Genomic DNA, 72,089 nt, shown 5'->3' on the forward strand with positions numbered 1-72,089 from the left:
CTTTATCAGGGATCCGAACATTGACTATTATTTCTCTATACATGGAGGGGGGGGGGGGGGTGGTGGGTGGTGGTGGTGGTGGTGGTGTGTGTGTGTGTGTGTGTGTGTGTGTGTGTGTGTGTGTGTGTGTGTGTGTGTGTGTGTGTGTGTGTGTGTGTGTGTGTGGTGTGTGTTGCTCAAGATCTCTGGCATCTGCAGAATCTCTTGAGATTATGCTACCCTGAGAATCTGCTAAGAGGACTGGCCTGCAGGTGAGGCTGAAGCAGCCTGTTCAAATCCCCTCCACCCCCTGTGAATTTCTAGCTAATGTCCAGACCAGCCAGAATAAAGGCATTGGACTAAAGAGAGAGAAAGGACCTGCGGTGTGCTCTACCTCCCCATAAATGTGGCTCACACCTGTGTCTCGATGAGGGGTCTTAGCCTGAACATTCTCTGCTTGTTATCCCCCCATAGATAAGTCAATAGGACCATAAGACACCAGAGCAGACTTAGGCCATTCGCCCCATCGTGTCTGCTCTGCCATTCCATCATGGCTGATTCATTATCCATCTTAATCCCATTCTCCTACCTTCTCCCTGTAACCTTTGACGTCCTGACTAATCAAGAACCTATCAACCTCTGCTTTAAATACACCCATTGACTTGACATTCACAGCAATCTGTGGCAAATGAATTCCACAGATTCTCACCCACTGGCTGAAGAAATGTTTCCTCATCTTTGTTCTAAAGTGACAAAGTATTGTGAGGCTGTGCACTCTGGCCCCCTAGACATCCACTTTAGGAAAAGTCCTCTCCATGTCCACTCTATATTATCTTTCCAAGGAGGTCCCCCCTCATTCTTCAGACTCCAGGCAATAAAGGCCTACAACCATCAAACGCTAACCTTTTCATTCCCGGGATCATTCTCATGAACCTTGTTCTGGACCCTATGTACGTGAAGCCACCTACGTCACACTATTCTTTATCGACGACACCTCTGCCTCCAGTACTATATTTCCAAGCAGACCCACTTCCAAACGCCTAAACCTGGGAGTTAACATCCCCCTTTCCAACTCGATCCTTGACTTCCTGACCAACAGACCAACAACAACACCTCCGTCATGGTCGTCTTCAACGCTAGTGCTCCCGAAGGTTGCGTCCCCAGCTTCCACCCCGCCCCCCGCTCGCTCAACTCCCTGTATGCTCATGACTGTGTTGCCAGATTCAGCTCCAATCCCCATATGCAAGTTTGCAGGTGGCACCACTGCAGTACGCCGCAAATCAAATAATGATGTGTCAGAGTACAGGAAGGTGGTGGAGAGCTTGATAACATGGTGCCGTGACAACAAACTTTCCCTTGATGTCAGCGAAACTGAAGAGCTGGTCATCGATTTCAGGAAAGGACGAGGCGGTGCACACATCTCTCTTTACATCAACAGTGCTGAGGTCAAGGATGATGACGTTTTCAACTTCCTAGGAATGGACCATCAATCCTGGCCCAACCACATAGACGCCAAGTGTAAGGAAGTTCACCAGTGCCTCCTCTTCCTAACAAATAAATTCTGCATGTCATTTTTGAACCCTCACCAATTTCCAAGAAATGCTGCCACAAGAAAGCAGCATTCATCAGTTAGAACCCTCACCCTCCAAGCCTTCTTGCTGCTGCCATTGGGAGGGGCGTACAGGACCCTCAGGTCTCACGCCACCAGTTTCAGGAACAGTTATTACCCTTCAACCATTAGGTTCCTGATCCAGTGTTAATAACTTGACTTGCCTCGATACTAAACTGACTCCACAACCTATTGGCCTCACTTTCAAGGGCTCGTCCTCAATATTTATTTGTTGGTCTGTTTTTTTTTTACCTAGTTACTAATTAGTTTTTTTATTATATCTGTGCAGTGTGTCTTTTGTACATTGGTCAGTCTCTGGGTTAGTTGGCTGGTGGTGTAGTGGCATCAGCACTGGACTTCAAGGTGAAAGAATCTGGCCGGGTCCTTGCACGGTTTCCACCTGTGCTGGGCTGAGCATCAGCCTCGTAAAAAAGGGCAGTTTATGGTGACATATACAGTGGATTATAGTTTAACTGGGCCGTCGGTTAATTGGGGCAGCGGCTTATTTCCCACTCTTAGAGAACAAAAACTAATCAAGAAAATAGCCAGGATTCCCTTAATTTATTTGGGACACTATGTGGATTGATTGGGACAGAAGACTTGCTGAAATGATTTCACTACTTTAGCAAGTTAGAAAATGCTAAGAATTTGAAGGTATCGACAATCAACTTGAATGTCACAATGAAAATGAAGATTTGGAGTATGTAATCATCTAATACATTTCAGGAAGGCAGTCCATTATCTACACTGGTTTTCTTCATTTACAGTTAATCAAAAGATCACAGCAGCATACACTGAATTCCTCCATCAATACTATTAGGAACTAATAAAGTTTTATGGTATGCTCATAGTATTAATGGTGTTCTAATTTGTTTTGTATTAATTTAAATACATAATTTGTTACTTAGCTAAAATTAGTTTGTTGTAAAATACCTTTTTAACTATTTCATTGAAAGGTCAGCCAATTTAAGCAACTACTGAATTGGGCTGATGTGTCCCAATTAACTGGAATTCATTGTCCTGTCATTTAGCTGTATAGATGTGTATGGTTGATTTTGAAAACTTGACCTTGATATGGTACTTTGATAACTTTGAGGTACAGGAGCCTGAATTCACGCTCTCATCATTTCAGAAGCAGCTTCCTTCCCTCTGCCGGCAGATTTCTGAATGGTCAACTAACCATGTACACTACCCCACTATTTTTTTTTGCTTTCATTTTGCATTATTATCCTATTGTAGTTCAGTTTTCTAATTATGTACTGCTGCTGCAAAACACCAAATTTCAGGACATATGCCAGTGATATTAAACCTGTTTCTGATTCTGACTTTGAGTTTTCACTGATGTGTTGTAGAAAGCATCCTATATAGACAAATCATGGTTTGGTATGGCAACATCTCTGCACCAAGAAACTGCAGAGAGTTATGGACCACAGCTCAGCGCATCACAGAAAGTAGCCTCCCCTCCACGGACTCTGTCTACACTTCATGCTGCCTCACTGAAGCAGCCAGCATAATCAAAGACCCCCACCCATAATAGACATTCCCTCTTCTACCCCCGCAAAAGCCTGAACACACGTACCACCAGGGTCGAGGTCAGCCTCAACCCTGCTGTAATAAGACTATTGAATGGTCCTCTACTATGATAATATGGACACCTAACCTCACAATTTACCTGACTGTGATCTTGCACGTTACTACCTGCTGCCAGCACTGCACTTTCTCTGGAACTGTTACACCTCATTCTGCACTCTAACCTGACATAAATGCACTATTGCTGTGGCAGCTGCTTGAACAAACCAGGACTGTGTTTATTGAATTGCCTTTATTACTTACATCCTTCATATACATGAGGAGTAAAAATCTTTACGTTACATCTCCGTCTAAATGTGCAATGTGCAATTATAGTAATTTATGATAAATATTATGTACAACAGGATAGTCAATATAGCACAGAAATGCAATTGTAACAGTGTGAATTAATCAGTCTGATGGCCTGGTGGAGGAAGCTGTCCCGGAGCCTGTTGGTCCTGGCTTTTACGTTGTGGTACCATTTCCCAGATGGTAGCAGCTGGAACAGTTTGCGGTTGGGGTGTCTTGGGTCTCCAATGATCCCTCGGGCCCTTTTTCCACACCTATCCTGGATAATGGGAAGTTCACATCTACAAATTCGCTGGGCTGTCTGCACCACTCTCTGCAGAGCCCTGTGATTGAAGGAAGGTCGGTTCCCATACCAGGCAGTGGTACAGCCAGTCATGATGCTCTCAATCGTGTCCCTGTAGAAAGTTCTTAGAATTTTGGGGTCCATACCAAACTTTTTAACTGTCTGAGGTGAAAGAGGTGCTGTTGTGCCTTTTTCACCACACAGTCAGTACGTACAGACCACATGAGATCCTAGGTGATGTGTATGCTGAGGGATTTAAAGCTGTTCACCCTCTCAGCCCCAGATCCATTGATGTCAATAGGTGCTAGCCCAGGGGTGGGCAAACTTTTTGACTTGTGGGCCACAAAGGGTTCTAAAATTTGACAGGGGGGCCGGACCAGGAGCAGATGGACGGAGTGTTTTGGTAATACACCTCATAAGAGAAAATAATTCCTCTTGACCTCAACTACTACCCCACCAGCTTCTGCATCCTCACCTGCCTCCCACCAGCCTCCACATCCTTACCTACCACCCTACCAGCCTCCGTGTCCAGCACATAATTCTCCAGAACTTCCGCCATCTCCAACGGGATCCCACCACCAAGCACATCTGTCCCTCACCCCTACTTACTGCGTTCCACAGGGATCATTCCCTACACAACTCCCTTGTCCATTCGTCCTTCCCCACTGATCTCCCTCTTGGCACTTATCCTTGCAAGTGGAACAGGTGCTACACCTGCCCCTACACCACCTCCCTCCCTACCATTCGGGGCCCCAAACAGTCCTTCCAGGTGAGGCAACACCTAACCTGTGAGTCTGTTACTGTATCTGGTGCTCCCAGAGTGGCCTCCTGTTTATCAGTGAGATCCGACTTAGTCTGGGAGACCACTTCATCGAGTACCTACGCTTCGTCCGCCAGAAGAAGCGGGACCTCCCAGTGGCCACCTTCCGATTCCCATTCCGATATGTCAATCCATGACCTCCTCTTTTGTCATGATGAAGTCACACTCAGGTTGGAGCAACACCTTATATTCCATCTGGGTAGCCTACAACCTGATGGCATTAACATTGATTTCTCGAACTTCTGGTGATGCCCCCACCTTCTTCATCATTCCTTTACCCTTTCTCAATTTATCTACTTGTCTGCCTCCCTCTGGTGCTCCTCCTCCCACCCTTTTCTTTCTTCCATGGCCTTCTGTCCTCTCCGATCAGACTCCCCCTTCTCAGCCCTCTATGTCTTTCACCAATCAACTTCCCAGCTCTTGACTTCATTCCTTCTCCCGCCCCGTTTCACCTATCACCTTGTGTTTCTCCCTTCCTCCCCCCCCCCCACCTTTTAAATCAACTCCTCAGCTTTTTTTCCAGTTCTGCCAAAGGTCTCAGCCCGACACGTCGACAGTACTCTTCTCCGTAGATGCTGCCTGACCTGCTGGGTTTTGTGTGTGTTGCTTGGATTTCCGGCATCTGCAGATCTTCTCTTGTTAAAGACAAAGTTTTAACTAAACTCTTCACTTTTACCATGGCCCCACCTATGTGACTAATTACCGTAATAAGCATAATATATGTGCTGCACTAAATACAATGCAGATAGAGAACAGATGCATGGCTCCTAATGAATTGATCTGTGGATAGTATGCAAAAGTAGTACGTAAAGATTTTGACTGCAGACGTAGAAACAATAAAAAACTCACAATTTGCCAACATACCACTTGAAGATGAAAGGAGGTAAGATCTGAGGGATATGTTTTTTTACACTTTGAGTGGTGGGTGACCGGACTATGTTGCCAAGTTATGACAGACGCGTGCAAGAGGAGAGACACACCCACTAAAGGAAACATCAAAGTTCAACCTAAATTTATTATCAAAGTACATATACGAGGGGTGATTGATAAGTTCATAGCCTAAGGTAGAAGGTGATGAGTTATTAACTTCAAACTTTCTGCATAATCACTCGAAGAATTGAACTGCATGTGCATGTAATGAGAGCTGTATAACATCTCCTTCTACCTTAGGCCACGAACTTATCAATCACCCCTGCTGTGGACACTCTCTGGAGGTCCAAGATCCGAATGCTCCATGACCGCTGGACTAAATGTGTAAATGTAGGAGGGGACTGTGTTGAAAAATACATGTGCTAGGTTTTCTAAAATTGGCTGCTTCTACCTTAGGCCACAAACTTATCAATCACCCCTCGTATGTCACCATATACAACCCTGAGATTCATTTTCTTGTGGATGTACTCAACAAGTCCATAGAATAATAACTCTAACAGAATCAAAGGCCGAATCAACTCAGGCGTTCAACCAGAGTGCAGAAGACAACCAACTGTGCAAATACAAAAAAAGAAATAATAATTTTAATTATTATTAAATAAATAATAGGTACTGAGAACATCAGATGAAGAGTCCTTGAGTCTATAGCTGTGGGAAGTGAGGGTGAGTGAAGTTGAGTGAATTTATCCTCTTTGGTTCAAGAGCCTGATGGTTAAGGGGTAATAACTGTTCCTGAACCTGGTGTGGTGGGTCCTGAGGCTCCTGTACCTCATTCCTGATGGCAGCAGCGAGAAAAGAGCATGACCTGGATATCTACTTTCCTGTGATAGCACCCCGTGTAGATGTGCCTAGTGGTGGGGAGGGTTTTACCATGATGCACTTGCCCTGCGTTCACTCAATCGAAGCCTATCAATGTTCGGTATGTTTGAATGAAATTCTCTTCAACTTTCTAAGCTCCATCAAGAACAGGCTAAGAGCCATCATGCACTCCTGACAAATTAACCCTTTTATTTGTGGGATAATTCTCGTGAACCTGATCTGGAACCTCTCCAGTGCCTCTCTGGTGCACTATCGGCCAGTAACACTCGCATCTACGGTGACAAAATACTTTGAGAGGTTGGTCATGGCTAGAATCAACTCTTGCCTCAGTAATGGACTTGAACCCACTGTAATTTCCCTATCACCACAATAGGTCTAGAACGGGATCGAACTCACTGGCTCTCCACATGGCCTTGCATCACATGGACAATACAAACACCTATATCAGGACATTGACTATAGCTCAGCGTTTAATGCCACAGTCCTAAAGTTCAAAGTTCAAAAGTTCAAAGTAAAATTTATTATCAGTGTATATACATGTCACCATATACAACCCTGAGATTTTTTTTTCTGCTGGCACACTTAGTAAATCTATAAAATAATAACTGTAAACAGATACTGATCCTAAAGTCCTGATTGAAAATTTACAGAACTTGGGCTTTTGTACCTCCCTCTGCAACTGGATCCTTGACTTCTTAACCAGAGGCCACAATCTGTGTGGATTGGTAATAACATCTCCACCTTGCTGACAATCAACACTGGCACACCTCAGGGATGTGTGCTTAGCCCACTGCTCTACTCTCTCTACACCCATGATTCTGTGGCTCAGTGTAGCTCAGATGCCCATCTATAGCTCTGCTGATGATACAACCATTGTTAGTAGAATTTCAGATGGTGACGAGCAGGCATACAGGAGTGAGACACACCAGCTAGTTGAGTGGTGTCGCAGCAACAACTCAGTGTCAGTAAGACCAAAGAGCTGATTGTGAACTTCAGAAGGGATAAGAAGAGGGAACACACACCAATCCTGACAGAGAGATCAGAAATGGAGAGAGTGAGCAGTTCCAAGTTTCTGGGTGTCAATATCTATGAGGATCTAACTTGGTCCCAACATATTGATGCAGCTACAAAGAAGACAAGACAGCAGCTATATTTCGTCTGGAGTTTAGGGAGATTTGGTTTGTCACTTCAAGCACTCCAAAATTTCTACGGATGTGCCACGGAGAGCATTCAGACGGACAGACATACTTTATTGATCCCGATGGAAACTGGGTTTCGTTACAGTCGCACCAACCAAGAATAGTGTAGAAATATAGCAATATAAAACCATAAATAATTAAATAATGATAAGTAAATAATGCCAAGTGGAAATTAGTCCAGGACCAGCCTATTGGCTCAGGGTGTCTGAGACTCCGAGGGAGGAGTTGTAAAGTTTGCTGGCCACAGGCAGGAATGACTTCCTATGACGCTCAGTGTTGCATCTCTGTGGAATGAGTCTCTGGCTGGATGTACTCCTGTGACTAACCAGTTCACTTTGGAGTAGATGGGAGACATTGTCCAAGATGGCATGCAACTTGGACAGCATCCTCTTTTCAGACACCACCGTCAAAGAGTCCAGTTCCACCCCCACAACATCACTGGCCTTACGAATGAGTTTGTTGATTCTGGTGGTGTCTGCTACCCTCAGTCTGCTGCCCCAGCACACAACAGCAAACATGATAGCACTGGCCACCACAGACTCGTAGAACATCCTCAGCATCGTCCGGCAGATGTTAAAGGACCTCAGTCTCCTCAGGAAATAGAGATGGCTCTGACCCTTCTTGTAGACGGCCTCAGTGTTTTTTGACCAGTCCAGTTTATTGTCAGTTCGTATCCTCAGGTATTTGTAATTCTCCACCATGTCCACACTGACCCCTTTGATTCTGACTGGTTGCATGGCCATCCGGGGGTGGGTGGGGGGGGGGGGGGGTTGGTGGTGCTGCAGAGGGTTATGAAATCAGCCAGCTCCATTATGGGTACTTGGCTCCAAGACATCTTCAAGCAGCGGTGCCTTAGAAAGGTGGTTTGCATTGTCAAGGACCCCACCAGCTCAGGACATGACCTTTTCTAACTGTTAACATCAGAAAGGAGGAACAGGAGCCTGAAGGCACACACTTAGTGATTCAGTAACAACTTCCTCCCTTCTGCCAGACGATTTCTAAATGGACATTGAACCCAAGAAGACTACCTCACTACTTTTTAAAAACTTTCTGTTTTTGCATTAACCTTAATTTTACTATTTAATATGCACAGATTCACGTATTTCATTGTACTGCTGCCTCAAAATTAACAAACTTCAGGACATATGCTGGTGACATTAAACCTGATTCTGATTCTTCGATAAGGGGCCCAAGACGTTTCTCACAATTCTCCAGGTAAGGTATAACTAAAGCCTTATAAAGCCCCAGCGTTACATTCTTGCTTTTATGTTCCAGTCCTCACAGAGTGCCGAGTGCCTCGAATACGCTTCAAGGGATGGTGGTGGAAGCAGATACGACAGAGGGAGTTAATAGGCATTTAGATAGATACATAGGTACCCAGGGAATGGAGAGATATGGACGCTCCATAGGCAGAAGGGATTGGTTTAGTTAGACATTTAATTACTAACTTAGATCAGCATAACATGATAGATTGTATTTCCTGTTCCTATGCTGTACGGTTCTATATATATGGTTAGGGTGCCTAAGAATTTTGCACAGTAATTCTATGTAAAAACAAAACAAATCTCATGCCATATGTGAGTGATGATAAATGTAGTTCTGACACGGGTCTCTGTTGTGGACTGAGAGTGGGAAGGGGGCAGGGAGAGGGGAATCATGCTTGGGAAAAAGGGGAAGGGAGTGGGAAGCACCAGAGAGACATTCTGCAATCATCAGTATACCAACTGTTTGAAATCAAATGACCTGGCCTGGTGTCTCAGGGCTGGGTGTGTCTGCACCCCCAGCACTCCACCCCCCTGCCCCTGGCACACATTCTCTGCCTCCTGTTCCACACCCCTTCTGCGGTGCACCATCTTCACCGTTCACCATTCCCAGCATTATTTGCTCCCGCCAGATTTACAAACTTGCTGTCCACTCTTTGTTTACAACTACAGTACTGTGCAAAGCTCTGAGGCACCCGAGCTATCTGTATACAGGTATAGATGTAGAATACCATATATGTCACCGTATATGAACCCTGAGGTTCATTTTCTTGTAGGCATTGACAGGAAAATAAAGGAATTCAATAGAATCAGTGAAAGCGATGCATAAATAAAGACTGAGAAACAACCGATGTCCAAAAAGGCAAATTGTATAAATATTAATTTAAAAAATGAACTAAATAACACTGAGAATATGATTTGTCGAGTCCTTGAAAGTGGGTCCATAATTTGTGAAATCAGTTCAGTGTTGAGTGAGTGAAGTTCAGGAGCCTGATGGTTGAAGGGTAATTGTTCCTGAATTTGGTGGTGAGGGACCTGAGGCTTCTATACCCCCTGCCTCAGAGGAAATAGCCTGGTTGGTGGTTGGTGGTGGTGGTGGTGGGGGGGGGGCTTCTTCGTGGCAGTGCTCCTTGTAAATGTGCTCAGTGTTGGGGAGGGCTTATCCTGTGATGGACCGGGCCATGTTCATTACATTCTGTAACCTTCTCTGTTCCTGGACATTAGTGTATCTACCCCAGCTCAAAAGGTCAGGATACTCTCCTTTGTGATCTAAATCGTAAACGAAATGCAAACCCTGGGTACGCTGGATGCAAACTACGTAAATCTCTTGAGCTGAGGAGTGGCGTCTCTACACCCTGTATCACTGGAGCATCTTCACTGGTTACATAAGTTTGTGATGGGATCATCAAAACAGACTAGGAATTCCACAGTGTCCGGCAGGGCCCTGGGGAGTGTTGTAGAACAGAAGGACTCAGAGGTCCGGGTCAATGGCTCCCCTAAAGGGGTGACATAGTTAGATACGGGGAGGAGGGTCTTAGGGGGCTTCAATGTTTCTTTCATTCATTCTATGAGTTTCTTGTTTCATGGATGTCTGCGAAGAGTAAGAATTTCAGGCTGTACACTGTATCCATTCTCTGATAATAAAATGAACTTTTGAACCTTGAAGGCAGTTGGCACGCTGACCTGTATCAGTCAAGACACTGAGCACAGGAGCCGGGACGTCATGTTGCAGTTGTTGGAGGTATACCATGAGGCTGCAACTGGAGTATTTTTATGAGGATTTGCGAGGATGTTGCCAAGACTCGTGGGACTGAGTTATGGAGAGAGGTCGAGCAGGGTGGGACATGACACTGGAGTGTAGGGGTGTAGAGAGGGTGGATACAGACAGTCTTTTCTTCAATAATTAGAGATTTGAGGGGAGAGAGGAGAGATCTATAAGAGCTATCAGGGGCAACCTTGCACACAGAGAGGGTGGTCAATACTGTATATGGAACGAGCTGCCAGAGGAAGAGATTGAGGCAGGTGTAATAACACTTTTAAAAGCAATTAGCAGGTACAGTATGTGACAAGAAAGGTTTGGAGGAATGTGGGGCAGACACAGGCAAGTGGGACCAGCTTAGATAGGCATCTTGTTCAGCATGGATGAGTTGGGCTGAAGGGCCTGTTTTCATGTTGTATAGTTCTTTGTCTCTATAGGACAAATTCTAATAGCAGAGAATAGAGTCATGGAGTCATATAGTACTGCAGCACAGAAATAGGTCCTTCAGCCCATCTAGTTCAGGCTGACCTGATCCCATCCACCTGTACATGGACCAAACCTTTCCAAACCTCTCCAACCAATGAACTACTCTTAAATGTAGAAATTGAACTCACATCTGCCTCTTCTTCTGGCCGCTTGTTCCACACTCTCAGCACCTTCTGAGTGATGAAGTCCCCACTCAGGTTCCCTTTAAACGTTTCACCTTTCACCTTAAACCTATGACCTCTCCATTTTGCCTTGTCCAACTTGAGGGGAAGAAGCTTGGTTATATTCTATCTATCTATCTATCTATCTATCTATCTATCTATCTATAGCCTTCGTAATTCCGTATACCTCTGTAAGAGCTTCCCTCATTCTCCTGCACTTCTGGGAATAAAGTCCTAACCTATTCAACCTTTTCCAGTAACTCAGGTTCTCAAGTTTTCTCTGTACTCTATTCGATCTTACGGATATCTTTCCTGTAGGTACACGACCAGAACTGGACAGAATACTCCAAATCTGACCTTACCAATGTCTTGTACAACTTCAACATATCATCCCATCTCCTGTACTCGAATCACCTGTGACTAAGGGCGTTTTAAATACTTCTGCGAGAGCCCCTGCAATTACTGCACCAGCCTCCCATGAGATCTGAGGGGGAGCCTTGTGAGGCCCTGGGGACTTATCCACCCTAATTTGCCTCAAGACAACAAGCACCCCCTCTCTCTAATTTGTATTCAGCTCCATGCTTCGGTGAGCACACTGATCTTCAAGCTTGTCCGACCTCCACTTTAGCTCCCGGTAGAATCGCAGTGAACCTCTTCTGCACCATCTCCAAAGCCTGCCACGTGCTTCCTGAACCTGCATCCACCACTTGCGCTGGCAGCTCGTTCCGCACTCTCACTACCCTCTGAGCGGAGGAGTTTCTCCTTTTGTTCCCCTTAAACATTTCACCTTTTTACCCTTAACTCTGGTCTCATCCAACGTCAGTGGAAAAAGCCTGCCTGCATTTACCCTGTCTCCACCCCTCATAGTTTTGTATACCTCTAAAAGACCACCCCTTCCTGCGCTCCTGGGAATAAAGTCCGAACCTATTTAATCTTTCCCTGTAACGCAAGTCCTCATGTCCTGGCAATGTCTGTGTAAAAGTTCCCTGCACTCTTTCGAGCTTGTTGATACCATTTGAGCAGAAGTTTGCAGCACTTCTTAAAATAAGTGTCAAGGTGCACTGTTTAGGCTTCTACTTGCAGAGACCACCAGAGTTATTCTTAGACAAGTAACCCGTGCTGTCAGTAAGTTCCTTATTTGTCTCACTGTGGTTTTCACAACATTATTCTACTGTATAATATGAACTGCAGTGCATCTGAGCCAAGAGTTGCTTCATGCTGTGTTTCAGGGTAAAGGAGATCTATGCGGCACAGAAAGATCAAAGGATCGCAGGGCATTACCGCATGGATATTGGCCCTTTGGTACAACTGGTCAAGTTCACAGTACATTTATTATCAAAGTATGTATACATTATACAACCCTGAGATTTGTCTCCTTACGGGCATTCACAACACAAGAACCCCAGAAAAACCCTTTTAAAAAAAAGACTGACAAACACCCAACGAGCAGAGAGAGAGAGAGAGAGAGAGAGAGAGAGAGAGAGAGAGAGAGAGAGAGAGAGAGAGAGAGAGAGAGAGAGAGAGAGAGAGAGAGAGAGAGAGAGAGAGAACGAATCGCGGGAACAATAGAAATAAGCAAATAGTATTAAGAATGAAAGTGAGTCAGACACGGAGCCCTGGAGCAGGACCAGGGCCTCAGCCTCAGTGCAGCGAAGAGCAGAGTAAACATGGCAGAGCAGCAAGCAGAACCGGCCCACGCCCACTCAGCTAGCCCCACCTTCCTGCATTCGGCCTAAACCCCTCCCATCCATGGACCTACCCGAGTGCTTCTTAAATGATACCACTGTACCTGCCTCAGTCACTTCCTCTGTCAGCTCCCTCCATAGACTCACCACACTCTCTGTGAAAAAAGTCATCCGCCCCAAGGCCCTTTTAAACCTTTCCCCTCTTGCCCTAAAACCCTGCCCCCAGTTTTGCTCTCCCCTACCATCCACCTCATCTATGTGTCCCATAATTTTAAACGTTTCTTTCAGTTCGCCACTCATTCTCCTGAGTTCTAGTGAATAAAGACCAACTCTGCCTATAACTCAGGACCTCTGGTCCTGTCAATATCCTTGTACATCTTTTCTGCTCTCTTTCTAGTTTAACATGCCTTTCTGATAACAGGATGACCAAAGCTGAGCACAGCATTCCACATGATGTTTCATCAATGTCTTTATTTTTACAAAACATACTTTGTAGGGACCGGAAGTTTGGATCGGTACATGGATAGGAGAGGTATGGAGGGCTGTGGTCCCGATGCAGGTCGATGGGAATGGGCAGTTTAAATGGTTTGGCATGGGCTAGATGGACAGAAGGGCCTGTTTCTGTGCTACACTGTGACTCTATAACACCCCAATTTCTATACTTGAAGCCCTGACTGTGTGCCGAGTGCCTTCTTCACAGCCTCTCTATCCATGGCATTTGTACCCTAAGGTCCCTCTGGTCTACAGCATTCCCGAGTGCCCTACCATGAACAGAATGCACTCACTGCATTAGCAATGCCCCGCGTCTAATAAAGAGGCCGCTGAGTGTATGTTCGTTTTTTTTCCGCTGGTGTAGCCCATCCACTTTTAGGCTCTACCAGCTGTGCGTTCAGAGACGCTCCCCTGCACGCCACTGTTGTAACGCGTGGTTACTTGAGTTCCTGTTGCCTTCCTGTCAGCTTGAAACAGTCCGGCCATTTTCCTCTGACCTCACACTCAAAATGCTGGTGGAACACAGCAGGCCAGGCAGCATCTATAAGGAGAAGCACTGTCGACGGTCTCGTTTCTGCTGTGTTCCACCAGCATTTTGAGTGTGTTGTTTGAATTTCCAGCATCTGCAGATTTCCTCGTGTTTCCTCTGACCTCTCTCATTAACAAGGCGAATTTGTCAACACAACTGCCGGTCACTGGATTTTCTTTTTTGTTCTACTATTCTCTGTAAACTTTAGAGACTGTTATGCGTGAGCAGGAGATCGGCAATTTCCGAGATACTGACATCACCCCGTCCGGCGTCATCAATTATTCCACTGTCGAAGTCACCCACTCTGATGTTTGAACAGCCTGCATGCTTTTTGTGCATTGAATTGTTGCCGAACGATTGTGGCCGGGCGATTTGAATACCACAGAAACTGTTCATCTCCTGGTGTTTTCACACCCAACAATCTCTAGAGTGCGAAAAAAAAATCCAGTGTGCGAACAACTAAGAGGCCGATTAACCTAATCGGCACCTTTGCACACTGGCTGTTTGTTCGTCCTTTTGGGTGCGGTCTTTTCACTATTTCTGTTGTGCTTCTTGCACTTACTGTGTATGCCGGCAAGAAACCAAATCTCAGGGTTGTATATATGTTGGCATACAGGTAATTTGTACTTTCATAATAAATTTTCTTTGAATTTTCATCATAAACGTTTAAATCATTGTCTTCCCCTGTGTTGTTGCAGTAGTGTAGATTCAGAGAATGTTACACGCCGAGTGGCCTGTTTCACTGCTCTCCCCACACGCTGACCAATGAAAACCACAAGACATGGTGAGTGAGGCCATTTGGCCCATCCCGTCTGCTCCTTTTTTCCCATCGTGGCTGATTTACTACCCTCCCCTACCCCCAACCCAATTCTCCTGCCTTCTCCCTCGGACTATTTTCGTTAGGTCTCATTTGCATCGAGGCAGGGTCTCGGCATGAAACGCCGACTGCCCGTTTCCCTCCGTAGATTCTGCCTGGCCCGCTGCGTTTCTGCAGCCCCTTCGTGGGAAACTAACAAGGTGTGACACTGCCCCCATACTGTAAATACCCATTTGGGAGTCAGAGAGAAACCAGCGGATTTCATGTACTTCCCCCATTTGAAAGGGGTTGGTGAGGTATGTTGTACGAGTGCTTTAAGAAGTATAATCTGCAGTTACACACCCTTCTCTGAAGCTCGGTGGGTATTACTTAACAATGATAGCAGCCCTAAGACTCAGAAAACAACCCGTTGTTCGGCCGGCAGCTGCCGACTGTGACATCACCCTTCCTCTTTCTGCCTCTGCAGATTCACTTCAATTGCCATTTCGCCGCTGCTGGGATCCCGTCTCTCCTCTTGGACCTACTCGCCGCCGTGCCCCTCCTGCGCACTTACCTGGATCTTTCGGTATGTCAACCCGTAGATTTCTTTTCTCTCCCTGGTTGTAAGGTACAGGTGCCTGAATTTAAATCCCTCTGCGGGAACACTCGAGTTCTCGACTGGGCATAGCTTGATGTATTTAGCGCTGTTAACTTTCATTTCAAGTTGCTCTCAGTCCACGGAAAAAAAACCCCGATGATTTTGAAGGCATTGGTCAGACCGCACCTGGAGTACTGTGAGCAGATTTGGTTCACAGTACTCCAGAAAGGATGTGCTGTCATTGGAGAGAGTCCAGAGGAGAATAATCCCGGAATAACGTATGACGGCCCAGGGCCGGGGAGTTTAGAAGAATGAGGGAGGATCTCATTGAAACCTGTCGAATTTTGGAGGACCTAGAGAGGGTGTTTCTCATAGTGGGGTAGTCCAGGACCAGAGGGCACAGCCTCAGAATAGAGAGACATCCATTTAGATCAGAGATGAGGAAACATTTATTTAAACAGAGGGTGGTGAGCGCACAGCCTCAGATTAGAAGGATGTCCCTTTAGAACAGAGATGAGAAGGATTTTTTTAAAAGTCAGAGGGTGGTGAATCTATGAAATTCATGGATGTGAAGTCATTGGGTATATAACCATATAGCCATATATCAATTACAGCACGGAAACAGGTCATCTCGGCCCTTCTAGTCAGTGCTGAACGCTTACTCTCACCTAGTCCCACCAACCTGCACTCAACCCATAATCCTCCATTCCTTTCCTGTCTATATACCTATCCAATTTTTTAAAAAAATGACAATATCGAACCTATCTCTACCTCTTCCACTGGAAGCTCGTTCCACACAGCTACCACTCTCTGAGTAAAGAAATTCCCCCTCGTGTTACCCCTAAACTTTTGCCCCCTAACTCTCAACTCATGTCCTCTTGTTTGAATCTCCCGTACTCTCAATGGAAAAAGCCTATTCACGTCAACTCTATTTATCCCCCCTCATAAATTTAAATACCTCTATCAAGTCCCCCCTTAACCTTCTACGCTCCAAAAAGAATATTTAATGTGGAGGTTGACTGGATCTCAATTAGTGAGGGGGTCAAATGTTACAGGGAGAAGGCATGAGAATGGGGCTGAGCGGGACCCATATAGGCTGACCTATATTAATACAGGCTGAGGGGGTGCAGTTACATCTCTAACAGAGGAGGAGTAAAGCGCACCTAGCAGGTCACCCTTGGATAAGGTGTAGCCGCCGCCCCCACCCCCGGTCAGGTTCACGTGGGGCCATGGGAGCTGGTGCATCTCACAAATCCTGGTTATGCGACCACTGACGCCAGGCAGACAATCTCTGAAGTGTATGGCTGGGGCCACCCGTCTTGTAAAGTCGCTGCCCAGAAGGAGGAAATGGCAAACCACTTCTGCAGAAAATGCCAAGAACAATCATGGTCATGGAAGAACCATGATTGCCCATGTCATACAACAAAGCACATAATGACTGACTGATATTGAAACAGGAGCAGCTGTACAAGATGTCGGTGAGGCTGGACTTGGAGTAGTGTGTGCGGTTCTGGTCATCCAGGATGTCATTAAGCTGGGGAGTGGATGTCATTAAGCACCAGTATTGGGGAAAGAAGGAGCTGTACCAAAGGGATGGGCTGCACCTGAATCGTGATGGGACCTGGATCCTAGCGAACTGCATAACTAGGGCGGTGGATAGGACTTTAAACTAAATCATGTGGGAGGGGGGGGGGCGTGGTTGGTGGGTGGGTTCAACAGATTGAAGAAGTATGGATAAAGTAAAAATGAAAAGTGTGGATAAAGCAAAAGAAGAAGATAAAAGAGAGGAAAGTAAGTGCGGAGTGAAGAAAAGTCAATTGCAAAAGAGTAAAAGATTACAAGATTTTAAAAGCACGATGAGTATATTTGAATGCATGTAGTATTTGAATCAAGGTCAGTGAACTTGTGGCTCAAATCAGTACAAAGAGGTATGATGTATTGGCCATCACAGAAACATGGTTGCAGGGTGGAGAGGATTGGGAATTAAATACCCTAGGGTATCAGGTAATACGTAAGGATAGGCTGGAAGGTAAGGGAGGTGGGGTAGCGTCTTAATTAAATATGAGATCAGGGCAATAGTGAGAGATGATATAAGATCTAAGGAGCAGAATGTTGAATCCATCTGGGTAGAGATTAAGAATAGTAAAGGGAAAAAAATCACTGGTGGAAGTTGTTTATTGGCCATTGAATAATAACATTATCAGAATCAGGTTTATTATCACCGGCATGTGTTGTGAAATTTATTAACTTGGCAGCAGCAGTTCAATGCAATACATAATAAAGAAGAAAATAATAATATTAAATAAATATATCAATTACAGTATACATATATTGAATAGATTAAAAATCATACAAAAAACAGAAAAATATATGTTAAAAAAATGAGTCGAGTTCATGTGTTCAATGTCCATTTAGAAATTGATGGCAAAGGGTAGGAAGCTTTTCCTGAATCGCTGAGTGTGTGCCTTCAAGCTTCTATACCCCCTACTTGATGGTAACAGTGAGAAAAGGGCATGCCCTGGGTACTGGAGGTCCTTAATAATGGATGCTGCCTTTCTGAGACGCCGCTCCCTGAAGATGCCCTGGGTACTTTGTAGGCTAGTACCCAAGATGGAGCTGACTAGATTTATAACCTTCTGCAGCTTCTTTTGGACAGTGATGTAGACTGTCTGAATGATCTCCATGGTACATCTATAGAAGTTTTTCATTTATTTATGTCTTACCAAATCTCTTCAAATTACTAATGAAGTATAGTCGCTCTCTTGCCTAATTTATAACTGCATCAATATGTTGGGACCAGGTTAGGTCCTCAGAGATCTTAACACCCAGGAACATGAAACTCCTCACTCTCTCTACTTCTGATCACTCTACGAGGATTGGTGTGTGTTCCTTTGTCTTACCCTTTCTGAATTCCACATTCAGCTCTTTCGTCTTACTGAATTTGAGTACAAGATTGTTGTTGCGACACCTCTCTACCAGTTGGCATATCTCGCTCCTGTATGCCCCCTCGTCTCCATCTGAGATTCTACCAACAATGGTTGTATCATCAGCAAATTTATAGATGGTATTTGAGCTGTGCCTAGCCACACAGTCATGGTTATAGAGAGTAGAGCAGTGGGCTAAGCACACACCCCTGACGTGAACCAGTGTTGATCATCAGTGAGGAGGAGATATTATTACCAATCCACACAGATTGTGGTCTTCCAGTTAGGAAGCTGGGGATCCAATTTCAGAGGGAGGTACCGAGACCAGATTCTGTAACTTCTCAATCAGGATTGTGGGAATGATGGTATTAAATGCTGAGCTATAGTCGATGTACTGCATCCTGACGTAGGTGTCTGTGTTGTCCAGATGGTTTAAAGCCGTGTGAAGAGCCCTTGATGTTGCATCTGCCGTTGACCTATTGTGGCGATAGGCAAATTGCAATGGGTCTAGGTCCTTGCTGAGGAACATGTTCAGTCCAGCCATGATCAACCTCTCAAAACATTTCAGATGTGAGTGCTACTGGGCGATAGTCATTAAGACAGTTCACATTATTATTCTTAGGCACTGGTATAATTATTGACTTTTTGAAGCAGTGGAAACTTCTGCCCATAGCATGAGAGGTAGAGAATGTCTTTGAATACTCCTTCCAGTTGGTTGGCACAAGTTTTCAGAGCTTTACCAGGTACTCCATCAGGACCTTCCGCCTTGCGAGGGTTCACCCTCTTTAAAGACAGCTTAACATCGGCCTCAGAGACAGAGATCACAGGGTTACCGGGTGCAGCAGGGATCTTCACAGCTGTAGTTATATTCTCCCTTTCAAAGGCATTGAGTTCATCTGGTAGTGAAAACATCGCTGCCATTCATGTTATTAGGTTTCACTTTGTAGGAAGTAATGTCTTGCAAACCCTGCCAGAGTTGCCATACATCCGATGTCACCTCAAACCTCATTCAAAATTGTCTCTTCACCCTTGAAATATCCCTCCACAAATCCTACCTGGTTTTAAATGACGCAGATCTAGCCTTCAGCTGATGACGTACCTGCTGGTTCATCCACGGCTTTTGGTCTGGGAATATAAAGTAAGTCTTTGTAGGCACACTCTCGTCCACACAGGCTTTAATGAAGTTGGTAACCACTGCAGCACTCTCATCCAGATTCGAAGATGAATCCCTGAATACAGTCAATTCCATCAATTCAAAGCAGTCCTGTAAACGCTCCTTTGCTTCTCTTAGATAGATAGATAGATAGATAGATACTTTATTCATCCCCATGGGGAAATTCAACTTTTTTCCAATGTCCCATACACTTGTTGTAGCAAAACTAATTACATACAATACTTAACTCAGTAAAAAATATGATATTCATCTAAATCACTATCTCAAAAAGCATTAATAATAGCTTTTAAAAAGTTCTTAAGTCCTGGCGGTAGAATTGTAAAGCCTAATGGCATTGGGGAGTATTGACCTCTTCATCCTGTCTGAGGAGCATTGCATCGATAGTAACCTGTCGCTGAAACTGCTTCTCTGTCTCTGGAGGGTGCTATGTAGAGGATGTTCAGAGTTATCCATAATTGACCGTAGCCTACTCAGCGCCCTTCGCTCAGCTACCGATGTTAAACTCTCCAGTACTTTGCCCACGACAGAGCCCGCCTTCCTTACCAGCTTATTAAGACGTGAGGTGTCCCTCTTCTTAATGCTTCCTCCCCAACACGCCACCACAAAGAAGAGGGCGCTCTCCACAACTGACCTATAGAACATCTTCAGCATCTCACTACAGACATTGAATGACGCCAACCTTCTTAGGAAGTACAGTCGACTCTGTGCCTTCCTGCACAAGGCATCTGTGTTGGCAGTCCAGTCTAGCTTCTCGTCTAACTGTACTCCCAGATACTTGTAGGTCTTAACCTGCTCCACACATTCTCCATTAATGATCACTGGCTCCATATGAGGCCTAGATCTCCTAAAGTCCACCACCATCTCCTTGGTCTTGGTGATATTGAGACGCAGGTAGTTTGAGTTGCACCATATCACAAAGTCCTGTATCAGTTTCCTATACTCCTCCTCCTGTCCATTCCTGACACACCCCACTATGGCCGTGTCATCAGCGAACTTCTGCACATGGCAGGACTCCGAGTTATATTGGAAATCTGATGTGTACAGGGTGAACAGGACTGGAGAGAGTACGGTTCCCTGCGGCGCCCCTGTGCTGCTGACCACCGTGTCAGACCTACAGTCTCCCAACCGCACATACTGAGGTCTATCTGTCAAGTAGTCCACTATCCAATCCACCATGTGAGAGTCTACTCCCATCTCCGTTAGTTTGTGCCTTAAGATCTTGGGCTGGATGGTGTAAAAGGCACTAGAGAAGTCAAGGAATGTAATCCTCACAGCACAACTGACCCCCTCTAGGTGAGAGAGTGATTTGTGCAGCAAATACGTGATAGCATCCTCCACTCCCACCTTCTCCTTATACGCAAACTGAAGAGGATCCTGGGCGTGCCTGGTTTGTGGCCTCAGATTCTGTATTATCAGCCGCTCCATGGTCTTCATCACGTGCGACGTCAAGGCAACAGGTCTGAAGTCATTCAACTCCTTTGGTTGTGGTTTCTTCGGTACCGGGACAATACAGGATGTCTTCCACTGTCTGGGTACTCTTCTCTGCTCCAGGCTCATGTTGAAGATGCGCTGTAGTGGTTCTCCCAGCTCAGTCGCACAGGCCCTCAGTAATCGTGGGGAAACTCCATCCGGTCCAGTCGCCTTGCTGGTACAGATCTTCCTCAGTTGACCTTCCACCTGTGCAGCCGTAATCCTGGGCGTGGGCAAGGTCTCCTGTGAGTGGCTATTTTCCTGTGAGGGAAGTAAGCCTGGTGTGGATTTCTGTGGTGAGGATGAGATTGAGCTGTCGAACCTGTTGAAGAAGTTGTTCAGCTGGTTCGCTTTCTCCACATCTCCACTTATGTCTATACATTCTTAGTCTTCACTACTGGCGCTGCAGTCTTCAGTCTCTGCCTATACTCAGGGAGGAGAAGTTCAGCCAGGTGATCAGACTTTCCGAAGTGAGGGCGTGGAATAGCACGGTAGGCATTCTTGATGGTGGTGTAATAGATGTCCAGTGTGTTGTTTCCTCTCGTATTGCAAGTGATCTGCTGATGGTACAGGCAATAAACAAAGAAATATCTGAGGCATATAATAATGGACCAGCAGTTATCATAGGGGACCTTAACTTGCATATAGATGGGGTGAATCAAGTTGGTTGAGGCAGTCTTGAGGAGGACTTCATAGAATACATTCATGACGGCTTTCTTGAACTGCATGTTACTGAACCTACAAGGGAACGTGTTATCTTAGATCTGGTACTGTGCAATGAGACAGGTAAAATTAGTGATCTGGTTGTTAGGGATTCTCTTGGAAAGAGTGATCACATTATGACTAAATTTCCCATACAGCTGGCGAATCTAAAACTGGTTCAATCTAAAACCAGTGTATTATGCTTAAACAATGAAGACTACAATGGGATGAGCGAGGATTTGGCTGGTGTAGACTGGCTATATGGTGGGACAGTTGAGGAACAGTGGAAGACATTCAAAGAGATTTTTCATGGTGCTCAACAAAAGTATATTCCAGTTAAAAGCAAGGACAGTAAGTGTGAGGAGACCCAGCTTTGGATAACTAAGGAAATAAAAGAAGGCATCAAACTAAAAGCTCATGCATACAAAGTCAAACACGAGGAAATCTATATTTACTTTGTATGCAACACACACAAAATGCTGACGAAGGGTCTCGGCCCGAAAATTCGACAGCGCTTCTCCCTATAGATGCTGCCTGGCCTGCTGCATTCCACCAGCATTTTGTGTGTGTTGCATACAAAGTCGCCAAGAGTAGTGGGAAATTGGAAGCTTGGGAAAACTTTACAAAGCATCATAGAACCACTAAGCGAGCAATAAAGAAAGGGAAGCTATATTATGAAAATAAACTAGCACAAAATATTAAAATGGATAGTAAAAGTTTTTATAATTGTATAAAGCGGAAAAGGGTGGCTAAAGTGAATGCAGGTTCCTTGGAGGACAGGAAGAGGGAATTGATGTTGGGTAATGAGGAAATGGTCGAGGCTTTGAATGATTATTTTGTGTCGGTCTTCACGGTGGAGAACACATCTAACATGCCAAAGAGAAATGTTATGGATGCGATGGGAGGTGAGGCCTTTGATAAAATAGCTACCACTAAAGAGGTAGTGCTGGGCATACATGTAGGCCGGAAGATAGACAAGTCCCCTGGTCCAGATGGTATGCATCCCAGGGTAGTGAAAAAAACAGCAGAAGTTATAGTAGAGGCTTTGGTGATGATTTATCAAAATTCTCTGGACTCTGGGCAGGTCCCGATGGATTGGAAGATGGCGAATGTCATACCACTGTTCATAAAAGGATGTAGGCAAAAGGCAGGTAACTATAGGCCAGTTAGTTTAACATCTGTAGTTGGGAAAATGCTTGAAACTATTATTAAAGAAGTAGCGAGGTATCTGTAAAGAAGTAGATCTATCAGGCAGACGCAGCAAAGATTCAGCAAAGGCAGATCCTGGTTGATAAACTTACTGGAGTTCTTTGACGATATAGTGAGCACAGTGAATAGAAAGGAACAGGTGGATGTTATCTCCTTAGATTTCCAGAAGGTGTTCGATAAAGTGCCACATAAAAGACTTATTCATAAGATAAGAATGCATAGAATTGGGGGTGACGTGTTAGCATGGATGGAGGATTGAGTAACTAATATAAAGCAGAGAATTGGGATACATGGGTGTTCTCTGGTTGGCAATCAGTGGTGAGCAGTGTGCTGCAGGGGTCGGTGCTGGGACTGCAACTGTTCATGATATACATTAACGGTCTGGAAGAGGAGACTGAGTGTAGTGTATCTAAGTTTGCTGATGACACTAAATTGAGTGGAGAAGCAAACTGTGCAGAAGATATGGAGAGTCTGCAGAGAGATATAGATAGGTTAAGTAAGTAGGTAACGGTCTGGCAGATGGAGTACAATGTTGGTAAATGTGAAGTCATCTACATTGGAAAGAAAATGAAAGAGCAGATTATTATTTAAACGGTAAAAAAAACTGCAGACGGATTTTGGAGTGCTTGTGCATGAATCGCAAAGGTTGGTTTGCAGGTGTAGCTGGCGATCAAGAAGGCAATCAAATGTTAACCTTCATTGCTAGAGGGATTGAATTTAAGAACAGGGAGGTTATGCTACAACTGTACAGGGTACTGGTGAGGCTACATCTGGAATACTGCATGCAGTTTTGATCTCTTTACTTGATGGAGGATATAATGTTTTTGGAGGTGGTACAGAGGAAGTTCTTATAGAAACATATAAATTTATGAAAGGGATAGATAAGATAGAGGCAGGAAAGTTGTTTGCACTGGTAGGCGAGACTAGAACTAGGGGACATAGCCTCAAGATTTGGGAGAGTAGATTTAGGATGGAGATGAGGAGGAACTGTTTTTCCCAGAGAGTGGTGAATCTGTGGAATTCTCTGCCCAATGAAGCAGTGGAGGTTACCTCAGTAAATATATTTAAGACAAGGTTGGATAGATTTTTGCAAAGTAGGTGAATTAAGCTTTATGGGGAAAAGGCAGGTAGGTGGAGATGAGTCCATGGCCAGATCAGCCATGATCTTATTGAATGGTGGAACAGGCTCGATGGGCCAGATGGCCTGCTCCTGCTCCTGTATCTTATGTTCTTAACGAGGGGTGACTTCACTGGAACCCATCGACTGTTGAAAGGCCTCAATAGGACAGATGTGGAGACAATGTTTGTTATGGTGGTGGAGTCAAAGACCAGAGGACACAGCCTCAGAACAGAGGGACGTCCTTTTAGAATGGAGATGATGAGGAACTTTAGCCTGAGAGTGATGAATCTGTGGAATTTCTTGCCACAGGTGGATGTGGAGGCCAAGTTATTGCATATATTTAAGGCAGAGGTTGATAGATTCTTGATTAATCAGGGAATAAAGGGGTAATGGAAAAAGGCAGGAGATTGGAGCCGAGGAAAAATGTACTAGCTCAGTTTTTTTTCTATTTTCTATTTCTATTTTCTATTTTATCATAATATAAGTATATGCATGTAATTTGGTTCTTTAAGGTTGTTATAGCTGTGGGTGGTAGTGGAGATATCCCACTATCTATATAACGCTTCCAATGGCAGGTCTCTCAGATAGCCTCTGACAACCAAGTTGAACTCCTTCCCATTACATGTGGTTGAGCTACAAAGCTGGTTCATTGTAAATTCATAGATCTCATTTCAGAGGGGAAGAAGCTGTTCCTGCAAAGTGTGTTTCTTCAGGTTCCTGTACTTCCTCCTTCATGGTAGCAATGAGAGGATGGCATGTCCTGGGTGGTGGGGGTTCTTAATGATGGATGCTGCCTTTCTGAGGTATTGCCACTTGAAGATAGAAACATAGAAAGTTGTGCCGAACATGTCCCTATCTTATAGGCTTACCTATAGGCCTCTATTTTACTAAGCTCCATGTACCTGTCTAAATGTCTCTTAAAAGACCCTATCGTATCCGCCTCCACCATCGTTGCCTGCAGCCCATTCCATGCACTCACTACTCTCTGAGCAAAAAAACTTACCCCTGACATCTCTTCTGTATCTACTCCCCAGCACCTTAAACCTGTGTCCTCTTATGGCAACCATTTCACTCCTGGGAAAAAGCCTCTGACTATCCACATGATCAATGCCTCTCATGATCTTATACACCTCTATCAGGTCACCTCTCATCCTCCGTAACTCCAAGGACAAAAGGCCTAGTTCACTCAACCTGTTTTCATAAGGCATGCTCCCCAATCCAGGCAACATCCTTATGATTCTCCTCTGCACACTTTCTATGGTTTCCATATCCTTCCAGTAGTGAGGTAGCCAGAACTGAGCACAGTACTCCAATTGGGGTCTAACCAGGGTCCTATATAGCTGCAACATTACCTCTCAGCTCCTAAATTCAATTCCACGATTGATGAAAGCTAATACACCGTACGACTTCTTAACAACAGAGACAAACTGCGCAGGTGCTTTGAGCGTCCTATGGACTCGGACCCTTAGGTCCCTCTGAACCTCCACATTGCTAAGAGTCTTACCAATAATGCTATATTCTGCCATCATATTTGACCTACCAAAATGAACCACTTCACACTTATCTGGGTTGAACTCCATCTGCCAGCTCTCAGCCCAGTTTTGCATCCTATCAATGTCCCACTGTAACCTCTGACACCCCTCCACACTGTCCACAACACCTCCAACCTTTGTGTGATCAGCAAGCTTACTAATCCATCCCTCCACTTCCTCATCCAGGTCATTTATAAAAATCACGAAGAGTAAGGGTCCCAGAACAGAACCCTGAGGCACCCTACTGGTGACCGACCTCCGTGCAGAATATGACCCGTCTACAACCACTCTTTGCCTTCTGTGGGCAAGATGTCTTCAATGCTGGAGAGACTAGTGCCCAGGATGGAGCTCTCTGCAGCTTTTCCCAATCCTTTGGAATGGCCCCTCCATACCAGATGATGACACAACCTGTTAACATGCTCTCCATAGTACATCTATAGACATTTGTGAGGGTCTTTTGTGTTACTCCAAGTCACATTTAAGCCAGAGGTAGCTAGATTGCTAATTTGAAAGAGGGTTGCAGGGAGAAGGTGTGAGACGAGGTTGAAAAAAAAAATGCCACGATCAAATGGCGGAGCAGACTTTAGGTGCTGAATTGGTTTAAGGGAATCTTGGCTGGCATGGTCTGGCTGGGCCGAAGGTCCTGTTGCAAAACTGTGCGAATCAATGATTGCATGACTAAGTTCCACGTGCTCCCAATCCTCAGACTGCCATTTCTGGGAAATTTAAGTATCATTATTCGATGGTGTTGTGTTGAAAATGTTTCAGGTACAGATAAATCATGCTTCCTCTTGTGGTCTTGTGCCTTAAATAAATACATATTCTGCATGAAGTCGTTGACAGTTCACCATAGCCACTGTCATTCTTTTCAAAGTTCAAAGATCCAAGTAAACTTATTATCAAAGTACATAATGTACATGTCACCATAGACTACCCTGAGGTGCATTCTTTTTGAGGGCATTCACAGTAATTAGTGAAAAAACACTTTAGAATGAACGGAAAATGGCACATAAAAATATTGTCAAAAAGCAAGCAATGTGCAAGAGGCAAGTTATGCGAATTGAAAAAAGGAATAGTAATAGCAATACAGGACACAGAAAGTGATCGAAATACACTATAAAAGGCCAACAAATTCAAGACAATAAATGCAGAAAATGCCAAGTGAAACCAGAAACAATCCAACAGATTACAGGATCCTTTAGCAGTTAAACTCAATCTAATTGCTTACATAGGCAACCATGAGAATTAAAAAAAATATTGTTTAAAATACAAATCCATAAATGAAATCACAAATTATTATAAATACAGGACTGATCCATTTCTAGAAACAGAGTCCCACTAATTATATTATGACTGATCCATTATTGCAGATAGGACAATCCACAATGAATGTCCAGATCTATTATTACAGGATAAACATGCAAGAATGACTTACTTAATAGACATAGTCATTCAAAACACACATAACTTACATAAATCAGTATGTGAAAAACACCGGAAATATGCTGAATTAACAGAGGAAATTGAAAGACAATGGAACATGAACAAGTTATACGTTGTCCCGATATCTACAACTGGTGTCATCCCAAAGGCACTACGCAATAGCATTAAACACTTAGGGCTACACAGCAATATCTATGTAGATCTTCAGAAGGCCACAATACTAAACACCACCAGAATAGGCTGAAAGTTCCTAGCAATTGAGAAATAAGTGTGCTTGTCTATGCCTGTACCTTAGGTTTTATCAGCTTGAGCTGAGAAAAAAATAACAATAATAATATTAAATAATAAGATCATGAGTTATTTTCAACTCCCCCATGGACATTGCCAAGCTCAGCTGTGAAAGAAGGAGGGTTGGGCATGGGCCTAGCAACCCCATCCCATAAAAATTCTGAGCTACAGAAACAGTAACAGATACTTCAAAGTCCTCATCCCTGGATCTTTGAAGATGGGTCACACCTGTGGATGACTTGAAAGGCTGGCCCAGGACAGAGGACTCTTGGCCAGCTGCTGTGGGCAGTCTTTGCCCCAGTCAGGGAGATGGTCCTGAGAAGAATAGTTATTTTCTGAGTGTGTGCTATGAATCACAGCCTACCGCTCTTGTAAGTTGCCTCTTTCTTCTGATATGATTTTAGAACGTTTTGAATTTAATAGATTTTGAGCTCAGTGTAAGTTTCGATCACTCTTCCCCAATGACCCCTTCAGAAAATCTTTTCAATTGCTCTTCTTCAGTCGGCAAAACAAGATTCCAAACAGCCTCGTCCTGACTTGGTTCCTCAGCATGTGGATCGTGGAGTCGGTTATCTTTCCTACTTGCTGTTTTCCTTGGGAAGAAGCATCTGCAAATACACCAGATTCTCTCTGGAAGGTTCCAGGAGACTCTGAATGGGAAAATAAATTCTCCCAAGTACTGGATTCTGGTGGTTACCTGAAGGAATTGCATATTTCCTTGTAACATTGACTTTAGAACATCAAATGTAGAACAGTACAGTTCGAGGACAGGCCCTGCAGCTAAATTAATGTCGTGCTAACTTAAACTAGCAACTAAATGTTTAACTAAACCAATCCCTTTTTGACTATAAAATGTCCACATCTCTCCATTCACACACACACACACACACACACACACACACACACACACACACACACACACACACACACACACACACACACACACACACACACACACACACACACACACACACACACACACACACACACACACACACACACAAAATAAAGCAGGTCAGGCAGCATCTGCGGAAATGAGTAGATAGTCGATGTTTTGGGCCGAGACCCTTCTTCAGGACTGAGAAGGGAGAGGGAAGATGCCAGAATAGAAAAAGCTGGGAGGAGGAGACGGAGATGAGCTGGAGGGTGATAGTTGAAGCTAAGTAGGTGGGGAAGGTCAAGAACTGGAGAAGAAGGAATCTGATAGGGGAGGGGAGCGGACCGTAAGAGAAAGGTAAGGAAGAGGGGACCCAGAGGCAAGTACAGGCAGGTGAGGAGAAGTAAAAGGTCATGGTGTGGAATAGAGGAATGGGAGGGGGAAGGGGAATTTGTTTACAAGAATGAGAAATCAGTATTCATGCCATCAAGTTGGAGACTAACCAGACGGAATATAAGGTGTCGCTCCACCTTATTGTGGCACTGGAGGAGGCTGACACATCAGAACTGGAGTGGGAATTGGAATTTAGGCCATCGGTCAGTCCCGCTTGTGGCGTATGGTGCAGAGATACACAACGAAGTGCCCACCCCATTTTACTGCGGGCCTCAACAATGTAGAGCAGGCTGTATTGGGAGCATTGGACACAATAGAAAAAGATGGGAGCCCAAGACATGAGAGTTTTAGTTCATTTTTACTCCGAGCAAGGTGCGCATGTATCATTTGGTAGTGCCATGATGTATTCAATTCTGTTATGTTTACATATAACCTGTAACGAATTAGTTAAATGAACAAGAATGCTTAATCAAACAATATTACTCAAATACTACCGAAATATAAAATAAACAACACTCCCCCTGCTTAGCTATAAATTCCAATTCAATATGGAATGTATTTCCATTGTATACACAGTATATTATATAATACAACTGCTGTGCAGATATCCACAGTATTGCAAATTTATGTTGTACCATTCAGGCCTAAAGGCTGTGGAGGTTATTTTATTCTTGTAGGATAACGTATTCCCTGACAAGGGGGATCACTCTGCTTGGCAGGTGAGACTTACAGCTGTGAAACAATTCTAGATTCTGTGGCCTCCTCAGAATATGGTAGTTGCTGAAGTTGACTTTGGGACTACAGGGACTCTATCCACCTCTCTGCTCTAATAATTGACTCTGCTGTCCACAACTGATTATTGGGTCGTCTCCAGTTGATATCAGACACCATCTCCACTGTGTAAGGGAACGGTTTAGTTCAGTTATTAATCTTTCTGAGTACCCGCTTTAGATCGTCACTGCAGTCCCTCGCCAGGGTTGCTTTGTTTGAGGCGCCCTCAATTTGTCTCAGCTGTCTGTCCTGCAGACTCCTGCTGAGATTGGGCTTGAGGAGATCCAAACACAAGGGCCAGTCCAGGAACACCTCAGCTGGTGAGCTGCTGGTTGCAGAAGGTGTTGCATTACGATACGCAAGGAGGAGATTGATGAAATTCTGATTCAGTGTTAGTGCAGTGTATTCTGCGTTCTTCAGAATCCAGAAGCTTTCCGCCAAGTCATTTGCAGCTGGGTGGAATGTTGCAGATGTAAAATGTCTTACTCCATTCACTTTCAGGGATGACTGAAGCTGTTCCACCACAAACTGTGATCCATTGCCACTAACTAAGTGTTCTGGACCACCAGACCTTGCAAAGAAGCTTCTCAACACTTCAACAGTGCTTGAGGGGATAGTGGAGGCTACTGGGAACATGTCAGGTTGCTTTGTATCCACTACTACCACGAAACCTGTGCCCGTGAAAATCCACAGGCATCCTCTGCCAGGGTAATGCAGGCCGTTCCCACGGGTGGAGAGGCACTGCTCTTGGCATCTTCTGGACGTGTTGGCATCCCTTACAGTGTATGGCAAGCTGCTTGATCTGCTGATTTATCCCAGGCCACCAGACTAAGCTTTGAGCTAATGCTTTCATTTAAACCACATCTAGATGACCGCTATGTAGCTCCTCCAACACTTTAGCCTTCAGCTTGGATGGTACAACAGCTCTCAAACTCAATAAGGCAATCTTTGTCAAGGGCAAGTTCATCTCAGCACTGGTAAAACTGGGGCAATTGGGGCTTCTGCTGCACATTCCAGCCATTTGATTTGCCATGTGGACCTGAAGCAGTGTGAGGTTTTTTTTTTGGTTTTCCTTTGGATTATCACTACTGTAACAGGGAATCTTTAGATTTGCATTAAAGAAAGTCTTCTTTTGTAAATTTTCCAGGTATTTCCTTTTTGAAAGTTAAACAGGACAGTTCATCAGCATTTCCATGATTAGTTGTCCTCTTGAATATAATAATATAATGGTGTCTTCCTATAAACAGAGCACATCTCTGCACTTGTGTGGCTGCTGTTAGTGGAACACCTTTCTGTGAATTGAAAATTGACTCTGGCAGTTGATGATCAGTAATGAGGTTAAATTCTCTCCCATGCAAGTATTGGTTGGAACATTTTCCACCCTAAACTAGACTCGAGGTCTCTCTGCCAATCTGTACATAATTTTTCTCTGCAGTGGTAAGGGAAGGTGATGCACAGGTTATGGGGCGTTCACTTCCTTCCTTCATAACATGTGACATGTCTGTACCTATAGCACGAGGTGAGGCGCTACAGGCAAGCTTCACTGGATGATGCGGCAAACTTCACTGACAATAGATCATAATGTACGAGTACAGTGCCTAATGCTACTAGGCCCATTTACCTTCAAAGCCACCTCACACTGCTTTGTCCACTGCTATTTCTTCCTGATCTGTAGTAACGAGTTCAAGGGAGGACAGCACAATAGCTAGGTTTGTCAGGAACCTGTTATAGTAATTGGCAAATTCTATAAGAGACCGCAACAGTGACACGTCATTTGGTCTTGGGGCACCTACCTCTGCTTCAATTTTCTCATGTTTGTCTTGCACCAACCACCGCAATCTGGGCTATAAATGCGCAGGAGCAGTGTGTGGTTAAGTGCCTTGCTCAAGGATACACACGCTTGAACTAATGAACTTCAGATCGCCAGCCCAAAGCCTTAACCACTTGGCCACACAACTTGTGCATCGATTGCGTGACCATAGTATGTGATGCTTGATTTAAAAAATTCACACAGGTTCTGCTGTGCTCTGAACTCATATTTTTCTAATTGTTTTAGCACTGTCTTGAGATCTTGGAGCTGTTCCTTGTCATCCCTACCGGTAACCAGGTAACACTGAGTACCCGGACAGCCTTGCAGCACCTGGTTCATAAATTTCTGCCACAGTACATGAAGATGTTACTCCAAAAATAAGCCTATTGTAGTGAAAAAGACTTTGTGAGTGTTTATGGTGAGAAACACTTTCAACTCCTCTTCCATCTCCATCTTAGTTAGATCTCAGCTAAGTCGACTTTGCTGAAGTTTTTCCCTCCAGAAAAGTTTCCAAAAGTATCCTTTGTCCTGGGCAGAGGGTATTGATCTACTTTCAGTACTTGGTTGATGGTGACAATCTCACCACAGATCCTGACAGATCCATTCATTTGGCTGCTGTTGCCCATGGCCTCCACTCAACCTTGGAAAGAGTTTGTTCAGCCTCCATTCAACCTAGCTCATGCACTACTTAATCATGGATGGATGAATGAATGGAGGGAGAGAGGAAGATCAATTGCTACTGCAATACCTAGTACACAATACAAGAACATAGTGCTGAAGCATTGGTCGGATGTTTGGAGTTTGTTGAGCATGATTGGGTCCCTTATCTAAGGAAGGATATTCTGGCATTGGAACGGTTTGAGAGAAGGTTCACAAGAATGATCCAGGGATGAAGCGGTTAATTTAAAAAAAAAGCATTTGATGGCTTTGTGCGTCTGTTCGAGTCTGTGGGCAGGAAGGGTTCTGACCAGCTGTATCATCATCTGGTACGGAGATGGCAGAGCATTGGACCACAAGACCCTGCTGAAGATTGTAAGAACTGCTAAGGGTAATATCAGGGTCTCTCTACTCCTACCCCCCAGGACACGCCTCAGAAGCATTGTTTTATGCAGAGCCCTCAGTATTGTCAAGGACCCCTTCCATCTGTCCCACGTTTTTTTGATCCCTACTGTCAGGCGGAAGGTACCGTAGTGTTAGAACAAGGACTGTTAAGCTGGGTAACAGCTTCTTCTCTCAGGCTGAACGCCCTGCTGCCACCCGGTACATATTATTTATGACAGCACCAGTAGCTGTAATACTGTTGTACACGTGCACTTTACTTCAACATGTACATCCACAGAATGTTTTTTAATACTCTGTATAATTAATTTATGCACTGTGTGTGATGTACTGTGTTTTGCACCTTGGTTCCAGAGGAACTTCGTTTCATTGAGCTGTATACATGTTCCCAGTTGACTAGCAATAAACTTGAACCTGACTGAACTGCTTTCTCTTCCAGAGCCCCTGGGAGCGGGTGACTGACGGCGTACTCGAGAGTGGACGATGGTCGGGAAGTCTCTCTTCCTCCTATCCCTTCTCCAAGGTATCATTGCAACTGAGCACCCTCGCAAATAAACATGCCTAGAGAATGATTGGGGGCAGGGCTCATAACACTGCAAACCCCGTGTCACCCTTTTTATCCAGGATTGACTCCACGTGACCTTTTTCTATCTGAGGCCCCAGTATTATAGAGTCACACGGCACAGAAACAGCCACCTTTCATCCGTGCTGTGCAAGGAGCCTTTCCAAGCTATTCCCATTTGCCCCACATTAGGCCCTTGGAGCCCAAACACACCAAACAAGTTGCCCATGCAATCTAGCTCCCTTTGCTCAACGTTGGACCACACTCTTATCAGCCTTTCCCATCTGTGTAATTCAGTTTTTATCTTTTTTATTATGTATTACATTGTACGGCTGCCACAAAGACAACAATTTTGTCGGTGCCTGGAAGTTTATGGCAGGGAGAATTTCTCCCTTTTGCTGCTTGATATCGGGGCTATTGAAGTCGATCGGGACTTGAGACTTTTTTTAAACCGTGCCCATGTTCTGCTTTTATCAAATTATGGTATTGCTTTGCACTGTTGTATATGCTATAATTATGTGGGTTTTTTTTGTCAGTGTGAGTCTTTGGTTTGCCCTTTTTTTGGAGACATCACTCTGGAGAACATTGTATCATCTCTTAATGCATGCATACATTTCTAAACGACAATAAACGAGGACTGAGTGCCCTCATAATCTAAATTTTCATGACATACTGTATGCTGGTGATATTAAACCTCAATCTTCTGAACCTTCTTCTGAACCCTCTGGCTGACAATGTTGTCCGCCAAGCTCCCGTTAAATCTCTCCCCTCGCATCTCAAACCTCTTGTTCTTGATTCCCCAATCCTGGGGAAAAAGTAACTGCCTTTTCCCTATCTATGCTCCTTATTTATTTTATGCACTCATCAGTCTCCTCTGATCCAAGGAATAAAGTCCCAATCTTTCCCTATAACTCACTCCCTTGAGTTGTTGCAACCCTGGTCGATCTTCCATGCACTCTTTCCAGCTTTCTGGCATCTTTCCAACAGCAGGGTGACCAAAACTGAACAGGGTACTTTCAGTGCAGCCTCACCAGCATCTTGTCCAACTCAGCTCCTGTACTCAGTGCCCTGACCTAATGAGGCCAGTGTACCAAATGCCTTCTTCACTGACCCGTCTAGCTATGAAGCCATTTTCAGGGATCATGTACCTATACCCCGAAGTCCCTCTGTTTTCTGATATTGGCCCGGGCCTTGCCATTCACTGTGGAAGTCCTACCCTGGTTTGACTCCACAGGGTGCAACACCTCGTACTTATCTGAACTAAACTTAACTTCCTGTTCCTTTCGTGAATTGCGATCACCGTTTACACCACCTGAGATGCCATCTTCCACGTCATCTGCAGACCGACGTACTATGTCTTGTACATCCAAGATGCTGATATACACTCAATTACATCTTTATTATGTACACCGGCTCATTAATGCAAATATCTAATCAGTCAATCATGGAGCAGCAACTCAGTGCATAAAAGCATGCAGACATGGTTAAGAGGTTCATGTGTTGTTGAGACCAAACATCTGAATGGAGAAGAAATGTGACCTAAGTGATTTTCACTGTAGAATGATTTTTGGTGTCAGACGGGGTTGTTTGAAACTGCTGATCTCCTAGGATTTTCCTACACAGCAGTCTCTGGAGTTTACAGAGAATGAGGCAAGGACCAAAAGCATCCAGGGAGCAGCAGTTCTGTGGGTGAAAAATCTAGTTAATGAGCGAGGTCAGAGGAGAATGGCCAGGCTGGTTCAAACTGAGTGGAAAGTGACAGTAACTCAGATAAACTCGCCTTGCAACAGATGCAGAAGAGCATCTCTGAATGCACAGCACAACGAATCTTGAAGTGGATGGGCTACAGCAGCAGGAGACCATGAACATACACTCAGTGGCCACTTTAGTAGCTACAGGAGCTACCAAAAATTGTGGCAAATGGGTGCATATTAAAAACAAGCGCGATACTAGTGGACCAGATAGGCCACTCACTTCATCAACAGGTGAAGGACACCGCTGAGATGACAGCGGTTTCTGGGGAGACGGATCAGACCTCAACTATATACAGAAAGGTGCTAGAAAAGGGCCAGTAACATCATAAGGGATCCCACCCACCCTCCCACCCACCCTGCTCATAAACTATTTGTCTCACTCCCACCAGGAATGAGGTTACTTAACATCCACGCCAGGATCTCCAGCCTCAAAAACAGTTACTTTCCCTAAGCAGTAAGGCTGATCAACATCCCCACCTACTAACATACTCTTTCACACTGCCAACCACCAGAACCTTATCATTTCTTGTCAAAGTCACCTTATGTACAGAGACTCCTGTGCCTAGCATCACGTTATGGTCATATACATTCAATCTAAGTGCAGAATCTATCTTATATATTTATATTTATTGTGCTTTTCAAATTATGCATTCTGTACCTTATTGTATTTTTTTGTGCAACATCGGATCTGGAGTAAGAATTATTTCGTTCTCCTTTTCATTTCTGTACTGAAAATGGCATTAAACAATGTTGAATCTTGAATCATCTTTTCTGGTCCCCTTTCCATTCCAGGGGTGCTGCCGAGCGAATGGACCATGAGGGCCCTCCCCCACCGCGCCATCAGCAAGTCTTGCGTGGTGATCCCCTGCTCTTTCGACTTCCCCTCGAACCCTTACCAGTCCATCCACGGGGCCTGGTTCAAGTACTGGTTTTACTGGAAGTACACTGTGTGTTACACAAAAAACCCCGACTACAGGATGTCCGAATTTAAGGGGCGAGCTAAGATTGTTGGAAACCTGAGCGCGAGGGACTGCTCGCTGAGGATCGATAACCTCAGACGCTCGGACAGTGACGTCTACTACTTCTACGTGGAACTGGAAGGGTTCGACTCTTACACCTATAAACCACCCGTCCAACTCCAGGTTCTTGGTGAGACTCTTTCCATAGAAATACAGAAGATAGTATTGGTACATGGCTTCTTCATGTGGTCACATCTCAGTGCCAAAACTTTAAGCAGAGTTGGGCCATTCAGCCCGTCAGGTCTGCTCTTCCATTCCATCATGGTTGATTTACCATCCCTCTCAACGCCCTTCACTTGCCTTCTCCTCGTAACCTTTAGCTCCTTTACTGATTAAGATCCGATCAACCTCTGTTTTAGATATACCTAATGACTTGGCCTCCTCAGCTGTCTAGTGGTAATGAATTCTACAGATTCACCACCCTCTGGCTAAAGAAATTCTTCCTCATCTCTGTTCTAAATTGACATCCTTGCATTTTGAGGCTGTGCATTCCAGTCCTGGACTCTCTCACTATAGAAAACGTCCTCTCCATGTCCACTCTATCTAGGCCTTTCAATATTCAGTTAGTTTGTATGAGATCCCCCTTCATTCCAACTAGTACAGGCCCAGAGCTATGAAGCGTTGCACATATATTAACCCTTTCACTTCTTTTGAACCTCCTCTGGACTCTCTCCAATGCCAGGACATCATTACCATCTTTCAAGGTAAGGGGCCCTTAGCTAACGACCCTGTATCCCTCGTGACTGCTCTTGTGTGTGGCATCACCGACCACACTGATTGGTGGAATCTCCAGTTGAACTCATTTAAGAGTATCTGGAGTGCTGAGGCTATCAAAGGACAGGAGCTTTAGTGGGTCCATAGAGTCATGAGGCTCTGAAGGGAAGGATTGGCACATTGAATCATGGAGGCTTAGAGTCATAGAGAACCACAGCACAGAAATAGGCTCTTTGGCCCATCTAGTATGTGCTGAAATGGTTTTCTGCCTTTTCCCATCTACTATGTGACACCAGCAGCAGCCTATCCTGGTTCAAGCATGTCAACAAGAAAGCTCAGGAACTCCTCTGCTTGGAAGTTCTGGAATGGAAAGTGCCATCCTGAGGACAGATGAGGTGGTGACAAGGGAAACAAGGAAGACGAATGGCATTTTTACAAGTGACAGTGTTGTCTCAGTCAATATTGGTGGTTAAACTGTCAACTGTCACAACTGTATTATCTTTAAAGCTTTTTTGTGATCACCCTACATGGTTTCCTGAAAGTGCTGATGCAGGTAGACAGGCAAAGAAGGTGTTTGGCTTGCTCATCCAGTTCCCTCGAAGTGGTGAGGCTTCCTGGCAACTGCCACCTTCTCAGGTAGTTTGCTGCAGATGGGGGAGAAAGAAAAAAGTCTTCCTTGGATGTCTCACAGATTTCCCTGTGTGGTAATTCTCCAGAACTTCCTGTTCCCCAGAGGTTCCTGACAAACCAGAGATCCTGCTGCCGGACACTCTAACTGAAGGCACCCGGGTGAATATTGTCTGCAAGGCTCTCTATACTTGCCCTGAGCACCGTCCATCTCTAACCTGGAGTGAGCTGGCCAATTCCACCGTCAACGAGCTCGGGGAGCAGACGAGCAGGGAGATCTCCAATGTGCTGACCTTCACTCCGTCCTTTGATCACCACGGGCAAACCATTCGCTGTACGGTGGACTATTTTGAGACGAGTCATCGACTGGAGAGCTCCATCGTCCTGAATGTGAGATGTAAGCGTCCATTATAAAGTGTAAAGATTCAAGACTCAAGATTAGTTATTGTCATGCTTCAGTACCTAGGTGTAAGGGAGAACAAAATAATTGTCGCTCCGGGTCAATAGACACAATAAATTCTATAAAACGCAATGTACGCGTAAAGTAGAAGTGCATGGGGGAATGAAGGGTGCTGAGGAATGAATGATGTAGATGTAGTGATGTTGGGGTTTGGTGGGGAGGGTTAATGGGTGGAAGTGATGGCTTGGTGGAAGTAACTGTTTTTGAGTCTAGCGGTCTTGGCATGGGGTGGCGGGGTGGAGGTACGTCTCTACCCGAGGACATGTAAGGCACTCCCTTCCTCTGCTAGCCTTCAGATCACCCTTGCGCAAGGTGTAACACTTGCTTAGCAGCCCCACCCCCTCCCAATCACAGTCACATGAAGCCATGGGTGCAGGTGGTGGACGGTCGCATGAGCTGTCAGTTATGTGACCATTGACGCCAGGCAGACAATCCCTGATGAGTATTGATAATGGCTCGGGGTGGTGGGGTTGTCACCCGTCTTGTAAAGACACTGCCCACAAGAAGGTAATGGCAAACTACTTTTGTAAAGAAAATTGCCAAGGAAAATGATGGTCGAAGACCGTGACTGGCTGCGTCGTACAACACGGAGCATAATGATGATGATAATGATGGCCCTGGCATGGATGCTACATAGCCTCCTCCCTGACGGGAGCTGGACAAACAGGAGGGTGGGGGGGGGATCCTTCATGATGCTGGTGACCAGCACCTTTCTGTACACGGGTCCTTGATGGTGAGTAGGTGGGTGCTGGTGATGTGTCTGGCAGTTTAGACGAAACCTCCTGTCCACTGCAGTGAAGTTTCTGTGCCAAGCAGTGATCCTGTCTGTTAGGATGCTCTCAGCCATGCCCACTGTAGAAGACTGTGGGCACTGATGTGCGTTGCCCAGCTCTCTTTAGCTTCTTCTCTGTACGCCGCCTTTTTTGTAGCAATTGTAAATCCATGTTTGGATACGGCATTGCAGAAAGCTCAGGGCCAAGCCTGCGCATACCATGAGCATGCAGTTGAGGCTGAGGATGGACTTGACAGAGGCTTACAAAAATATGAGGGTAGAAAGCTGGTATCTTTATCGGCAGGGACCAAATGTCGTGTTCTAGGGGGTAATGCATGCAAGGTGAGAGGGGAGTAAACTCCAAGGAGATGTGAGGAGCAGGTTTTATTTTTACACAGAGAGTGGAAGGTGCCTGGAATGGGCTGCTATTAAAGCAAGGATGTGGAGGCTTTGGAGTGGGAGCAGAAAGTGCTACACAAAGTACCGGAGGAACTCAACAGGCAAGGCAGAAAAGTAAACAGTTGATGTTTCAGGCCGAGAACCTTCATCGGGACTGACATTGACTGTTCACCCATCTCCATAGATGCTGCCTGGTCTGCTGAGTTCCTCCAGCGTTTTGTGTGTGTTGCTTGGATTTCCAGCGTCTGCAGATTTTCTATTGTTCGTCACCTCGACACTGCCTGGATTAGAGATATAAGCTATATGGAGAGATTGGACAAACGTGGGTTGTTTTCACTATAGCAGCAGAGGCTGAGGGGAGTCCTAATGGAGGTTTACAAAATGCTGAGAGAGGTAGATAGGGTGGACAGTTGATCTCCCCCCCCCACCCCCAGAGTCAAAATGTTGCGTGCATTACAGAGAGAGGGAGAAAGTTCAAAGATGTGCAAGGCTAGTGTCATGACCTCTCTTGTGTTGTGGCAGCAGTGTATTGCCTGTACTTTCATCACTAATGTGCCAATGATATTGTGTTTCAAAGATCCCCCGAAGGAGACCATGGTACGGATGACTTTACGTGGGATTAGCGCTATATCTCTGAGTTGTTCCAGCGAGGCCAACCCCAGCGCCATTGAGTTCTCCTGGTTCAAGGTCTCTGGCACAGAGGAGGAGACTGACCTGGGACTGGACAATGAAACCATTACAGTAGACCTTGCCACCGGGAAGCAAGCTGTCTCCTACTACTGCAGGGCAACAAATATCATCGGGAGCTCTCGGTCCCCATCCGTCCAAATCCCAAAGCAACGTGAGTATTACTGGGGAAAACAGTCAGTGGAAAGTGAAAAGGTATGTGACCAACATCCCCCCCCCACCCTCACACCACCACCACTGCTAATCCTCACAACTGGAGAAGAGGGAGATGGAGGGAGGGTTTAAAGTTGAAAGAATATTTAATTTCATATAAATTACATAGGAATATAAAGTTATAATATTATAAATTGCATAAATGGGTGTTTGTGAAGAAAAATAAATTCAGGATGTATATTGTAGACATTTCCCTGGCATTACATACTGAAACCTATTGATTGGAATCTATATACTACTCTGAGATTCATTTTCTTGGGCACGTCACAGTTATGTAGTGGTTCGCACAATGCTTTACAGTAAAGGTGACCTGGGTTCAATTCCTGCCGTTGCCTGTAAGGAATGTGCAAGACCTGTAAGGACCGCGTGGGACTCCCACAGTACAAAAGTTGTGATTAGGCTAGAATTAAATTGGGGAATGCTGGGTGGCACGGCTCAAAGGGCCGGGAAGGCCTATTCTCCGCTGTGTCTCGGTAAGGAAAGGTACGTCCAGTTAGCTGATGACTTCCTCCCATGCCTTCTGCTGGGTGAGTTTTTCAAAGAGAACCCAGCACGGAGCCGGAGACGGGACCTCCCTCCCCGCAGTCCAGCGTCGATGCCACTACACCACCAGCCGGGTCTGGGTCTCAGTACAGAAACAATAACATAAATAAATTAAGTGCAGACAAACACAATAAATTCAATGAACAACTACATGCAAACAATGACAGACAAACAATTGTACATATACATAAAATAATAATAACAATAAATAATAAATATTGAGTGGGGGGGGGTGTGGTGTGGGCAAAAAGCACATACATGTCACCAGTGTCACCATACAGTACCTTGACCTTGCAGGCATTCACAGGTTAAAAAATAAGAAATAAAGTAGGGTTTTACAAAAAAAAAGTCAATAGAGACTGACAAAAATGCAAAAGAAGACAAACTGTACAAATAAAATTAATGCTGAGAATATGATTAATAAGATGAGTCAAAGGCTGTATTGAGGGGTAAATGGTGAGATCATGTGATATAGGAGCAGGAGCAGGCCATTGGGCCCATCAATCATGCAAACACAGTTGATATTTTTAAAAACTCTTCTGTCTTCTCCCTGTAACTTTTTAACCCCTCATTCTTCAAAAACCTATCAACCTTCATTTTAAATATACCCAGAAAACTAACTTCCACAGCTGACTGTAGCAACATATTCCACAGATACACTACCCTCGGCCTGAAGAAATTCCTTCTCATCTCTGTTCTAAACTTATTCTGAAACTGTGCTCTCTCTCCTTCATCCTCTCCATCTCCACTCTCTCTAGGCCTGTTGGAATCCAATAGTTTTCACTGAAAGTCCACCATCCGCCCCTGATCCTTCCTTCTGAACTCCTCTGAGTAGATATCAGAGTTGCCAAACGCTGCTCGTACGTTAAGAAGGTTGTGCGGTGTAGGAAGAGGCCCTACTCTCCACTCAGTCTCTGCCAACCCATTGCTATATATTAAGTAGCTGCATTTAAAGATATTAAAGATTAGCTTTCTTCATCATACATACATCGAAGCATACAGTGAAATGCATCGTTTGGCATCAATGACCAACATAGTAAAAGGTGCTACCACTACGGACGCTGCCTGACCTGCTGAGTTCCTCTAGCATTTTGTGCATGTTACTCTGGATGTCTGCATCTGCAGTATCTTTTGTGTTTTTAACTCTTGAGCTCTGATGAGGTGTCTCGGCCTGAAATGTCGACTCTTTATTCCTCTCCATGGATGCTGCTTGACCTGCTGAGTTACTCTGGCATTTTTCTGTGTGTTACTCTTGTATTTTTGATCCACTCTTGATTGGAAAAGGGAGTCAGAATGGCGTTGAGAAAAAAAATCAGCTGTGATTGAATGGAATAGAATCGATGGGCTGAATGGCCTAATTCTCTCTTGTACTTATGGTCGGGCGTGCAGGGAAGGGGAGAGATATAGGTCACGTGCAGGCAGAAGGGATTGAATTTGATTCAGCATTGTATCCAGTACAGACAGAATGGGCCAAAATGCCTGATACCCCCTCCCACACTGCATTGTGTTGTCCCTTGTGTATTATAGATGAAGCCATCATCCTGCGCTCCTCGAACTGCACCAGATATCCCACCAACGTGACCTGCTTCTGCATGATACAGTCCATCTTCCCAGTGAACACAACCTGGGGACTCCTGGGCCAGATGCTGGAGACGAAGGGTGCTCACACTGGCTCATTGGTGACCAAGACGCTGAACGTCCACTGGGAAAACCTGATGGAGGATGACAATGAGCGGCAGAGCTCCCTGGTGACCAGCACACTGACCATCCATGGGGTGAACCAGACGTTGGGGACTGTGAACTGCTTGGTGGCAAACCCCCACGGGTTACCTCCCTCAGAAATGGAATTGAAGGTTCTGGTTGACAGCAGCCAGGGAAATGGTGAGGGCTGAGTCTCAGTGGCAGGGTGAAGGGCTTTTGTGTTTTGGGGTGGGGCCAGCGCTATGAGGTGTCAGAATTCATTTACCACCTCGGGTGTGTGTGTGTGTGTGTGTGTGTGTGTGTGTGTGTGTGTGTGTGTGTGTGTGTGTGTGTGTGTGTGTGTGTGTGTGTGTGTGTGTGTGTGTGTGTGTGTGTGTGTGTGTGTGTGTGTGTGTGTGTGTGTGTGTATATTGTGTGTGTCTGTGTATGTGTGCGTGCATGCGTATTGTGTGTATATGTGTGTGTTTTGTGTGCGTGCATGCGTATTATGTGTCTATGTGTGTGTTTTGTGTGCTTGCATGCGTATTGTGTGTGTGCGTGTATTGTATATGCGATGTTTGCTCCTTCTCGCTGTGATGGCGTGACTTTCCCTTTGGGTCTAATTGGTCGTCGGTGGTTTGGCAGGAATTGAGGAAGTGTGACTGGTGGAATTGCTCAGAGACACTGAAAGACAAATAGTGTTCTATTTTAGAATATAAATTACGGAACAACAGAGCAGAAAAGCAGGCCCTTTGATACACGGACTGTGCCGAATAAGATGCAGAATTAAACCAAATTCCCTTCTGCTTGACCTAATTCTTATCTCTTCATCCCTGGATTTTCATATGTCTGTCTGACAGCCTCCTAAACATCACTACTGCAGCTGCCTCCACCACCACCCTTGGCAGCATATTCCAGGCACACAACAGTCTCTGTGTTTTATAAAGTAACTTGCCCCACATGTCTCCTTTAAACTGTCCCCTCCTCACCTTAAACCTATGCCCTTGGAAAAGCCTTGGAAAAATACCTTGACTGTCTATCCTATCGATGCCGCTCAAAATCTTATAAGCATCTATCATGTCTCCTCTGCAGCTCCAGAGAAAACAAGCAAGTTTGTCCAATCTCTCTTTAAGTCTCATATTGTCTAATACATGCAGCACCCAGCTGAACCTCTTTTGAACCTTTTCCAAACTCTCCACTTCTGTCCTGAAACGGGGCAACCAGAACTGCAAAACAAAGTCCAAGTGTGGTCTGACCAAAGTTTTATAGAGCTGCAGACGCAAGTGACTTCCAGACTCACTGACCTACACACGCAGAAATGTTGCACTTGATTGTGCACAGTATACAGAATAAGGCAGATGATCTACTGGTAGCACGGTTCCAGATTGATGGTATGATGTGGTAGACATCACTGAATCATGGCTGGGTGAGGATTACAGCTGGGAGCTTAATGTCCAAGGATAGCTAGGACAGGCAGGAAGGCAGAAGGGGCGGCGTTGCTCTGTTGGTAAAAAATGAAATCAAATCATTAGAAAGAGGTGACGTAGTTTCAGAAGGCGTTCAGTCATTGCGGATAGAGCTAAGGAACTGCAAATGTAAAAGACCCTGATGGGAGTTGTATGCAGACCCCCAAACAGTAGTAGGGATGATTACAATGGAAGACAGAAAATGCATGACAAAAGGACAATGTAACAATAGTCACAGGGGACTTCCAGATGCAGCTTGATTGGAAAGATCAGATTGCAAGAGAGGGAATTTCTAGAGTGCCGACAAGAAAGTATGTGAAATCTCAAAGCAGTTCACTGAAAGCAGCCATACAAGCAAAGCAGAATGGTGAAGATGGCATTTAGCATGCTGCACTTCATCAGTCAGCTCATCCAGTTCAGGAGCAGGAGCATTATATAAACTATCGGGTGAAGCTGGACTTGGAGCATTATGCACAGTTCTGGTCACCCTTTTATGGGGAAAACATTACCAAACTGTAGAGGGTGCAAAAAAAAAAATTACAAGGATCATATCTGGACTAGATGATCTGAGTTATTGGGAGAGGTTGGCCACACACCAGCTTTATTCTTTGGAGCACAGGAGAAAAGTTTAGTGTGGGTCTGGATAAGGCTGATAGTTATAGTCTTTTGCCCAGGGTTGGACAGTCCAACATTAATTCAAACGGATACAAGGTGAGAGGGGAAAAACTTAAAAGTGACCGAGAGGTAAGTTCTTTACAGAGAGGGCAGTGAATACCTGGAATGAGCTGCCAGAGGAAGTGGTCAAGGAAGGAACAATTGCATCATTTAAGAGGCATTTGGATAGGTCCGTTGGAGGGTTATGGACCAAACATGGGCGAGTGGGATGAGCAGGGAGAATGCTGTGGTCAGTACGGACCAGTTGGGTTAAAAGGCCAGTAGTATTCAATGACTTGATGACTCTAAATGAGTCCCATTTAACGAAAATAAGTTCAAAGTAAATTTATTATCAAAGTACACATGCATTATTCATTTTGTTGGGGGCGTACTCAATAAATCTATAGAATAATAACATTAACAAAATCAACAAAAGACTGCACCAACGGACATTCAACTAGAAATACAATAAAATACAACAAAATACAATAAAATATGCAACTATAAATAGAAAGAAATAACAATAAATTAAATAAGCAATAAATAGTGAGAATATGAGATGAAGATTTCTTGAAAGTGAGTCAATAGGTTGTTGGAACATGTCAATGATGAGGCAAGTGAAGTTGAAAGATGAACGGTCCTGACGAAGGGTCTTGGCCCGAAACGTCGACAGTGCTTCTCCCTATAGATGCTGCCTGGCCTGCTGTGTTCCACCAGCATTTTTGTGTGTGTTGCTTGAATGATGATATCCCCTTTGGTTCAAGAGCCTGATGGCTGAGCGGTAGTATCTGTTCCTGAACCTGGTGGTGTGAAATCCGAGGCTGCTGTACCTTTCTGATGGCAAGAGCAAGAAGAGAGAATGTCCTGGATGGTGGGAGTCTCTGATGATGGATGCTGCTTTCCTTTGACAGCATTTCATGTAGATGTGCTCAGTGGTGGGGAGAAAATGAAGTCCAGAGCATTGCATTTATTTCTGTTCAGGAAAAACGTGGAGGTTTTGGAGTGGGTCCAGCAGAGGTTCACCAGGATGCTGCCAGGACTAGAGGGTATGATCAGTAAGGAGAGGTCAGGCCAAACCTGGGTTTTTTCCCCCTGGAGCAACGCAGTCTGGTAGAATACCTGATGCAGGTTTATAAGATTATGAGTGGCATACTGTAGATGGAGTAGACAACAGGTATCTTTTGCCCCAAGGCCAAAATGTCTAAAACTAGTGGCCATGCATTTAAAGATGTGTCGGGCAAGTGCTTTACTCAGTCAGTGATGGGTGTCTGGAATGAGCTTCCAGTGGAGTTGATGGAGGCACGCATGATAGAGGTATTTAGAATAAAAAACAGCACAAACCGATACAGGCTTTTTGACCCACAATGCCATGATGACCTTTTAACCTACTCCAAGATCAATCTAATCCTTCCCTCCAACGTAGCCCTCCAGTTTTCTTTCATCGGTGCCCATCTAAGGTTCTCTTAAAGGTCCAAATATATATGACTCTACAGCTGACACTACAGCGTATTCCATTCAGTTAAAACTCTTCTTTTTAAAAAGTACTTCTGATATCTCCCATATACTTCCTTCTTATCACCATAAATGTATGCCCTCATATTATCTATTACCGCCCGGCGAGACAGTCAATAACCACTCCACACTTGTCTTACAACCACTTACAACTCACTGTTCATCCCCTTCACTCCAAAGAGAAAAACCAAGTTTAAAAGGCCCTAGACAGGCCAATGAAGTCAGGTTACGTCAACTCAAGTCAGGTTTATTGTAATTTAACTATATGCATATATATTGTCAAATGAGACAAAGTTTCTCCAGACCAGGGTGTAAAACACAGTAGTGCATACACGTAATACACAATAACTTAGGAGGGGAAGGATAAAATCTACAGATGAATTATACATATATTAACAAAATAAGGTGCATGAATTAAGTTTTGTAAGTTAACCAGTGACACTTCAGATGCAATGCAGCAGGGAGTTCAGAAGCCTAATGGCCTGGGGGAAGAAACTGTTTCCCATCCGGATCGTTCCTGTTTTTATTCATCGGAGTCTCCTGCCTAATGGTAGAAAGTCAAAGAGGATGCTGGGTGGATTGGTAGGATCATTGATAATACTAAGGACCCTGTGTACACAGCGCTCCTGATAAATGTCCCCGATGGATGTTAGGGAGACCCTTATGATCCTCTCGGCCGTTCTCACAGTCCTTTGTAGGGACTTTCGATCTGATGCTCTGCTCCCATACCAGAATGAGATGCAGCTTGTCAGAATGCTCTCAATGGTGCTCCTGCAAAATACAGTTAAGATGGGGCAGGGGGAGGGAGCCTTGCTTGTTTCAATCTCCTTCGGAAGTGGAGGCGCTGCTGTGCCTTCTTGCACAGGAATGGAGCAATATGGACACTGTGCAAGGGGAATGGATTAGATTAGTCGGGTATTTAATTACTGGATCAAATAGTTTGGCACAAAGTCATGGGCAGAAGTCCCTGTGCAGTACTGCCCTGTAGTCAGTGGCCACCTTATTAGGTAGGTCTGTCCACTTGCTCGTTAATGCAAATATGTAATCAGCCAAACACGTGCTACCAATTCAACGTATAAAAGCATGCAGACATGGTCAAGAGGTTCAGTTGTTGTTCAGACTGAACATCAGAATGGGGAAGAAAGGTGATCCAAGTGACTTTGACCGTGGAATGATTATCAGTGCCAGAAGGCGTGGGTTGAGTTTCTCAGATACTGCTGATCCCCTGGGATTTTCACTTGCAACAGTCTCCAGCGTTTACAGAGGATGGTGCTGAAAGACAAAAAAAAAGAAGAAAATATCAAGAGTGGCAGTCTCATGGGCAAAAATGCCTTGTTAATGGAAGAGGTAGGGAGGAAATTGTCAAACTGGTTCAAGTTGACAGGAAGGCGACAGTAACTCAAGTAGCCATGTGTTACAGCAGTGGGGGTGCAGAAGAGCATCTCTGAATGCATGACACTGAACTTTAATGTGAATGAGCTATAGCAGCAGAAGACCACGAACGTAAACTCAGCAGCCACTTTATTAGGTACAAGGGGTAGCTGATAAAGTGGCCACTGAGTGTATGTTCAATGTTCTAAAGTCAATCCTACTAGGAAAAAGTTCCAGACTTGGCTCTGATTATTACTCCTTCACTTCCATCTCCTTCCTCAGATCTCAGATCCTCACAGAAGATCCCGATCATCCCTTTGGCTGCTGTGGGAGGTGTCGTGTTGTTCATCATCTTGTTCACCGTTGGTGTCATTGTTAAGCAGCGTCGGAGACCTTACAAGTGAGTGGTGTCACAGAGCCACACAGTGTGGAAGCAGACCCTTTGACCTAACCGGTCCATGCTGACCACTGTTCCCATCTCTTCTAGCCCTACATGTAGCCAATAGCCTTCTGAATTTTTCACATCCGTGCCTTTTGAAATGTTAATTTACATACCTTCAACCACTTCCTCTATTACCTTGTTCCATATACAGACTATTCTCTGGGTGAAACAGTTGCCCCTCAAATTCCTATTAAATTTTTCCTCTCTCACCTTAAACTTCTTGATTCCCCGATCCTGGGGAAAGAGACTACATTCACCCCGTCTGTGACCCTCAAAGTTCAAAAGTTCAAAGCAAATTTATTATCAAAGAACACTTATGCCACCATATACCGCCCCGAGATTCATTTTTCTGCGGGCATTCACACTAGATGTGAAGAAACACAGTAGAATCAATGAAAAACTACAAAAATCAACCAATATGCAAAATAAGACAGACCATGCAAATACAAAAGGAGACATAAACTATTACAATGACAAAAAGGAATAACTAAATAATACTGAGGACATGAGTTATAGAGTCTTTGAAAGTGAGTTGTGGAATCAGTTCAGTGTTAAGATCCTCCAAGAATGGAGGTTCCATTAAGATCCTCCAACAATCGTGGTTGTATGACCATGATTGTTCTCGGCATTTATTTTTCTACAGAAGTGATTTTCCATTGCCTTCTTCTGGGCTGTGTCTTTGCAAGATGGGTGACCCACCTTGCCAGCCATTGTCAATACTCTTCAGAGATTGTCTACCTGATGTCAGTGGTCGCACCAGCTGCTCATATGGCTACACGTGACCCTGATCGGGGGGCTAACGAGTTGCTACACCTTGCCCAAGGGTGACCTGCAGGCTAGTGTTGGGAAGCAATGTCTTACACCTTTTCTAGAGACTTATCGCCACCCCACCACCTTTTGAGGAAACTACCCTGGGTAAAATACTCTGACTGTCTGCCCTGTCTATGCCTTGCATCTTGTAATTTCTGTCTGGTCTGCCATCAGCATCCAACGCTCCAGAGAAAACAACCAAAGTTTGATCACTCTCTTCTTATTGCTTATGCCTCTAATCCAGGCGGCATTATAGTGAACCTCTTCTCCACCCTCTCCAAAGCCTCCTGTAATGGGGCGACCAGAGACTTCGTACAATATTTGCTCTGAAAAAATCAGCTGTTTATTTCCGTCAACTGATGTTGCCTGACTTACTGAGTTCTTCTCGTATGTTTTGTGTGCATTGATTCAGTCGTACAGCTTACATAATATTCAGCAAGTGCAGACGAACCAAAGTTTTATATATCTGCCATATAACTTTCTGACTCTCTTTCTTAGTGTCCTGACTCATGTAAGAAACGATGTTGTATGTCTTCTTCGCCACTGTGAATGTATGACAACTTCTATCCAAATTGCTGGATTGTCAGAATTTACCTGTTATTTCCAGTCATTTATATTGTATCATTTTACCCGTAAAATTATGTGAGACTAATTTCCTTAAACTGCATATAATTGCAATAGTGCAGCCCTCCGTTGGTCACCGTTGACCATGGATGTTGTGGCCCAGCTGTCTCTGTTGATATGCAAGTCAGAAAAGCATAATATGGAGAAGAAGCTGTTGTCCATGCAGCAGGCTCTCGCTCTCCGTGCAGCTGATGAACGGCAGAGACCGATACAGTTTGGCACCGGCAGTGTCGCATGAGTTGCCAGTCAGCGTATGATTGCCTTCGGGATTCCAGCTCCGGATTTTAACTTTGGAATTTACTCCCGAAACCTTCCCCATGAGTGGGTATAGCCACAAGGCAGAGGAGATGTGGTCAGCAGTTTCCTTCCCTCAGATGAGCTACCAACCAGCGCTGATGAGCCCCATCTGCCCTAGGTTTTAAGGCACCAGCAACCGGCCTTTAACCCTTCTCCCATCAGGCAGAATAGTTTCGCTGGGCTTAGTAGCTAAGCCCCAAGTGAAGGCGAGAGTTGGACTTGGTTGCCAGTGGCTATTGAGAGACGCAAGGGATTAGGAGCTTATCCCCACTACCACATGTGGCTATTACAATCTTAAGGAACCTTAAACTTAATATAGGTGTTTTAGTCACACAAAAGCGAAGTCAGCCCACTTTAATTCTGTTTCCACAGTTGTATTATTTCCATGAAACAAATGTGTTGCAGGATACTATAACCCAGAAGAGGTGGGTGGAGGAGGTCCTGTAATTAAAGTATTCCGACCATTATGAAACAATGTTCACCGCGGTAAGTGATCATTGTAAATTGCCCCGTGATTAGAGTTAATCGGGGGTTACTGGGGTGGTGTGCCTCAGAGGGCCAGAAGGGCCAACTTCGTGCTGTATTGCTAAATCAAAATAAAAAATATAACGCCAGTACAGCTTCAACCTCCTGAAAATCCCTAGCAGAAAGCAATATTGATCAAAAACGGACTTCTATCTAATTTCATATTTTTATACAGAAAGGTACAGAGAACAATACTTCAGAGTACAATTAAATCGATTATGAATGATTCATTATGGCTGTCTTAGGTTGTTATAACTGGCTGGGATAGTGGAGATCAGCTCCCACTACTGATTAAGTACTCCCAATGGTGTGTGCCTCAAAAAGCCTCTAAAAACCAGTTCCTGGCCTTCACGAATGGCTTAGCTACTAAGCCTGGCAAAACTGATTCTGCTGGCAGGATAAGGGGCAAAAGCAGGTTCAACCCAGTCACTTGGTGTAGATGGGGCTTGTCAGCCATGCTTGGCAGCTCATCTATGAGAAGGAAAACTCTGATCTCAAACGTCCACTGCCTTGTGACTGTACCCACTCATAGGGAAGTCTTTGGTATTAAGCCCGAAGAAAAAGTTCTGGAGCTAGAGCCCCCAGGACAGTCAACGCTGACTGGAAACTCCTGTGAGATCGCTGGTGTCTGATGGTATCGGTCTCTGCTGTTCCTTTGGATTCATCAGCTGTGTGGAGAGAGTGAGCTTGCTGCATGAGCAATAGCTTGTTCTCCATGTTGTACTGCCCTGGCTTGTAGACAGACAGACAGACAGGATGCAAGATCCATGGTCGATTCTGACCAATGGAAGATATTAATTATGCACGAGTGAGTGCTCTACGCAATCACGTTAATTAAAAAAAATCAGGAACGGCGATTGTATCACCTCTGTGACTTAAAACTGCAAGATGCACCCTTACCGCACTTTGACTCTCAACAACTTGCAACTATACAATCCTGCGAGAATAATTCTTTGTTAAAACTTGTTTCAGAGCTTCCCTGGAAGCAAAGGGTGGGCTTGAAATGGCGTCGGGGAAGGAGAACAAGAAGGACAAGAAATGTGGACCGAAGTATTTCCAGCAGACTGCCAAGCACCAGGTAACCGCTGCCTCCCTAAGAGATGCCGGTGTGCCAAGTATTCCTTGGTCACACCGCCAAACAAGTGGAGATGTTTATCTGTTGGGTATAAACTCTCACTCTCTGTGCAGCTCCAGCTGGTGCCTTATGATCCAGCAAAGTCAAACTTTTAAAATTCAGTAAAAGTCGACCTAGAAATTGATGGACACAGGGAACAGTCTGGTGCAGGCCTTTCAGCCCAGAGTGTCTGTACTGACCTCGATTGCAGATTAAGCTCTTCACATATGTCTGCATTAATGTGTTAATGCATTCATGGTTTCAAGTTCAAGCTTAAGGTCACATTTCTTCTCATTGAACTCTACACATGTATACAGCTAAAGGAAACAATGTTCCTCCGGGACCAAAGGGCAAAACACATTATATGCAGCATGTTACATACTGCACATAAAATAATATTAACAGATAGTAAAATATAGTCTGTAGATGCACAACGTGATCTATGGTGCAAAAACATGTAGGTACTGGTTCTTTCCTAAATAGTGTGTACTGGGTTATAGCAAGGCATATAAGGTGTTGTTCCTCCATTCATGCCATCAAGTTGGAGCCTACCTCTGTCCGCCAGAGAAAGCAGGATCTTCCAGTGGCCACACATTTTAATTCCAAGTCCCATTACCATTCTGATATGCCTATCCATGGCCTCCTCTACTGTCAAGATGAAGCCACACTCAGGTTAGAGGACCAACACCTCCAACCTGATGGCATGAACATTGATTTCTCTAACTTCCTTTAATGCACCCTCCCCTTCTTACCCCATCCTTTATTTATTATTTTCCCCCTTTTTTCACTCTCTCTTTTTCTCTCTCTATCCTTCTCACAATCACTCCTTGTCTGCTCTCCATCTCCCTCTGGTGCTTCCCTCCCCCTTTCTTTCTCCCTAGGCCTCCTGTCCCATGATCCTTTCCCTTCTTCAGCGCTGTCTCCCTTTTGCCAATCATCTTTCCAGCTCTTAGCTTCACCCCTCCCCCTCCAGTCTTCTCGTATCATTTCGGATCTCCCCCTTCCCCTCCCACTTTCAAATCTCTTACTATCTCTTCTTTCAGTTAGTCCTGAAACGTTTTCGGGTCTCGGCCTGAAACGTCGACTGTACTTCTTCCTATAGATGCTGCCTGGCCTGCTGCGTTCCACCAAAATTTTGTGTGCATTCTGGTGAAGCTCCTCCGCATGCTGTCCAAAGCAAGCCTTCACGTCCTTCCTACAATGGGTGACCAGAACTGTATATCAAGTCTGCATTTCCCAAACCTTTATACAGCACAACGTGCCCATCTGACTCCTGCACTCGATATGCATCTATAGGAGTTTTTTTAAATTAAGTTTCTACAATACAGCTACAAAAAAACAACAAAATGGAGATTAACACAGTGCAAAACAAACGTGTCTAATATATAATTCATAACAATATGGAAAATGCACCCAAAATAAAATCATATAAAGTTAGTATCCGCCGCACCCTCCCATTACAAAACTCCAGGCCAACCATTTCAATATGTAAAAGAAAAATTAATCGGAGCGTTTGACCCCACAGAGCTGTAAATATATATATACTGCCTACTGTCAAAACTATAATGTAATTCCCATAAAAAATCCGTGAAACTTATAAACAAAAGCTGAACGTAAGGGATTATAGTACAAAAAAAAACTAATCTAAAGAGGAGTTATGAAAGTATTCAAGAAAAGGTCCCCACACCTTATGAAACTTTTTCTCCGAATTGAGAAGTGAATAGTGAATCTTTTCAAGATCTAAACAGGACATAATATCACTAAGCCATTGAGCATGAGTGGGTGGGGCAACATCTCTCCATCTGAGAAGAACGAAGTGTCTAGCCGAAAGAGAGGCAAAAGGTAGTGTTCGACGTTTAGTCGGACTCAAATGCATGTCTGCTTCACCAAAGGTGCCAAAAAGAGCAATCAGAGGGTTAGGTTCTAAGTGACAATTAAGAATATTGATAAAGATAAAAAAACTTCTCTCAAGAATTTCTCTAGACTAGGACAAGTCCAGTACATATAAATAAGAGAACCCTCGCCCCCTTTACACTTGTCACAAACGGGACCAATGTCAGGATAAAACGGTGATAATTTAGTTTTAGACATATGAGCCCTATGTACAACCTTAAACTGCAAAAGGCAGTGGCGAGCACCTAAAGAGGTTGAGTTAACTGACTTAAGAATTGAATCCCAGACCGCATCAGATAAAGAAATATTTAATCATGCTGCCAAGCAGTTCTAATTTTATCAAAGGGGGCATGCCTCAAAGTCACTAACCTATCACGAATAGAAGATTTTAAGCCTTTACCCAATGGATTAATACAAAAAAAAGGTCCACAACATTTTTCTCGAGCATCTCAGGAAAGTTTGATATTAGAGGGTTAATGAAGTGTCTAATTTGCAGATATCTAAAGAAATGAGTAGTCGGTAGGTTAAACTTTACAGACAGTTGTTGAATAGTTGCAAAACGATTATCTATGAAAAGATCTTCAAAGCGCCTAATGTCCTTTCTATACCAATCATGAAATGTTGAGTCTTCCATAGGTAGGAAAAGATGATTGTGTAAAATAGGACTAGAGAGAGAGTTTGTTAAAGTTCTAGATGACGTTCCGAATCCATGCAACCTTTTAAGGAAGTAGAGGCTCTGTCGAGCCTTCTTTGTGATGTCATTACTCAAATGATTGTGCCTCCCACCATTCTTTTTTTCCATTCCAGGAGGGGGTGTTTGAAGACCCGGATACCAGGTCAAGCCAGCACCAGACTAAATACACGGACATTTACGAGAACACTGCTATGGAAGATAGTGAATTGTATGCAAATCTATAATGACTGAGAATTGGGGTTAGAATCTGAAAAAAGAGGAGAAGAATGACTCAAAGCATTAGTAGATCAACTTATCATTTTATATCCTTCCATCAGCTCTCCGACGTGCTAGAAAAAGCAATCAAAGTAGTCCAACCTCTGCTTTTCGCTCGTACCCTCTAATGTAGGCACCATCCTGTTAAAACTCTTCTGCACCTTCTCCCCACCTGTAAGGGGGCGACCACACTCCATACCCCCTGAAATGGGGCGACCAGAACGGCACACAGTACTCTAAGTATGGTTTGGCCAAAGTTTTATACAGTTGCAACAAGACTTGCTAACGTTTATATTCGATGCTCCGAATGACAAAGGCAAGCATGCTGTCCGATTTCTTTATCACGCAAACCACTTGCTTTGCAGCTTTCAGAGAGCTTCTGATTTTCTGATGGGAATGCTGTTTATGGTTTTTGCAATGCCATTTTTGTACTTCCTGTAATGCACTCAGTGGCCACGTTATTAGCTACACATGTGCACCTGCTCGTTAATGCTAATATCTAAGCAGTCAATCATGTGGTAGCAACTCAATGCATAAAAGCATGCAGCCAAGGTCAAGAGGTTCAGAATTGGAAACAAAATGTGATCTACTTTGCCTAGACTGTGCTATGATTGTTGGTGTCAGGCGGGATGGTTTGCTTATCTCAGAGTCTGCTGATCTCCAGGGATTTTCACACATAATGGTGCCTGAAATTTACACAGAATGGCGTGAAAAGAAAACATCCAGTCCGTGGTAGTTCTGTGGACGAAAAAGCCTCGTTAATGAGGGAGATCAGAGAAGAATGGCCAGACCGGCTCAAGGTAGCAGGAAGGCGACATCAACTCAAGCGAGCACACGTTACAGAGTGGTGTGTGGAAGACCATCTCTTAACGCACAGTACTTCGAAAATTGGATTGCACGGGCTATATCAACAGAAGACCACGAACACGCGGAATTACACTCCATAGCACCTTATAAGATGCCATTGAGCGTACATGGACTAAAATATGCTTAAGCAGGTTCCATTTCTTGTAAATTTTCAATATGATCAGTGTCGACTCCGGTTGGTAGATTTCAAACGGAGTGGTCTGAGGAGCAGGGAAGGGGCTGCTGAGATGTAACAACCCGTTCGTTGTGGGACAAGCGGACACAGATGATGTCAGAGGGTCAGAGGTACAGTGACAGGGTTCGAAATGCCCACATCGCCAGATAAGGAAAGAGATTAAAGGTGATTTTTCCTTGGTATATATGCTAAAATAAAATAAGACAAAATGGTGCAAGCTTCGAGTAGGTTTGTTTTGAGTAGGTGCAAGAGAACTACCGTAGAGCAGCACGGTATTTCATTGGTTATCACACGCTTTACACAGGTTCAATTCCCGCCGCTGCCTGTACATTTTCCCAGTGATCACCTGGGTTTCCTCCCACCGTCCAATGATTGGTCATAATAAACTGTCCCATGGTTAGGCTCGGATTAAATCGGGGGATCACTGTGCTCGAAGGGCCGGAAGTAAGTAAGTAAACAACTTAAAACATTAAAAAAAACACTCCACTAGGATGTTTTGAGAACCTCCAAGCCTGCAGAATTAATAGCAGAGAGTGGTGAAAAACAGGTTTGTCTGAGGAAGATGAGGTCATTGTGCAGGCTCAGGTACCAAATACGGGAAAGTGCTGGGGTGATAATTATATTAGGCTTTGAAGGAATCTTAAAGGGTCCAAAAAAGGGGCACTTCCTTTGTGCAGGGAGAGAGCATTGTATTAGACTAGGTTAGGACAGGGACAAGTACGCCGAGGGGGTTAGAGTATGTTGAGTCAGAGTTAGAGAGGGAGAGGAGGCTGTGTGAGGCTTGTAGGCATTCAGCTCGTTCAGTGGATAATGAATAGTATTTTGATCTCTGTACTGCTACTACGGTAGACATTTGGTTTCCTTTTTTGTATTGAATTATACTAGTTCTAATAAACCGTTTCCGTGTTCTTTATCGCGTGTGCAGTGTCTCCCTTTTGTTTGCAGATACCTCCAGCTGAATCAGAAAAGAGCACGGGATGATTTTTAAAAATAATTTTCATTGCAGATCCCCATCTCAGAGTGGCTGCGTTGCAACACAGGCAAGCGAGCAGAGGACATCTACATTATAATGTAATACAGGCCAGGGTTGCTGCTGTGCAACCCTCTGCTGAATAGAACACAGAACAGTACAGCAGAGGAGTAGGCCCGTCTGTGGCAGCGATGATGCCAAATTAAACTAATCTCGTCTTCATGCATGTGGTCCATATGTTGGTCCATATATGTGTTGATGATGGCAGGGGTATCAGTCTTAATGCCCCTTACAGACGCTATTGAACCTGTCTCCACCATCACTCCTGGCAGCGCATTCAAGGCAACCACCATTCACTATATAAATAAAAACACCATTACCTGCAAATCTCTGAACTCTCCCCCCGTTCATCTTTAACGCATGCTCTCTAGTATTTGACATTTCTCGTTCGGTAGTTACGTGCCGTGTCCTATGGCATGCACGATCATGGTCTTTCCATGACCATGGTTTTACTTGGCAAGATCTTTTCTACTGAAGTGGTTTTCCATTGCCTTCTTCTGGGCGCTCTCTTTCCAAGACGGACGAACCCTGCCATCATGAACACACTTCAGCGCTTGTAGCGTTGGACCAATTGTTCAACAACAGGGACTCCCGCGTCGAAACTATTGGTCAGGGTAGAGCAGTGGTTGGAACCTCTTTTGGCATTCAAAGGGGGACATGACAATAGAGGATGACTAGAGGTTATTGTGGTAATCTCTGACCAGAACAATTGGGAGCTCTAGGACTTGGGGTTGGAAGAGGCAAGACAGCGCAGGGTTGTCTCCAACTCCTGATTCACTCTCAGATCGGGAGTGGAGACCAGTTAAAAGGTTCGAAGTGGCTCCCACAAGAGAAAAGAAGACTCTGCGAATACCAGACTACAGTCCTTGACCGGACGCTACGTCCTGCAGGAAGCCGTGCAGAGTCAATACGAGTTCAAACATGAGAATGGCAGTCTCACGAGCCGATAGGAGCTCACGGAGTCCAGTGACGTGGGCAGCCTTGGAGAATCTTTCACAACCACCCGACTGGTAGATTATGCATCAGATGGGGGCAGAACAGTGATTAAATCCACCAAGAGGTAGCACAAGGGGCAGTCAGGCACAGTCACCGGACAGAGCAGACCCGCAGGGCGCTGACGTTACTTCTTGTTTTGTACACACATGGGGCAGGCAGAGACGAAGCTGTGGACGGCCTGGGACATAGATGCATGCCCCCAAAATCGTCTTTTGATAAATGGCAGGATCCGTTAAATCCCTGTATGTCCAACCAGATGGAACCAGTGATCCCATTCCAATACTCTGGGGCGCACCGTGGCAGGGATAAACAGCCGGTTGGGCAGCCCTCACTGCCGGCTCTATTTCACAGATCATTCGAGGAGCAATGCACAAGCGAGGAAGGATGGGCTCCGGATTGGCATTGTCTTCTGAGAAGTCAAACTGGCGGGAGAAAACACCGATTTTTTGTATTTTTACTGCCAGGACGGTAGGCGAGGGTGAAATTAAACCGGGTGAAGGTTTAAAGGTCATTCTCAAGACATCGTCGGAGCACCCTCTGGATATGCTGGATGTCTTCCTGGTGAGAGTGGGAATAGATCGGAATACCCTCCAAATAGACGAAAGCAAACATATTCAACCTGTCCCTGAGCACATCTTTGACCGGGGTCTGAAAAACAGCAGGGGCGTTAACCAGACTAATCGGCATCCCGAGGTATACTTAGTGGCCAGTGGAGGTGTTGAAAGCTGTCTTCCACTCGTCCCGTTCTCGGATACGAACCAGGTTATAAGCATTGCGCAGATCTATCTTGGAAGATATGATTCCCCCAGAGAGGCAAACAGTGAAGAGAGCAGCGGTCTTCACTGAGATCTTGTTTACAGGCAGGGATGGAACTTGCCACACTTCTTTCTCGCAAAAAAAGGCCAGCCTCCGCTGGCGGGCTTGATGGACGGAGAAAGCTTAAGGTCAATCCCTCCTTGATGTATTCCTTCATGGTCACCACCTCAGGACGAGAGACGAAAAAGGATCGGCCCGGAGAGGACTAGTATAGGGTAAGAGGCCAATGGTCAGTGTGTGGAGGCAGAAAGCTCGACTTCTATTTAATGAAGGCATGAAGATATTTTCCTTCAATTGCTGAGCCGGATCTCTCCGTCTTTGACCTAGAGAGATATCACGAGGTTCCCGGCTGTCCCAGAATCAATAAATGCCTGAAACTCAGAGGCGTGGGACACTCACGATAAGGAAGCTGGGAGCATTATGCGATTAAGATGTTTGCCGGGAGATCTGATCCGTCAGATTTCCCCTTCCTGCTGACGGGTAGACTCTTTTACTGGGATACGAAGCCCCAGAAGTTTCTTGAATTGTCACAATAAAGGCGGGCACCTGTTCTCCTGCGCTGATCTAGTTCCTCCTGAGATAAGTACTTGCGCCCCACCTGCATAGATTCCTCTCCGGATTGATGCGGGAGAGGGTATGGACAAATGGTGATCTAAGGAGTAGGTAGCTCGGCGATTCTTCCTCTGTGCCACTTATTTTCCCAGTTGTCAATTCGATTTGCCAGTTTAATCAGTTCATCTAGACTGTCCTGCTTGTCACGCATTGGATGTCGTGCCGGACCCTTGCACTCAGTCCCCTACTTGTAGGCTGTGATGAGGGCTGTCTCATGCACACCATCTATCCCACAAACATACAGAAATTTACGGCGCAGTCCCAAACTGTCCCGATACCTTGGAGCATTTCTAGGAGTCAGTGGCAGCCTCCTGTCCCCGTACTTGAAGAGCTAGTACATCCTTGAACTCGATGACAAATTGCCAAAGTGGCTGGACTGCGGGGGAACGTTGAACAGGCTGAGTGAGGGTCCACGTAAGAGATCCACTAAGTCTGCGTGCATCATCACCGAACCGAACTGGTTAGGCTTGAAAAGTCATCTCACACTGGTTAATAAAATTCTTCCAGCCGCTGTTTCCGCCTAGTGGAGGAACACTCGGTTCTGATCCAGATGCGATTACGGGAGTCGGGGCATTGGTGGCCGGGGTTGATGAGGATCTGGAGAATTGTTGGCAGTGGGATTAACATGGCTAAAGGCTGTTGAAATACGGCAGCGAGCGTAGTACCGGTTGTCACCTGGTTCTCGCTGTCCGTAGTAAGAGGTTGAACCATAGCTGTGAGAGAAATAATCACTGCCACCTAACTCCGGAGGTGTGCGGTGAGTTGCTGATCTGTTGCTGCGAGGATTGTCACCTGTCCTTCCAGCTGGAACTGGGCTTACTGCTCTGAGAGAAGCTGTTGCGCTGGGTGAGATACGTCGGCCAACCCAAATTTTAATTTCTTCTTCACGAACTTCAGTCTGGACTACGTCTGCCGTCTGAGAGCATCTGACGCATTGCTTCAGAAACTTCTTCCAACGCAACTTCAACTGACTGTAACTTCTCTCCCATCTGACCAATGAACGTCAGGGGCAAAGTCAGCCGTTCTCTCTCTTTTGGGAGAACTCTCTCTCTCTCTCTCTCTCTCTCTCTCTCTCTCTCTCTCTCTCTCTCTCTCTCTCTCTCTCTCTCTCTCTCTCTCTCTCTCTCTCACACACACACACACACACACACACAAATTACTGGAGGAACTGAACAGGTCAGACAGGTAGCATTTTTGGAAACGATTAAATACTCGACCTTTTGGGCGGAGCACCTTCTTTAGGACTGGAAATGAAAGGGGAAAACGCCAGAATGAAAAATTGGGGGTAGGGGAAGGGAGAACCAACTAGAAGATGATAAGATGAAGACAGGTTGATTGGCAAGTTAGGACTGGGAAGAAAAAATCTGATAGGAAAGAAGAGGGCTGCATGGGCGAACTGTCCGAGAAAGGGAAGAAGGAGAGACACCATGGGGAGATGATAGGCCCGTGAAGAGAGTGGTGAACAAGAGAATAGAAAACTCTGCAGAAACAAACGGGAGAAAAACAATAAACGGTAGACCAACAGGGACATTAGCTAGAACTTTCAAACTGAAGCTCACGCCTATATTGCGATTTGGGAGTAGCAGTTTAATATGAAATCAATATCGTCCCTTAACAGTATCAGTCTAAGTGAGAGTGTTCTTTTCTGGAGACAGGAGGAGGGAGCGTAGACGTCGCTGTGCTTTTGGCCAGGTTTTGACAATGCTGAGACGAAAGGAAATGAGTTAAATACCGATAGAATGAAACACTGATTAGCCAGAACGTACTAACTCAATAGTGTGATTGCCGAATCCGCTCGGCAGCCCGCCTACGAGGGTGCGCAGACACCATGGCAGAATCTATGGCTTTGACAAATCATTCGGGCAAGAGGAGAATATTCCTTCGCATTACTGACTTCATTATTGTACACAGTGAACAGGATTCCCCGATTCTGCCGCGCTGTACACATGAGGAGAGTTTGATGGTTCTGGGCCTGTACTCGCTGGAATTTAGAAAAATGAAAGGGGAATATCATTGAAACCCGTCGAAATTTGAAAGGCCTGGACAGAGTGTATATGGAGCGGGTATTTCCTATAGTGGGGCAGGCTAGGACCAAAGGGCACAGGCTCACAATAGAGAGACATCCACTTAAAACTGAAATGAGGAAAAAATTCTTCAGCGAGAGTACGATGAATATGTGGAACTCATTGCCACAGACGTTTGTGCAGACCAAATAATCTTGTTTTACATTCACACCGATGTTCTTTAAGTCTCTGATAAAAGGCTCTACATTCAATATCTTCTGAAAAGTTACATATGTACTTGTTCTTTCCCCATGATACTGGCTTTCCCCACACTCGTGCAGACCTTTTAATAATTCATATCTTTTAAAAAAAGTGCGTGCATTTTGTCCAACCCCTTCATATCTTTCACGAGTTATGTTATACCATCCTCCCACTTGATCTATAATTAATTACCTTAAAACAATGGAACAAAATCGATGGGCTGAATGGTCTAATTCTGCTCCTAAATCTTACCGTCGTCGTTCTGCCCCAACTGCTGTACTCAACCCCTCGATAAATGGAAATATCTTCTCCCTGTTTATTGTGCCAAGGCTCTTCATGATGATGGTGATGATGATAATGATGATGATGATGATGAGATGGTGATGGTGATGATGATAACAATAATAAGTTCAATCGCCATAAGAAATTATCACTACAGAAAAAGAGTTGACCAGCGGAAAAGCATGATCCTCCATGGAAGATCCTCCACGATATGGGTAGAGTAGTTGTCGACAAGGAAGCACTGAACGCCAGGCTCCGAGTTGGCGACCTCTTCCCAGAAACAGGGATTCCCGTGTGGCAATACAGGACCAGGCGTTTAACAAAAAAAGTATCAAAATGCATAATAAAAGATTAACAAATTCAAGACGATAAATGCAGAAAATGTCAAGAGAAGCCAGAAACAATCCAACATGTTACATAATGCTGCAGTAGTTTAACTCAATCTGATTACTTACACAGGAACAATCTAGTGGAAAACATCATTCACCAACATCTTGCTTTAAAATACAAAGTCATAAAAGACATCATACCTTACTATAATGCAAGCTTGGTTCAGTTTTAGAGTCAGTGTCCTACAAATTATATTACGATCCATTATTTACTGATAGGACAATCCTTAACAACCATCCAGTTATAATATTACAGGATAAACAAGCTACAACAACTTACTTATTGGATATAGCCATTCTAACTTACCGAAATCAACGAGAAAAAACACTAGAAAAACGCTGTATTAAAAGAGGAAATTGAAGGTCTATGGAACACGAACGGGGTAAACATTGCCCCAACAGTAATATCTATTACTGGTAATAACCCCAAATTACTACACAATAACATTAAAGAATTAAGCCTACACAGCAATAGTTATTTAAATCTATCGAAAGCCACACAAATTCGCAATACACCGCCAGGAAAGAAATGCTAAGGCTTTCAAAGCCAAGGGTGGAACAGTGTGCTTCATGATCAATTCCTCGTATTGTACAAACGTGGCGGTGGGGTTCCAGTCCTGTTCACCAGACCTAGAGCACCGCACGATCAAATGCTGTCCATTTTACCTGCCGTATATTTTAGCAATCTTTTTGGTAGCGATCCACATCCCCCGTCAGGCCAATATCAAGCAGGCTCTAGATGTCCTGCGTGATGTAGTCAACAGACATGAAGCAACACTTCCTGATGCCTTCCTCATCGTTTTGATCGATCTATCAAATCACCTGTAGTACCAGAGGAACCAACACACTGGTCCATTGTTACAGTACCATCAAGAGCGCTTACTGTGCTATCCCACACCCACACTTAGGAAGGAGTGATCACCTGACTGCACTACTTCTTGAGTAAAGACCGAGACCGAATACCGGAGCACCAGTGGTGAAGACTAGAAAGGTATGGACAGGAGAGGAACAGGAATGTTTCTATCGGTGGACTGGACTGTATTCAGGGATTCAACTTTGAGTCTGAATGAGTACTCCATAGCTGTCACTGACTTCATTAAAACCTGTCCGTATGAGTGTGTGCTTAGGAGAACTTACACACATAAATCAAAAGCCGTGGATGACCCAGGAGGTTCGTAGTCTTTTGAAGACCAGAGCTGTGGCATTCATGCTGGATGCACGTCAACTCTGGCAAGGTTTGTAGGCCATTACTTTCTAGAAAGCGAAATTCAATAGCATGGATGACAATGATACTTCACTCTCAGAAGAAATCAATGTCATTTATACCCGATTTGAAAGGGAGAATATAACTACAGCTACGAGGATGCCTGCAGCACATGGTGACCCTGTGCTCCCAATCTTGGAGGCCGACGCCAGGTTTCTTTCAAGAGGTTGAACCCTCGCAAGGTGACAGACCCCAATGGAGTACCTGGAAAGGCTCTGAAAGCCTGTGCCAACTAATTGTCGGGTGTGTTCAAAGACATTTTCAATCACTCATTGCTACCGTCGGAAGTTCCCACCTGCTTCAAAAGGGTAGCGATTATCTCAGTGCCCAAGAAGAGTCAGGTGAGCTGCCTCAACGACTATCATCTAGTAGCACTAGCATCCACGGTGATGAAATGGCCTGACAGGTTGGTTATGGCTAAAATTAACTTATTCCTCAGCAAGGACCTGGGCCTATTGCAATTTGTCTATCACCACTATAAGTCTGCAGTGGGTGTGATCTCACTGTGCCATTCTAAATGATTTTTTTAAATCTGTTTTAGCCACTTCCTCTGGAGTCTCGCTCCATTGACCCACTACACACTGGAGGATGCAATTGACCTTTGGGTTTTCACTAAATCTTCTCCTCTTAGCATAAACCTGTCCGTCCTAGTTTTGGATTCTCCTACCCCGGGGAGAAGACTGTTATGATCCCCTTTATGAATGTCTTTCACAATTTTATTCATTTCGCTAAAGTCGCCGATCATTCTCCTATATTCCAAGGTCTGTCCTGGCGAACATCTGCTACACATCCGAGGCCTTATAGTTCTGGCAATATGCTGATAAATCTTTTCCATAAGCTCTTCATCAAGTTTTACCCTGCCTCTACTAAAAATTGGCAACCAAAACTGTATCCAAGAGAGTGCTCACCATCTGCCAGATAATGTCCTTCTCCTGTACTTTATTTTCACCACTCTGACTAACAGTGCCACAGCTTTAAACAAACTATCCGCTTGAATATCCAGGTCCCTCTGTTCTATTGCACCTCCTAGTGTCTCACCATTGTAAGTACACGTCTTACGGTCTCTTGACTCACCTCACAGTTAAATTCATTAAAATTCATTTCACACCCGTTGGCCAGCTTCATTAACATATGTTTTTATTAAAAAAAACTGTTCTGTTCTTTAAGAGGTCCTTTCCCGTCTAATAAGCCCGCTCCGGCTTACAAATATGTGCGTGACAAATTAATATACAAACCCGTAAACGCTGGAGGAACTCAGCAGGCCACTCAGCATCTATGGAAGAGAATCAACAGCCGACGTTTCGGGCTGAACCCTTCATTAGGACTAAGATGGAGAGTCCCGATGAATGTTTTCGACCCAAAACTTCGAGTTCCTCCAGCAGTTTGTAAACACAAAGTATGCTGCAGATGCTGGGGTCGAATCAACACGTACACCAAGCTGGAGGAAATCAGCAGGTCGGGCAGCATCTGTGGAAACGAGCAGCGTCATGGTCCGGTCCGTAAAATCCGCAATCCGGTTCGCGGCCCGGTCCATGTTCATTATTCCAGGTGTTCCGGGCTGCCCAGTTTCTGCTGAGGCAGCTGATTCTGGTTTGGGCTGGCCTCATAAGTAGCTTCAGGATTCAGCCTCTGGCTGCGTTCCGGCTGGATGACGTTGGCGACTGCTGACGGGGCTTGCTGGAAGGCGGTGGTGGTGCATGTGTGAATGTGGTTTGGAACTTGTTGAGGGAAAGAGAGTGGGGAAGGAGCGGGAATTGCTGGGAGGGGGTTGCCTGGGTCTGGCAATGGCAGACAAGGCGAGAGGAGGGGCTGAGGGAAAGAGAGTGGAGAAGGAGCAGGATAGGGATTTGGGATCAGAGGTAGGCAGCTGGGGAGAAATGGATTATTGTAAAGGGAGAAATAAAGGGAATAAGTGATAGTGAGGGGATGGATGAATTAAAACCGAGACAAAGGGAATAAAAGAATAAGAAATGACAGTGGAGAGAGTTCTGAAAGTGAGGAAGATGAACAAGTTCAGAGAGGAGGTGTTGTCATAATTAGGTTTAATGAGAAGGCGCAAGGACACATGAAGAAAATTAACCCGTTTGTGCTAACAACAACTCTGGCAAATAAGATAGGGGAAATTGTATTTGCAAAAGTCCTTAATGATGGCAATCTATTGGTAAGATTTGCAAATGAGGAACAACTTGAGATAGCACTCAAGCTAAAAGAGATAGGAAAATGCAAGGTGGAATATACAGGGAGGGTGGGAGCACGAAATGGTGGTTGTAAAAGAGTGATCACGGGTGTACCAATGAGTATAAACATGGAGGAGTTGAAGAGGAATATCAAAGGGGGGAATGTAATTAATGTTCTAAGACTGAAAACAACAAAGGAGGGAATGAAAAAGGAAAGTGAAACAGTATTGATTGAATTTGAAGAAGAAAGAGTGCCAAGGAAAGTGTTCCTGGGTTTCATGAGTTACCCAGTAAGAGTGTATGTGCCAAAGCCATTGAGGTGCTATAATTGTCAAAGGTTTGGACACATAGCTAAAAACTGTAAAAGGCAGAGGAGATGTGCTTGATGTGGGGATGATCATGAATATGGAAAGTGCGGAACAGGAGTGCAACCAAAATGCTGTAATTGTGGAGGAGCTCATCATGTGGCGTATAGTGGGTGTGAGGTTATGAGACGGGAGAATAAAATTCAAGAAATAAGAGTGAAAAGAAAGATCACTTATGCAGAAGCTGTAAGAATGTCAAGAGAACAGAATAATGCTCCTAATGACCAGAGAGCAATAGGGATGCAAGAGATGCAGCGAAGAGTAAATGACAGGATTTATGTGGGAAAAAAAGCTCTGGTAACATTCATTGCAGGAGTCATTAATAGTACGGCAGAGGTAAAGTCAAAAAGTGACAAAATTCAGCTGGTGGTCATAGCAGCAGTAAACCATTTAGGGTTAGTAGGACTGACATGTGAAGAAGTGAGGGAGAACCTCACTAATCAGTCAAGCCAGGAAGTGTCATAGGTTGGTTAGTACTCATTATGGTGATTCTTTTGCAATGGAATGCAAGGAGTTTACTGGCCAATGGCCAGGAATTTAAGGACTTTATTAAGGAAATGGTTGTAAAACCGGATGTAGTGTGTACTCAGGAACCAGCTTTAGACTTTGTGGTACATGGGTATACAATGATAAGGAAAGATAGAAATCTAGGGGGAGGAAGAGGTTGTGCTATGTTAATCAAGCAAGGTATACCGTATAGAGTACTGGAAAAAGGAGACGATCAGGAATACATAGTGGTGGAAATATGGGAGAGAGGGGAAGGAGTGGTTATAATTAACTACTACAATCCATGTAAAAGGTTGGATTTGGACAGCCTACTAAGGATACAAGGACAAAGTAGAGATAAAGTAGTGTGGTGTGCGGATTTCAATGCTCACAGCACAATATGGGGGGGGGGGGACCCGATTACTGATTCAAATGGAACGGTAATTGAAGATTTGATGGAAGAAAGGGATTTGGTATGTATGAATGATGGTAGAGGAACAAGGATAAACATAACAACAGGAACTGAGTCAGTATAAGATATTACATTAGTGTCTAATGTCTTGGCTGGCATCAGTAACTGGGGAGATTGTACTGCTTCAACAGTAGGCGGTGATCACTACCCAGTTTTATGTTCAGTGGGTGAAAGAGTTAAAATAAGACCAGGTGGGGGAGTCCCAAAGTGGGTGTTTGGAAAAGCAGATTGGGGTAAGTTCCAGAAGTTAAGTGAAGAAGCATTGACAAAGATTGACATTTCTGGAGATATAGATGAATTAAGCAGTCAGGTGACTTCAGTAATTATTATGGCAGCAGAAGGATCTATACCCAGGAGTAAAAATAGGATGAATAGAAAAATAGTGCCATGGTGGACAGAGGAATGTTGTCAGGCTGTAAAAAACAGAAATAGAGCATTCAGACTAGTTAAAAGAACCCATAATATGCAGCATTTGATTCAATATAAGAAGGCACAGGCAGCGGTGAGAAGAACTATACGTCAAGCTAAAAGGGCAAGTTGGCGGAGTTTTTGCAACAAAATAGGAAGAATAATGCCTGTGGGGGAGGTATGGGGAATGATTAAGAGGATGGGGGGAGATAGAAGGGATTGGGAGTATCCAGTAATGATATCTGAGGAGGAAACAGCAGTCTCCAGCAGGGATAAGGCTGAGATCATGGCCAAGTAATTTGTAAAGATACATAGTTCAGAAAATTTGTCTGAAGAAGGGAGAAGGAGAAGGGAAAGAACAATGAGTCAATACTCAGGTGTGTTAAACAGGAGGGAAGAAACAGATGATATAATTGATGATCCATTTACTTTGGCAGAAATGGTGAGAGCAATAAAGAGATCGAAACCAACCTCCCCAGGGAAAGATCTAATATGCTATGTTATGCTAAAAAATCTAGGAGAAGGAGCGCTCTTGAAGTTACTGCATTTTTATAACAGAGTGTTGGAGGAGGGAAGATTACCAAGTGCATGGAAAGAAGCAGTAGTAATTCCAATAAGGAAACCTGGCAAGGATCCGTCAAAACTCACTAGCTACAGACCAATAGCACTAACATCAAATATATGTAAGGTAATGGAAAGGATGATAACTGAAAGGTTAATTTAGCCAATTTGTTTTTCAACTCCCATTAGCCCTTTCAATCAGGCCGGCAGCCTATGGTCTGTGGGGGCAATGGAATGTCTGTTTAATACCCAGAGCCTTGCATAGTTGGGTATTAATCTTGCCCACAAAATGAGGGCCCTTGTCAGCTACATCTGGATCCGGTAACCCGAATCTGGGAATGATTTCTTCCAACAAAATAAGCACCACGGTATCGGCTTTGTTATCTGTGGTGGGATATGCTTCAATCCATCAGCTAAAAACATCAAGATTTACAAGACTTATAACAGTGCACGCGCGGTAATTCAATAAAATTTAGTTATGGCTGGCAGCAAAGGTTTCCTGGCAATGGGATATATCCCTTTGTGCATGGGGTGCCTTTTCCTGGATTACGTCCTTGGCATATCAGACATCGTCTGGCAACATTCTCTGCTACTCTCTCCAGGTACGGGGTCCACCATGATTCCAACCATTGCCTTACCATCCCCTCCTTGCCAAGATGAGTATTGGTATGTACAACATCTACAATAGAGTCCAGTACTGTTTCAGGTACATGCTGTTTATTAACAAGCTTGCGCTGTCAGTTGGCAAAGGGGTCTCTGCTCACCAAGTCTGTGAAATTCTGCAGCCAAGTGAGCCCAGAATTCTGTTTGGAGCTGCTGATATATATTGTTATCACATATTTTGATAAGAGTAGACTGAAAAGCTTCTCATAACACAAACAATTCTTTGTTAATCCATTATTCTCACAGAACGACTTGTCAAGCTACCAATAAGTCAACTGGGTTTTAACCCTTTCAATTCTGCATATAATTCCTCATTATCTCTTGAAGACTTTGTACAGAGACAGCTTCAAAGTGTTTCGTCTGAACAGGGGATTGATTTAAAATGTCAGGTGTGTGTGTGTGTGTGTGTGTGTGTGTGTGTGTGTGTGTGTGTGTGTGTGTGTGTGTGTGTGTGTGTGTGTGTGTGTGTGTGTGTGTGTGTGTGTGTGTGTGTGTGTGTATATACGCATGAGTGTGTTTGTGACTGTGTGTGTGTATATGCATACGCATGAGTGTGTTTGTGCGTGTGTGTCTGTCTGGCAGTCTGTCTGCGTGTGTGTCTGTTTCTGTAAGTGAGCGTGTGTGTGTGTGTGTTTGTGTGTGTGTGTATATGCATGAGTGTGTTTGTGACTGTGTGTGTGCGTGTGTGTGTATGTATACGCATGAGTGTGTTTGTGACTGTGTGTGCGCACGTCCGTATACGTGTGTCTATTGTATGTGTGTGTCTGTCTGGCAGTGTGTGTGTGTGTGTGTGTGTGTGTGTGTGTGTGGTGTGTGTGTGTGTGTGTGTGTGTGTGTGTGTGTGTGTATGTACGCATGAGTGTGTTTGTGACTGTGTGTGCGCACGTCCGTATACGTGTGTCTGTTGTATGTGTGTGTGTGTGTGTGTGTGTGTGTGTGTGTGTGTGTGTGTGTGTGTGTGTGTTCGTGTCATCAGAAAGATATAACTGAGCTTATATCTTTCAAATTCCTCTTTTACTTCACCTTATTTCTGGTATTCTTAACTTATTGATTTCTGTAATGTATGTGTGTTTAGGATGTTTATTGCATGTTTATTTTTAACATGTTTATCCTTTGTTATTAATGGATTCTCCTATCTATAATAACAGATCGGTCTCAGTATTATTATTTTCCTTTTCTATTTGCACAGTTTATTGCTATTTGCACATAGGCTTGCTTTCCATCTTGTGGTGTGAGGTCTTTCATTGATTCTATTATGTTTCTCCTACTGCGGTACACCGGCAAGAAAACGAATCTCAGGCTTCTGTATGGTGACATATATGCAATTTGATAATACATTTACTTTGATCTTTCAGCCTTGTAGTGGATGATCTACAGCAACGGAAGACCATGCACAGACACACAGTGGTCACTTTATTAGATGCAGGAGGTATCTAAGAAAGAGGTCACTGAGTGTTCGCTACAATGCAACAACATGTAACACACTCAGAAGGAGTATGACCCAAGACTCCATCTTAACTGATTGTTTAATGCCCCGGTCCAACAGGGACTAGTGGAGGAGTTATTCAGACAATCTCGAAAATAGAGTTCACTAGAGGTTATCTCTGGGTTTCTATTTGTGAAAGCTACGTGTTTCATTACACACTTATACTCCTAGAGGGCGGCATGGAACCCAACCCGGTTACTTCTGCGACTTAAATCTGTTTAATATTTTAATAATTCGGATGAACGGATATTTCAAGGCAAGTGTGAGGCGCATCCTGAACTTGGACTGGGTGACCACATAAATAAAGGAGTTCGTGCAGGAGCTTAAGTTCAGGAACATGTATCCGACGCGTCGGAAAATATATTCGGAGTCATTGTAATTGGTCCCTTTCACGTTATAGTACAGGAAGTTTATAACGTACAATGACCACAGAGTAACGAAACTACCAGAGATGGCAAACAAGAGAACAATAGACTTCCTTCTGCCTGCTATCTCTGGGTCGCTGCGGTTGCTTTGACCCCTCAGACCCTTGCGAAGTTGACTGGCCACCAGAATGTGTCTGACCGTCAAGGCATTGAACAGGAATATTAAGGCGAAGGGGAGCACCGGGGTGAGAGTCCTATCAAGCCAGACAAAAGCCAGCCATGCCGTCTCGGTGTAGATGCTTGGCTTTGGATTACAGTGCCAGGGTACCCCGTTGATGGTCATTCTAGGTACAATGGCGAAGTAGTAAGGGATATTTTTCAAGAAGAACAGAACGCCGGTTATCACGAGCACCGTCATTGCCGTTTGCTCGGTGCAATAGCTCGTTCTCAGCTTGGGGCAACCAATGGCGACGAACCTGTCGAAAGTGAAGTCCACCGTGAACCAGACTGAGAGGTCCAGCGCCGCGCGTTTGAGCACGCTCCGCACGCTGCACCCGGGGGTGAGATCCAGGAAGGTTCCCGGGAAGTAATACTCTTTGAGCCGCCACAGTATGACATCAGCCACCGCCAACAGCAGGTCCGACGCCGCCATCGCAGTGAGATAGCGAGTGGTGCAGGCAGAGAGGCCGCAATTTCCGCCGGACAGAATCAAAATCGCCGCTACATTTACTGCGAAAGAAGAAGAAGAAAAAAATTATAAAAGAGCACATAACAAAAGGACTGTATATTCACCTTATTCTAGATGTGCAGTAGAGAGCATCCGAACAAGCTGCATCATTGCATGGTACAGAAACTGCACAGCAGCGGGCAGGAAGGCTTTGCAATGGGTACTTAAAGTTCCCCAACACATCATTGGCACCGTCCTTCCAACCATCAAAGGCATATATACAGAAAGGTGCCGGAGAAAGTCCACTAACATCACACAGGGTCCCAACCACACTATGGTCCGGCTGGCCCTCCTCATTGACTCTTTGTCCCACTCCCATCAGAGAGGCTGCTACGCGGCATCCAGGCCAGGAGCTCCAGACTGAAAAGCAGTTACTTTCACCAAACAGTACGGCTATGAACACCTTCACCCACTTGCACCCCTCTCCACACTCTCGGGAGTCATGGTAGCGTAGCGGTTAGCGCGACGCTATTAGAGCTTGGGGCTTTCGAAGTTCGGTTGTTGGTGTCCTCTTTGCACGTCCTCCCCGTGGAATGGTTGGGCTTTCTTGAAGTGCTCTGGTTTCGTTCCATAGTCCGAAAACGTACCAGGTAGGTTACCTGGTCATTCTAAATTGTCCCGAGATTAAGTTACGATTAACACACACACAATGCTGGTGGAACGCAGCGGGCCAGGCAGCATCTATAGGAAGAAACACTGTCGACATTTCGGGCCGAGACCCTTCGTCAGGACTAACTGAAAGGTAAGATAGTAAGAGATTTGAAAGTAGGAGGGGGAGGGGGAAATGCGAAATGAGGGAGAAGTGCTTCTTTCTATAGATGCTGCCTGGCCTGCTGCGTTCCACCAGCATTTTGTGTGTGTTGCTTGAATTTCCAGTATCTGCAGATTTCCTCGTGTTTGCTTTTTAAGTTAGGATTAATTGGGGTTGTGCAATTGTTGGGGTGGCGTGGCTCGAAGTGCCAGAAGGGCATCGCTAAATAAATACAATATAAACAATACCTTATCATTTGCTGTCAGTGACTTTGTGTAAGATGCTCCCGTGTCTAATGTCTCTTTATGGACACATAATCAATCTATGTATATAAGCTACATTATGTATTTACATCCATTGTGTTCATTTCTTATTATGATTTTATGCTGTACCAGATCCGGAGTAACAACTATTTCGTTCTCCTTTACATTCCTAAACAATACAGAATTTATAGGTACAAAAGAAACGAGGATTGAGTTTGGCCGGAGGCAGACGACTTCATGCTGGGACAGATTTGGAACCCTGAGTAGGAGACGATCATTCCCGGAAAGTAGGTGGAATCACAGCCCTGGTATGGGACCGGTTCTAAGAAACCTTGCGAGTGGTGGACACATCAGACAAACAAATCCCCCAGCACCTCCCCATCGACTCCATCAACAGTTCTCGCTGCCTCAGGAACGTCGCCAACAAGATAAAGGACCACCCCTCCCCTCTGTCCCAGTACTTAATTTTTCTCTACTTCGTTATCTCTAACGTTTACAGAGATTTTATGTTTTTGCATTTTATTGTTGCTGCAGACCAACTAATTTCACCCCATCTTTACTCCTACAAAATCCTACCTTGGCGGCTCACTCTGGCATAGGAGTGACACAGGCCGAACATCAGCGAAGTACGGCGGAGATTCGTTCTCCTGCAGGTCTAACCTAGCCGTGAAGGCGATATTCCACCGGTATACTACTGGACTAGATCTAGTACTGGGATCGTGGCTAGCTAAGTCACGGAGGTAAGCATGCCTTTGCTACTTGGTAGGTTATGCCTCTTCAGGGAAAGGCTGCACCCAACGAGGACGCCGGTAGCAGGGCGTCTGATGGTGTCTGTGGCAGATGAATCCAAAAGGGTCAATGGTACAACCACCTTGGTGGCATGCGGAGGAACCAGAGTGCTGGTCAACGGATGGCAACACTAGACTAGTTCGTTGTCAGGGCGGGGCAGCGTCCTTATCCACTGAGTCTGTTACACACCTATGTACCATTTAGCATCAGATTTGGAAGCCCAGGGAGACTGTATGGTGGGGGCACGACAACGTCTGTCTGATTACTGTGCAAGGCATGTTGGAGTAGAGTTTCTGAATGGTGTGGCTGGCCTTGTGGCCCATAAACGTGCCTGCAGAGACTAAACTCTCAGCACAGTCAGCATCGAAATCGGTGGACAGCCGAAGAAGAAGAAGAAGGGTTCTTTAAGGTTGTTTTAGCCGTGTTCGGGGGTGGGGACGGGGGTAGGTTTGTGCAGCAGGGATAGCAGGGATAAGCTTCCACTTCCTATTAAATGTCCCACAAGCATGCATCGCATATAGGTCCTGACAGCCAAATGAAACTACTGGCCTTCACGTGTGGCTTTACTATTAACCCTGGAGGGTGTTTCTACTGACAGGAGAAGAAAGGGCAAATACGGCTTACTAGCGCCTGGAAACTAATTGTTTCCAGCAGACGGGGCTCGTCAGCCGTGGTTGGCAGCTCATCTGGACAAGAGGAACTCCGATCTCAAACCTGCGGCTATACACACTCATTGA

At 44.7% G+C, this 72,089-nt stretch overlaps 3 protein-coding genes across 3 annotated transcripts in view; 1 reads left to right on the plus strand and 2 right to left on the minus strand.

Moving 5' to 3' along the window:
• Positions 1-1,399, minus strand: part of LOC140715644 (uncharacterized) — a 17,026-nt gene extending 15,627 nt beyond the window's left edge. Inside the window, 1 exon segment of the mRNA XM_073028006.1 lies at positions 948-1,399. Coding sequence (XP_072884107.1) covers positions 948-1,399 — 452 coding nt within the window.
• A 13,772-nt stretch (positions 1,400-15,171) lies between these two features.
• Positions 15,172-55,045, plus strand: LOC140715595 (sialic acid-binding Ig-like lectin 14). The gene is made up of 9 exons (XM_073027961.1): positions 15,172-15,273; positions 32,497-32,580; positions 35,166-35,522; positions 36,840-37,130; positions 38,942-39,205; positions 41,335-41,688; positions 46,773-46,890; positions 50,161-50,266; positions 53,003-55,045. The coding sequence occupies exons 2-9, from the start codon at positions 32,541-32,543 to the stop codon at positions 53,111-53,113; spliced, it is 1,641 nt and encodes a 546-aa protein (XP_072884062.1). The 5' UTR covers positions 15,172-15,273; positions 32,497-32,540; the 3' UTR covers positions 53,114-55,045.
• Positions 55,046-68,652: 13,607 nt separating this feature from the next.
• The window catches only part of LOC140715645 (probable G-protein coupled receptor 139), a 3,637-nt gene continuing 200 nt past the window's right edge, over positions 68,653-72,089 (minus strand). Inside the window, exon 2 of the mRNA XM_073028007.1 lies at positions 68,653-69,551. Coding sequence (XP_072884108.1) covers positions 68,653-69,551 — 899 coding nt within the window. The remainder of the gene's footprint in view (positions 69,552-72,089) is intronic.

Source organism: Hemitrygon akajei, chromosome 24 (assembly GCF_048418815.1).
Source record: "Hemitrygon akajei chromosome 24, sHemAka1.3, whole genome shotgun sequence".
Classification (NCBI taxonomy): Eukaryota; Metazoa; Chordata; class Chondrichthyes; order Myliobatiformes; family Dasyatidae; genus Hemitrygon; species Hemitrygon akajei.

Coding starts and splice junctions, on each gene's coding strand:
- LOC140715595 (XM_073027961.1), top strand. CDS start 32,541: ATGGTCGGGAAGTCTCTCTTCCTCCTATCCCTTCTCCAAG. Junction 46,891..50,160: donor CAGCGTCGGAGACCTTACAA/GTGAGTGGTGTC, acceptor AACTTGTTTCAG/AGCTTCCCTGGAAGCAAAGG. Junction 50,267..53,002: donor AGCAGACTGCCAAGCACCAG/GTAACCGCTGCC, acceptor TTTCCATTCCAG/GAGGGGGTGTTTGAAGACCC.